Raw genomic sequence first — 72,089 nt, forward strand, 5'->3', positions numbered from 1 at the left:
TGGATCAACTTGTACTGACTTGATTACTGAGTTTGCAGATTTGATGAAATCACAGTTCGAAATGAGCATGGTTGGGGAATTGACTTATTTCCTTGGATTGCAAGTAAAGCAACAACCTGAAGGAATATTCATTTCTCAATCTAAGTATGCCTTGAATCTAATCAAGAGATTTGGATTTGAGAATGGCAAGAATTTCGATACTCCTATGAGTACTACCCTTAAACTATCAAAAGACTCTAATGGTAAAAATGTTGACTCAAAACTTTATCGGAGTATGATTGGTAGTTTGTTATATTTAACTGCTAGTAGACATGATATTTCACTAAGTGTTGGTATTTGCGCAAGATATCAATCTGATCCAAAAGAATCTCACTTGATTGCTGTCAAGCGAATTATTAGATATGCCGCAAGTACTGTAAATCTCGGTCTCTGGTATCCTCATGAAACCAATGTCCAATTAGCTGGGTACTCTGACTGGGGTGGTAATCTAGATGATAGAAAATCAACCGGTGGTGGTTGTTTTTTATTAGAAATTGTCTAGTTTCTGGTTTAGTAAGAAACAAAATTCTATATCACTTTCAACAACTGGTAATGCGCTGGTAATGCGTGTACACGACTTGTTTGGATGCAACGAATGCTAAGTGATTATGGAATTAAACAGGATTCTATGTTATTACATTGTGATAATTCCAGTGCGATAAATATTTCAAAAAATCCTATTCAGCATTCTCGTACTAAGCATATTGACATTAGATTTCATTATATAAGGGAATTAGTAGAAGAAAAAGTTATATCTCTAGAATATATTCCTACTGAAGATCAACGAGCTGATATTTTCACAAAACCTCTCGATAAAAGCAGGTTCAAAAAGATGAAATTTGATCTTGGCATGTGCATTTTAAATTGATAATTTATGCCTTCTTGTATAATATTGTATATATTTGCTAGATTGAATTCCAATTTTTGTTTAAATTGCAAGAAAATTGAATTTTTTGGGGTTTAGTCGACCAGTCGTACTACGACCGGTCGTAGATACCCACGACCAGTCGTGGAACACGGGTTTCACTTCAAATTGGGGATTTTTCACTTTCTTCCTCATTTCTTCTTTCTTCTCCTTGGAGCCGAACTTCGACTCGTCGAACCCATCCTTCAAGTCCTTCAAGGTTAGTGTTCCAAATCCCGTTTTTCTTGCATATTAGTGTCTAGATTACTTCCTTTTCTCTCTTGAAGCTTTCTATTTTGAAAATCATTGAGATTTGGGGTTTGGATTTTGAAAAATCTGTTTTATATAAACCCACTTCTCAATCCTTTGCAACTTCTTTATTCCTTTAAATCTTTGTTTCAAATGGCTTCTAGAGGTAGAAAAACTACTTCACGTGGTCCTTCTTCTTCCTCCAGATCGACCGCTATCTCTAAGCGTCATCTTCTTGTTCCTAATGATGATCCATCATATGTTAGGGACATTAGATCACGTAATGTTATCGTTGAACATCCTGTTGATGTCAATCATATTTCACCTTTTGACATCCTTCCTCTGCTTGAAGCTGTAGGTTGGGTTAACTTATTGCATTGGGGTGGGCCTGCATACCGGTCCATTGCCCAATCCATGTTTACATGTATTAGTGCATTTTCACAGGATAATTTAACTTTCCAAATATCCACTAGAGAAGGGCCTTTTGACGTTGATTGTCATTTAATTTCAGCCCTTATGGAAATTCCTGTGAATGATGAGGGTATTCCTATCCATAATTTAACCGACAAACCCTCAATGGCTGAAAAACGCATGCTCACTAGAGACTTGTGCAATATGGATGTTCAATGGACTCAAAAAGGGAATGCGCTCCCTGCAAGGTATTTGTTACCCAAATACAGAATTCTCCACAGAATCTGTGTCTAATCTGTATCCTCGTTCAGGTAATAAATCTGACTTGACTTCGTCTATGGTTCGTGTTATCCATGCTATCTCAAATGGTACTCAGATTTGTTTGTCATCCTTAATCTGTCATTTCATTATTCAGTTTCGACTCCATCCTGGTCATAGTGACATTCCATTTGCCTATTTTATGACTGTATTGGCTACTCATATGTTAGTCGATATGCCTGTTGATGAAGCACCTATCCATCATCTGATCTTCAACAATACTAATATCAATAAGATGAAGTTGGATCTGCTTCCTGAACAAGGTGGTAGTGGTGGTGGTGGTCCTGAAGAAGCTGGTGTTGACATTAATATGGATGACATTTTTGAGGAACTGGATTCTGACTTAGCAAATGATCCAGATTTTGTACCATTTGATGTTGATGCACGTCTAAGTGCATTAGAGGGTAAAGTTGAGGATATTAATGTAAAGTTGGAAAACATATCTGTTGCTCATGATTTACAATTCAAGTACATGCGCAAATATCTTAGGCGCTTGAACAAAGGCATGCACCAACTTGATCCCTCTATTCCTGGTTTTTATGAGACTTCTGGTCTGTAATAACTTTATTACTTAGCACTTGTTTGCTTGAGTTTGAGTTGGATTTTATGCTGGATATTTGTTCTTGATGTAATATTTATGCTGGATATATGTGATGCTATCTTGAGTATCTCTATGACTCTTTTGCTATACTCTCTTTTCCTCTCATGACTTCCTTTATTTAGTTCTCCTTTGTCATATTGTGACACAAAGGGGGAGAATGGTTTGTTCTTAATGTGATTATGTGAGGAGTAGCATTGGTTATGTTACTCAGGAGGAGTGGGGAGTGAAGGGGAATATATGTTTGATCTTGTTGAATGAAACTGGTTGAAACTGGTTGAATGTTGAATATTGAATATTGATTTGCAGGTATTAACCAGTTGTTTTACTCTTGTTTATCTTGATTATGTGTTTTGTCACTAATTTGACAAAGGGGGAGATTGTAAGTGCTATAGTTTATATCCCTGTCTGTTGTCAAATTTGTGATGACAAAATCACTGTTATGTTATATATAACTTGCTTAAGTGAAGCTCTTTCAAGGATCAACATTCATGAACAAGCTAAGCTCATAACAAGCAAAGCTCACAAGTACAAGGATCAATCTTGAATGAAAGAACTGCTCACAAGACAAGACTCAAGATCATTCATAAACAAGCAAAGCTCACAAGACAAGACTCAAGCTGCAAGACTTCAAGAAGAGTTTAAGGCAGTTTGTCCACTTTCAAGATTGAGCTACATCAAGGTTTGATCTACATCAAGACTTCAACGCTCATACTTCAAGGTCTTAAGTTCCGAATGTTTCAATGTCCATACTTCATGGTTGAGGTTTGATTGACCATAGGTTGACCTTAGAAGTAGGTCATTTCGGATACATAAACCGAATGTTTATTTTACATGTGATTGGTCTGTTCTTCGACTAGTCCTAGGCCTTCTTCGACTAGTCCTAGACTTGCTTCGACCAGTCTAAGAAATTCCTCGACTCGTGAGTTTGTTACAAATTCGGATAAAATCATTAGCCTTCGACTAGTCCAGAATGCTTCGACCATCGTAGAGCATGTGTCGATCGCTCTTGACCGATCGTACAATCTTGACTCGAAGTCGGCGAAGATTTTCAGGACCTACGACCGATCGAAGGAAACCTACGACCAATCGTAGGAGACCTTCGACCAGTCGTACAAAGTATATCCCGCCGATTTTTCAAATATCTGTTGTTGCTTCGACTAGTCGAAGAGCACTCTAGACGATCGAAGACCCGATCTTCTCACTTATAAATAGTGCACGAATCTCGGAAGAAATCATCGAATTAATTAAAGTATTCAAGCCAATCTTCGTCGAACTTCGAGAGATAATTCGTGCTCCATCTAAGCTAAGTGTGCTTATTTAATATTCTCTTTCCTTAGCTTTATTTAATTGATTTTGTTTCTATTCCAATCGATTTGATAAGAGGAATTATTATTCCCTTTCTTTGGAATCAAAATCAATTAAGGCAAGCCCTATTTGGTTTAATTTAAAATCTATTAGAATTAGAACCATTGTAATCAAGTACTGGACATTGAACTTGGACATTCTACTTTGATTTGGTTCTACCGAGCTGCTACAACGAAGGAGATATTCAGGTATTTTACATATTGTAAATTCCTTTCTATTATTTTGGTTTCTTTCAAGATTTGCCAGAAAAATCTTGTTATATAATTTATATAAGGAAAGCCAGGAAAACTCGAAGTGGGGTTTTTAATTGTGTAAGCCCACGACAAAGACACAATTGTAAGGGTTTTGGGTGAACTGGGAAAACCTATTTTTAGTGAACGCTAATATCCCTTGTGAGGATATTAGGAGTGGAGTAGCTTTTTGTGTGGCTGTTGTTTAACAGTTGGTGAACACACAGGCGAACCACTATAAACCCTTGTGTTTGATTGATTTATTCTTCTAATTTTTAATTATTCTTTTGTGGGATGTATGTATGGTGGTGAATGTTGTAATTATTTAATTCAAGCTTTGTGAGAATGTTGTAATAGCTTAGAATTTATTTTCTGCTATTTCTTTATCGCTTGATTTTCCATTTCATTTGAAAGTTGTTCCAGCAAGGTTGCCCTGCCATTTTTATGGTGTATGGCTGTCCCTAGAACAATACATTTTTAATTACAAGTTATTTCAATTCAGTTTATATTTATTATTGTATTCCTCTTCGATTTGAGACTTGATACAAAGACCTTTCTAGAAATAAGGTTGTCCTACCATAAACTCTGTTTTTGGTGTAAGGTTGTCCTTAGAACAACGTTTGTATCAACCTCTCAAGATCTGAATTTTGAGGTTATTTTAATTTACTGCATTGTGATTTACTTTGGCTATCATATTTATTTTAATTCCGCTGTTATAAGTTTTAATTTGGCACTGTCCTATTCACCCCCCCTCTAGGACATATAGCTTGGCCTTTTCAAATCTAGCATCTTCAATGGCATCAAATACCTGTTCGACGAGATGAAGTTAGCAATTTTTCAAGTTTTTGGTATCCTTGGGTATACTTCCAAGTATCCTTTAAACTCTATAGTAAAGAAACTTTAATTTTCAATTTCTCATTCTCAGATTTAAGATTTTACAGTTTTATATTTTTCAAACTTAAATCTAGTTTTGAAATTTCAAAATAATGAGAAAAATGAGATTTTTCCAAGACAACCTTTTTAAGTTCTAATTGTAATTTCTTACATTTTTTCTTTTGAGTTTTTGACTTTATCACAATCTTGCAAGTCTTTCTGTAAAGAGCATTATGAGCTTCTTGAAGATCTTCTTCATTTTCAGAGTCACTTTTGGGAGTTTCATATTCAGATGTTTTACTATCTTCTAAAGTAGTGACTCTTGTTATCATCATAAAAGCATTATGTTCTTTTATATTTTCTTGGTTTGATTCATCAATTTCTGAAATAGTTTTAGATTCTGTTGATTCATCCCAAGTAGCAATCATGCCCACTCTTCTTGATTTATATTTTTTAGGACATTTTGAAGCAAGATGTCCAAAATTCAGAACAGTTGCAACATTGGGTGTCTTTAGATTTTGATTTCCAATAACTTGAAATTCCTTTTCTTTTATCAAAAGGTTTTTGAAAATCATTTTTCTTCTTATTTTTGAAATTTTTATAAAATTTCTTTGCCAATAATGCTATATCATCCTCATTTTCCTCATTATCTGAATTTTCATTCAAAACCTTTAATTTGGACTTAGAAAATTTGAGGGCGATGGACTTATTCTTTAGAGCTTTGAAATTCAATTCATAAGTTTGAAGAGATCCAACTAACTCCTCGACCTTTATTTTGTCGATATCCTTCAACTCTTGTATAGTAGTAACCTTGGAATTAAACCTTTCAGGAAGTGATCGTACGATTTTTGCACAAATCTTGCTTTCATAGATACTTTCACCAAGACCTCACATACAGTTAACTATGTCATTTAATTTTGTATAGAAGTCCATAAATGTCTCATTTTCTTCCATACGAATTTTCTCAAATTTAGTTGTGAGGATTTGAATTTTAAACCTTTTCATAATATTTGTACCTTCATGTGTCATTTCAAGTATATCCCAAACTTGTTTTGCCGTATCGCACAAAATGATTCTTTTGAACTCATCTGGTGATAAGGCACAAGTTATAGTATTCAAGGCTTTTGCATTAACATTACTTTCACTTTTTTAATAGTTGTCCATAGACTCTAAGATATCTCTTTCATGGACGCGGTTCTATTATCTGTTATTACTTCCATAGTAGGAGGGGACTATTGAGTCACAGTGGCTTGCCACACACATTCATCAATGGATTTGAGGAAGATCCTCATCCGGGCTTTCCAATAAGAATAGTTTGAGCCATTAAAGGGAGGTGGATTAGATATGGATAGACTTTTGAAATTTGATATCTTATAGCTTTGGATCTGGTAAATCCCAATAAGAGCAACCTCGCTCTGATTCTACTTGTAAGCTGAGCTACAGATGTCCTAAAGAGGGGGGGGGGGGGCGGGAGGGAGGATATGACTAAACCAATTTATGACAATCAATAGCATAAAATAGATTCTCAATAGAAATAGATATTGAAATCTTGATTTCAATTGAGTCGTAGGACAACCTTCACCTAAAATCTTTAGGCAGGACAACCTTATGTTACGATGTCCTTGAATTCAATATTTCAAAATAATAAAAGCAGAGAATAAGATAATCAATCACCACAATAGACAAAGAATTATAGTGGTTTGATGTTTAACACATACTTACTCCACTCCCAAAATTACTACTCCATGTAATTTTGGTTTTCCACTATTTTCAAGGTTTTCACAAGATCACCTCAACAACCTCTTATAATTCTTGTGATTTTCACAGGCTTACCACAATAAAACCTCAAGTAATTTTCACGGGCTAACTACACAACCCGATGAAATTTCCGGGCAATCTTAACAAACCCAAAATGAAAGTAATATTCTGAAAACAAATACTTATCTTCTTGAAGACAAAATGTCTATGCAAATATACTGATGAAGTCTTATAGAAGTAGATGCTTCAATTAATGTAGTGATACTCTTTCTTGAATGATGATGAATCAATATATGCTCAACCAAAAAGGATATAGGGATATATAATTTCTCAAGGAATAAAACCATAAAAGCCGCAGATTCAATTCTCTAATCTTAAGTTGAGTATAGCTTACTCTATAATTGAATTTAAATCTACTTGACAAGAGAATTGAATAAGCTATAAACAAAATAAAAATTACTACACAAATAGCTTAGAAAGGACTACAGTTTCTCTCTTTGTTTGAGGAAGAATTATTCAGTTTTTCATGTTTAAAACAATGAGAAAATGTCTCTATTTATAGCCAAAGGATTTGGATATTCAATCAGTCTAAGAATTGCTTTGGCAGGTGTTCATAACCCTAAGTATAGGGTCGCGATGTAGTAATAATAATCTCGGTGAGACCGAGGTCAAATCCACAGTGACTAAACTTGTGTGTCTTTTGAATTTAACTAGAACTAGAGCAAGATGAAGAACTAAAGCAGAAATCTGAATTTAAATGAATAATTTTGAGTAATGAGTAAAGTATCAATTAAAAGTGGGAACTCAGGTGCCAAGGATTCACTTGTAGCAATTGAGATGCTACCTTGCTTAATTCAAGAGATCCAACTAGAATCAGATTCATATCCTATCTAGTTGGAAGAAGAGATAGTCAAATCTCTGAACCTCTCATTGATCTAGCCTCAATGAAGGAGAATTGATTATCAACCATAACTTCAGTTAACTCTGAGGATATCTGGTGGTGTCTAATCCTATGATGGATAGATAACCCCCCAGCCAATCCTCCTTCACTCAAGAGACATCGAGTGTTATTACGGACCCACTAGGGCATGAAACACCCTCAACCCTCAAATTTAGAATCTAACATAAACCTTAAACAGAAGGAACCTAAAGCAATAAGAAATCTAGAAATAGAAAGAGAGAGAATCAGAAAGAAGTTACCAAATTAGAAGTTTCTATATTAAGATCCCGCAAAACAGAAAAGCAAGTTAGTTTATAAAAACAAATTGGGAAAGTTCCTAACCTAGAATTAGAAAGATAAGTTAGTTTCTTAAAATAATTAAGAAAAACCCTAACCTAAAAATAGAAAGTAAATAATCCCTAATCTTAACTTAATTCAAAAACTAGTTAATCTCAAAAAAATGCAACCGTTAGTCTCCGACAGCAGCGCCAAAAACTTGTTCACAACTCTAAGTATAGGGTTGCAATGTAGTAATAAATCTCGATGAGACCGAGGTCGAATCCATAGGGACTAAACTTGTGTGTCTTCTGCATTTAACTAGAATTAGAGCTAGATTAAAGAAGAAATCTGAATTTAAATGAGTAATTTTAAGTAATGAGGAAAGTATTAATTAAAGGTGGTAACTAGGGTGCCAAAGATCCACTTGTAGAAATTGAGATGCTACCTTGCTTAATTCAAGAGATCTAACTAGAATCAGAGTCCTATCCTATCTAGTTGGAAGAAGAGATAGTCAAATCTTTGAACCTCTCATATCTAGCCTCAATGAAGGAGAATTGTGGTGAATTGGAAGGGATTACATCACCTAACCATGCCCATGGGACGATGGCAAACAACAGGATTTACCAAATCCACAATCTCAAATAAAACAGAAGATATTTAAAGCTATTGCAGATTTATTGTAATTTGAGTCACAATAAACCATTAAAAATAGAAAATATTCCTTAGAATCGACTAGAATTTAATGAAGTTCGAACATAAACATGAATCAAGGCAAAGTAAACATCCCAATCATGCTACAAGCTTCACCTCTTCGCCCTAACTAAGAGGTTTAGCCAACCATAGACATGATTGAACTAAAGTCTCTCAAACAAAGCATAAAACAAACTAAAGAATGAAGAAGAAAGCTCTTGGATGGCGGCTCCACCCTTTTGCTCTACTCCTTGAGCCTTAGAAGATGCCTAAGAACGTCCCATGGACTCTTATTTATAGTTGTGAATCCCCCTCTTATGTACCAACTTGAAATTTCCACAAACTGCCTCAAGTTACGCAATCCGCGTCGATAATTATGCATGATTTCGATGACAACGAAGTTGGTTCGGTGGCACCGAAATCGTATCTAAAATTTATCGCATCTGAAATTGTATTGTGAAGAGTACTTAGGTGGCACCGAAATTGACTTAGGTGGCATCGAATTAAGTTGTTTTCTTACTAAACTGTTTTGTGCACTTTCGATGGCATCGAAGTTGGCTTAGGTAGCACCGAAATGTCCTGTTTTTCTACTGTTTGACTTGTGCCTTTGTCAATCTTTTTTTCATCCTGTGTACTTGGTTTCCTTAGATCTTAAGCATGAGAATTCTCTGTTCTTGGCCTCCTAAGATCCCTCCTTTGCCTTGGTAATTCTTGAGTACTAAATCCATGCTTTTATCATTCTTTTCAATCCAAGCTCTTAAATTCACCTTGCAATACAAACATGCATAAAATATAACATTAGGCAGTATCATGTTCATAAACCTAAGATATAAATGGGGGATAATATGCAATATTTGACCCTCAACAGCTAGCTGGATTTCCACAACACTATTCAAACAGCTATTAGATTTTACGGGATTTAATTTGATAAAAAAATTAGGCTGGCTCAAGCAAAAATTTAGTTGGATGAATACAGGGTCCGGCTGGTCAGAGTTCCTAAAAATCTGAAAAAATGCATTGCTGTAAACTTGACTCGAGTCACCCTAGGGTTGACCCGAGTTACGTTCAGGTGACCAAACCCAGGGTTGGGTTAGCCGAACTTCTAACTGATTTTACAATTAAAGTTGCAGGAAACTTGACTTAGGCTGATCTCGAGCTGACCCAAGCTAAGTTAGGCTAGCTAAACATCCTCAAATTTTTCATAAAAAATTTCCACAAATTAAAGTTTGAAAATCCATGATCAAGCACCATATCCTAATGTCTTTTCTAAGGTCATTTTTACCTATAGGTGGCATACACTTGATCTTTCACTAGAAATCATTTCGAACCTTTTATTCTTGAGATGTTGAATTGCGCTCTTGAAGTGTCATAGATAACTGAAAGTGTGCTAAAGATATATACTGTATTTTATCTATGAAATTTGATAACTACATGTGCTTAGAATATTAGCACTTACACCCTTTATCCCGGCCCTCCTACGCAAACTGACCAAGACCTCCCCGTGGGCTACCTCGTATCTCATAGGTCCCATAGTGGACCTCACCTTGTGGCCATTTTGCATCTCATAGACCCCACCTTATAGGCCACCCCACCCTAGTATGGAGATGCACCAGCATCATCCACCCGTACTGGTAAGGAGACTCGAATACTAGTCTCCTACTTTGATACCACTTTATACAGGGAGTACCAGTCAATGCACTAAAAGCTTTAAAATTGTTAGGGAAGCACCGAAATATCCCTTTATCCAGGCCATCCTAGGCAAATCGACCAAGACCTCCCTATTGGTTATCTCGCGTCTCACAGGTCTCATAGTGGGCCCCACCCTATAGCCATTTTGCATCTCATAGACCCCACCTTTTGGGCCACCCCACCCTAGTGTGGAAATGCATTTGCATCATCCACCCTCACTAGTAAGGAGACTCGAACAATGGTCTCTCGCTTTGATACCACTTGATGCAGGGAGTATCGGCCAACGCACCAAAAGCTCTAAAGCTATTGGGAAAGCACTGAAATATCCCTTTATGTAACCGACCGGGACCTCCTCGTGGGCTACCGCGCATCTCATAGGTCCGCGATGGGCCCCACTCCATGGTTATTCTGTATCTCACAGGCCCCACCTCATGGGCCACCTCACCCTAATGTAGAGATGCACCTACATCAGGTTACCCCCTTGAGTGGCTTGGCCCTTTAATAGTTGTTATAATAGGGGTGTGCCATCGAAGGTTGCCCCTCGGGTGCATCCACCCTTTGATATGAAGTTGATGCCATATGTGGTTGCCCCCTCTAGTAATTGACTGTTTGGGTTACATAATAACTGGCCAGACCACTTTGGGGTTAGACCCCAAATGGCTCGGCCACATTACCATATGATGATGACTGGGTAGTCGGTTGACCGTAGAGTTACTTGGACCACTCGAGTATTGACTCCTGAAAGGATATAACTCTACCGATCGGGGTAATATGACTGAATATATAATCGACCTTCCCAGTCATTCCTAATTGCCATGGGAGGTGATAAAGGACAACCTTATGGTTCGATCTGATTGGCTTTGATTAGGAGCTTAATACCTTTTTCCCCCTCGTGCCTAATGGGATGGAGTAGAGGAGAACATTTATCCATGGCTTCGAGCCTCGCAATGAGACTCTGGCCCGATTTCTTGCTTATCTCAAGCTGTGATCTACACATATTGGTAACATATTGCATACATCCTATGAATTGCTTGAAGAATGTAGCAAAGTCACTAGAGACCTACTGGGAAGATGACCCTGCTTCAACTTCGATTATGGGCTCTTGTGGCTCCACATCGAGTGTTCTTCCACAACATTGACCACAAAGATAGCATTTTTTTGATTTGGGAGGCATCTTATTCCATTAAAAGATGTAATGAACTTTGTCAGGTCTCACCGAGCGTGCTAGAAATAGTGGTGCACTCCAATTTGAAATTACGGTAATGACCACTTAAGTTGAAGTGGGAATATGCCAATATGTCCTAGAGGGGGGTGAATAAGACTTTTTAATATTTTCTGATAATTTAAAACCAATCAACCCTATCCTGAATAGATATGTAAGTATCAGGATTTCTTCAAAATAACTCTAATGGCTTCCAAACCAAATAGAGGATCCAATCACAAAACTATTCAAAGGATAAATAAGATGTATAACATAGTTCATGATTGATGTGACTGTGTGTGAGGTGTGATTCTACTTAGTTCCAGATAATCATGTGTTCATGCAATATGAGAACATTCAGAGAAATCACTTAAGCAGAAGAAGTAAATGATAATCTCAAACACAGTCGTTTTTATAGTGGTTCGACTACGTGTCTACTCCACTTCCGGCGGACGCACTCAACCCTTGAGTATACCGGATCTCACTAACGGAGGTTTCAAATCAGGTTCATCTCAAACCAGTACAACCTACTCTAGGTTGACTCTAACATGTCTGCACGACACAAGTTATGCCCCACACAGGAGCAAAGGTCAACACACAACACCCAACTTTTAGGCCACACAGGCCAAGGATCTACACAAGGAACCTACCATCTTATGCTCCCATGAGCAAGGGTTAACACATAGCACCCAAGTTTTAGACCACATAGGTCAAGGACCTATATACGGACCTAAGTTTATGCTCTCTACAGAGCAAGGGTCAACACAAAGCACCCACCACGTACACTCCCATCGGAGGCCTCCTACGAGGACTTCATAAGGGTGAGATGCACCTTTGACCCAATCCTACAAAAGGAATGATCACAAGGGTTCTCTGGACTCTAATGACTTACAAATAAGTAGATGTGCCCTATTAAGCATGTTGATGAAGATCTCCTCCTTTGATGATGAAGAATCTTCAACTTCCGTGGACTGCAACTTAGATGATGTACCAATGTAAGGCAATAGGTTAGGTCAAGGTTATGATAGAATCCTACTCTATTAAATGTTTTCCTATAAAGGAGACAGAGTGATTCCAATCATTTATGCATTCAAGGTATCCCAGCTTGATGATTTACCATTAAGATGGTAGCTGCAGGATCCTTGAATGCGGAAGTTCATTCCCCAATCTACTCTATTGAATATCAATGATGAGGGTGGATTAGAGGATGAACTTCCATGAGAGAAAAGGCTTAGGGTATATGATCTGGGTTTAGACACTCAAAAGAACTCTTTATTTTCTCTACCAACAACTAAGGGCAATCTCTTATTAAATAGGCAAAAGGTTCCAACGGATATAAAATGGTCATATTTTTGACAGAGTTCGATATCATCGAGCTGGTTCGATATCATTGAGCGTATACTCTCAATAGCATTGACTGACCGATCGATGATATGAACTCAAACTATCAAACGCTTTTGAAACTTTTTACCAACTGGTTGAGAAAATCGAACACTCATCGATGTCATCGGATTTCGAACTCCGATTTCATTGACATAGGGTTCGATTCCTCGACATTTGAAAATATGAGAGCACTTGCCTTTGAGACTTAACAGGTATAAGATATGATCGGACATCACTCGATATCATAAGAATTTGAATATCGATGATATCGATGACGGTGTCGATTCATCGATAATTCTAAGGAATTTTCCTATGAGCTTGCTGGACAGTTTATGTCCTATTTCGATGACATCGACCATGCCTCGATATGATTGATATTTGAATATCGATTTTATTGAGTGATCCCCGATACATGAAAGCTTTAACCTGAAAACTTGTTGGATAGATTTGTGTCCCAATCCGATACATCAAAGGTCTACCGATATTATCGAGATTTGAATTTCGAGGATATCGAGGATTCCTTCGATATATCGAGAATCACATGTTTTGCTTTAACAGTATATCGGACACAACTGACTAGATGTCGATTTTATCGAGTCAACTCGATGGACTTGAGATTCAAAATTCGATAATATCAAACAACTCATCGATTCATCGATAATTCAGTCTAGAGTTCTTTGTGGTTGCTGGACATCTGTAGTCCTCAATTTGATAATATCGAGTGAGTTTCGAGGACATCGATAATAGGGTTCGATTCCATCGAACCACTTGTCGATAAATCGATAAAGGCAAAAAACTTAAGGATTTTTCTAATTTTGCAAATTAGTTTTCTTACCAAAAACCCTAAGATGTTCTATTTATTTTAAGGGTTTTATATACTTGGTGTTTTGGGACATGGGATGTGAGGCTAAGGTTTACCTGTGGTGAATTTTAGATCACATTCTGTTGAGGCAGACGCTTGAACAATCTTCCTATGGGGCTCCTTTGTCTTGCCGACTCAACGCTCACGCTAATTGACAAATCAGGGTACTTTCACAATTCAATCAAACAGGACCACTTGTGTAACTGAGGGTCTAAATTAGATACACATGTATGTGAGTATGATGCATGGGTGTGCCATATTCTCCATGACTCAAGAGTTGATTGAATTGTTGGTGTCCACTTTAATAAGATGGACATATTAGAATTTATGATTGAAGATTTAAAATCCTCTTGGCCACCAACATTATGCTTGGTTTAGGCGACTAATAAAAGGAAAATAGGCTAATCCTTCCAAATGAATTCTTTTTGCCTTGTGACAATAGACATGAGTCTACTGCTTTAAGGATTTGATCTTTCACCAACGCTTTAAGTTCAAAACACTTCTCAAATGAATGAAGATGCACATTCAAATAAAATAAGGAGAAATATTGCTAATTTCATTAAGTATTATAATTTGTGTTTGTTACAACAGACAACTTATGAGACAACCAAATGAATAAATAAAAATGAAAATGGGTAAATACCTGATATGCCTATTAGAGCAGATGAATTGAGATCACTCAATTCCTAACTAGAGGAGTGAGATTTGACACATACTGAGGGTCTATTGCAGGTGATGGGCTAGATCCGTCTGATATAATCTGTTATCAAGCAAATCATATCCTTCTTCGAGCCTGTTACACATTCTTTTTGTTCAAATTAGGGTATGACTGCGGACCCAACTGGGATGATGTGTCCACATCTCTCGATCCAGGTTCGAGCCATAACTGGGTTTGGTTGAACACTGATATGATCTATGGGTTTTTGGGATCTTCTTGAACATTACAGTCTTTCCAAACGTCTATAGGAAGATCTCCCATTTTAAAAGGATTATGAGAAATGACCTTGCCAAGAAGATCATAGCTGGATTCATGATAAGATATGTTCTATTGGTGGGTCTTTCATAGACGTGGTAGGCACGTTGCCTCATTCTAGGCACGATAATCATGACTGCGTGGTGTGTGATGATTTGCCTTTATAAAATGCAAGCATAAGGACTTGTACCTTCACATTTATCACAAAATGCATATCGCCGAAGAAAATGCCATTGATGATACTCTCGAATGAGAGTATGTTTTGCGCTAGTTGTGGTTTTGTGGTGTTGACAGGCAGTGGCATTTGATTGGCCCACGTTAGGGCACCAAAAGTAGGTGTAAATAGTTGCTATGAAAAATTTAAAGATAAAAAATATTAAAATAATATTTTATATCATATTCTTGCATATATTTGTTTTTTCAATTAAAATCCATTTATGTATTGACAAATGACATTGGTATTTTGTTCAAGGATTAAATTAATTACAAAATATGTATTAAAAAATTTTTTGGCCTGATTTTTGTTTCATATACCGTGGGCATTAGTTTATCGTAGCGGTCACGACCGTACACGATACGTCTTGGCGATATTTAAAAGCCGAGTATGCTATAAAATCTACATGAAGATTATCCCTTTTGGATTGTCCGCCCTCTTCCTCACCTTATAACTCTCCTTTAAACGTCTGCCATTCTCCTTTCCTTATCCTCTCTCTCTCTCTCTCTCTCTCTCTCTCTCAGTTGCAATAGCATCAGTCTTCAAGTCCTTGTCTATGGCGAGCTGCTGTCTAACCTCTCTCTCTGCAATCCTCAAACCCAAATCCCCTTCCTGCCCTTTTCTATCCATTCCTTCAAAGCAAAAACTCCTCCCTTTCTCTTCTTCTTCTTTTCCTTCAAACAAGCTTCCTGTACAGAGGCGGACCTTAACCGCTCTCGTGGCGCAGACCTCCGACTGGGCCCCACGCCAAGACGAAGAGCCCGGTTTGGATTTGGAGCAGCAGCAGCAGGGCGAGGAGGGCCCAGAAGCCCTCGTCTCTGATTGGGAAGGAGAGGGAGAGGAGCAGACAGAGAGCGGTGAGGAAGGAGGAGACGGGTATGCAGAGGAGGAGGGTGAAGAAGAGCCGTATCTTCCGCCACCTGAAGAGGCAAAGCTTTTTGTCGGGAACCTTCCTTACGATGTTGAAAGTGCAGACTTGGCCGAGCTTTTCGAGAAGGCGGGGATTGTTGAGTCTGCTGAGGTAAATATCTGCTCTTGTGTTTTTGCCTCACTTGGTCTTCTTTCTGATTCTTACAGTTGATGAGTCTTTTGTTTTGGGAAGAACAAAATGGTCGGTGGATTCAATTGTCAGTGATATCTCGGTTTGTGAGAGCAGCTGTTCAAGTCTTACTCTCGTGTTTGTGACAGTTCCGGGCCGTTCATCAGGTGGGCCAAGATGTCTTTGTCAATGATGGATGGTTATAAAGAAAATGACCACACATGGTCTACCTACCTATTCTCAGTCAGGTGCATGTTGACAGTTAGCCTTTCTGAATGAATTGCCAAGATCTTGGTGTGCCGCTTTGGCATGTGTGTTAAGGAGGAAACCCTGGATCTAAAACAAGATGGTAGCACTTCATATCTTAGTGGTTTTGGTGCAGAAGGAAACCATAATGGTGGGACCACATGTTCGCAGTCGGCCCCACTGAATGAATTGCATGGATCTTGCACAGTCCTGCCACATTTGCACATGATGAAGGAAACCCTCCATCTAATGCAAGATAACAACATTTCACTTATGAGTGTTTTTCATAGAGTAAGAAACTGTTTAGTTGGACCACCTGTTCACTGTTAGACCCTTAAAATGAATTGCCTGGTCGTGCACAGTTGTGTAACATTGGCACATGTGTAATGAAGGAAACCATTGATCTAATAACAGAGATTAGCATCTCACTTCTCAGTGTTTTCTGTGCAATAAGAAATCATACTAGTGGGACCCATGTCCACGGTCAGCCCCATTGAATTAATTGCCTTGATCTTGTACAAGTGTTCCACATTGACATGTGTCATGAAGGAAACTCTTGATCTAACACAAGCATCACGTCATTTTTCAGTGTTTTTTTGTACAGCAAGAAACAGTACTGGTGGGACCACTTGTTCACAGTCAGCCCCACCAAGAATTGCCCTAATCTTGCAGAGGTCTGCGTCATTGTTATGTGTCTCATTAATACAATGCTTGATCTAACACAATAGGGTAGCGTTTCATTTATCAGTTGTTTTTATAGAGCAAAAACTGTACTAATGGGACCACATGTTGACAGCTGGCCCACCAAATGAATTTCCATGTTCTTGCACCGGTGTGCATTGACGCTTTTTTCATGATGAAAACCCTCGATCAAACACATTATGAGAGTAGCATTTCATTTGTCAGTGTATTTTTAGAGCCAGACATTATATTGGTGAGACCATTTCTTCATGAACTATCCATTTCCAGTCTACCAATTGGACAATTGAGATTGTCCAATGAAGGTGATTTATGGGGGGCACAGCCTTTGGACTGTGGGGCATCTAAATGAACAGCCTGGATCACCAAAATGCAGTTCCACCTTTATAGTTGCTGGGTTTAGTGAAAAAAAGAACACCCCTTTTAGTTTTTCTGAGTATCCTACATTGCCTCTTTCCAGAGGTGGGATTTGTGTTGGGGCTGAATTATACAGTGTCTTCATTCATCGCCTTTCAAAAAAAAAAAAGTGTTTATTAGTGTTACATTGAAGTAGGACCCACCTTTCAGCAATCAGAACTCTTAGCTTGGTGGGTCCGTAACTCCACATAGACGAGTGATTCTGCCAATGGATGGTTAAGAATAAAATATTGCTGATGGTTTGTATGCAATGGGAGGAATGTCCACTTATTGGATGGTGTGGTTGTTCAATTGAAGATATTTTCATCCATCATCCATCTTTGGTGAGGCATGCCAGATGGACAATCTGGTTCGCTTATAGATGGGCCTACCTTGTACTGAATACTGGCCCAAATGGAAGTTCTGGTGATTCAGTTTAGTTGATATTACTATTCTTTTCTATTTGGAAGAAGTAAACATTTGGAGTCCTTTTTTTCTCTAGGTTATTTACAATCGCGAAACAGATCAAAGCCGTGGGTTTGGGTTTGTGGTTATGAGTACCATTGAAGAAGCTGAGAAAGCTGTGGAGATGTTCAACCGTTACGTAAGTTTGTTTCACTTTTATTTGTTTGGAAAGGTTTCTTTTCAGTGATTTTGAAGCAGATTCATGAAAACACAGTGAGGAGAACACTTCTAAGGCCAAGATGCTGTGACCTTACAAGAATTCACCTCCTCTTTATCTGTAAATGAATGTTTTTTTTTTTTAAAAAAAAATAAAAAATAAAATCTGATTATGACAATTGATGATGACACTTATTTATTGAGAAGAGAATTCTTGATTAAGAGCTGGTAGTTCATTTCATACAATTTTCATTTCCTGCTTTTGTGACACTGGATAGCCATAGTTAGCATTGGGAATTTGAGTTTTTGGTTCTTGTTTACCGCATTTTGTGTCCCAATCTATATAGTTTACTCTCTCTCTCTCTCTCTCTCTCTCTATACCTATTCATTTTCCACTATTTGGTTCTAAACTGTAGCGTTGAGACTTCGATCTTTATTTTGTTTGATCCATTGTTTTAAATAGCGGTTTTGCAATGCAACTCGCCCGGAGACCAAAAGCAGTACAATTCGCCCTGATTTGTTCCATTTTGACTTGTTTTGGTTTGTTAACTTGTTTTGTTGCTCACAGAAACCCAGATGACTTGGCTGCTTCATCTTGGTTCCGGATGATGTTTATAGCCATGATTGAAGCTTCTTTCTACTGTTGATTTCTCTCATGTTCCTACTGCTTAGGCTTCCTTGTTTTTGATCGGCCTGTTTTGTAAATTCAATTCCTTTTCAACAATCTTTCTTGGTTGTAATTTTCACTTTACTGTTAAACTCTTCTGGCTTAGACTCTTTGAAGCATGAACTTGATTTTGGAGGAGCCAAAATGGTGGTTAATGCAGGGGTATTTTCACACCGGGCTCGAGTGGGGTCACCTGCGGGATGCAGGGGCACACTCGGGGTGTGCGGGGCCCACGGGGGAGGTTTCATGTTCGAGACTCCTCACCGGGGGTGATTAATGCGCATTTCACATCGGGCTCGAGTGGGGTAGCCTGTGGGATGCGGGGACATGCTCGGGATGGGCGGCCCGTGTGAGGCGGTACCCATGTGATTTGGGGCCCACGAGGGGGGTTTGGCTGAGGTCTTAACCCATGAGATGTGGGGCCTGGGCTATGAGATAAATGGATTAATTAGCCATGCTCTAACAGTTCGAGCTTTTAGAGCAAGTGGTTAATTGTCCTGCATCAAATTGGTATCAGAGAGGGAGGTCTCGTGTTCGAGACTCCTCACCAGGGGTGATTAATTCAGAGACATTTTCACACCGGGCTCGAGTGGGGTCGCCTGTGGGATGCAGGAGCACACTCGGGATGGGCGAGGTCCACGGGGTAGGTCTCGTGCTCGAGACTCCTCACTAAGGGTGATTAATGTGCATTTCACACTTGGCTCGCGTGGGGTAGCTTGTGGGATGTAGGGACACACTCGGGGTGGGCGGCCCGTGTGAGGCGGTACCCATGTGATTTGGGGCCCACGAGGGGGGTTCGGCCGAGGTTCTAACCCATGAGATGTGGGGCTTGAGCTATGAGATAAAAGGATTAATTCGCCATGCTCTAACAGTTCGAGCTTTTAGAGCAAGTGGTTAATTGTCTTGCATCAAATTGGTATCAGAGAGGGAGTTCTTGTGTTCGAGACTTCTCACCGGGGGTGATTAATGTAATGACATTTTCACACCGGGCTTGAGTGGGGTCGCCTGTGGGATGCAGGGGCACACTCGGGGTGGGCAGGGCTCACAGGGGAGGTCTCGTGTTCAAGACTCATCACCGAGGGTGATTAATGCGCATTTCACACCGGGCTCGAGTGAGGTAGCCTGTGGGATGCGGGGACACACTCGGGGTGGGTGGCCCGTTTGAGGCGATACCCATGTGATTTGGGGCCCACGAGGGAGGTTCGGCCGAGGTCCTAACCCATGAGATGTGGGGCCTGGGCTATGAGATAAAGGGATTAATTCACTATGCTCTAACAGTTAGAGCTTTTAGAGCAAGTGGTTAATTGTCCTGCATCAGTGGTGGTTTTGTGAATATCATCGTACAACTATATTGATGTGTTGAGCTGGGAAAAGGCTATGACGATGATGACGATGGACTTATACACATGATGTGTCAGGCTTATCCGGGTTGCTTGTGTCTGGCTCCTCCTGTTTGTGTTAGATACAAATACTTGTGTTGATGTAATGCAGGGGCATTTTTACACCGAGCTCAAGTGGGGTGGCTTATGGGATGCAAGGGCACACTCGGGGTGGGCGGCCCGTGTTAAGTGGGTGGCTCATGTGAGGTGGGCCCCACACGTGTGAGGCAGGTGGCTCGTGTGAAGCAGAACCCATGTGAAGTGGGGCCCACGAGGGGGGTTTGGACGAGGTCCTAACCCATGGGATGTGGGGCCTGGGCTATGAGATAAATGGATTAATTCGCCATACTCTATAAGTCTGAACTTTTAGAGCAAGTGGTTAGTTGTCCTGCATCATGATGTCTAAGTTATAGAGGGCCCAATAAATCATCATGGTATCCTTTGCAAGGTTCCATGTGTCAAGATAATCAATCACATATGTGAAAATGACTGAAATGCATCACAGGGGTGGAGGGGAATGCTCTTGTACCAAGTCTTTGTTATCTTATGTACGAAATTTGCTCAGGTGTAAGAAAATATGACCTAAATAGGCTATAAGTCTATGATGGGATTCTAACGTCATATTCTAGTTTGGTTAGTGCGTCATTTTGATATTATGGTTTAGGATCATAGCCTTTGTAGTGGCTACACGTCACCCATTATTTGATTACTCGGAATTTTGTATTGGGTGATTTAGTTCTTTCCATTTTTATTTATTGTCCACCTATTAGTTGCTTATTGTTTTTTCCTCTTTGCTCCCATAATTCATCAATGTGTGCAGACCTACAATGATACGTTCCTTTCTTGAATAGATTATCGGATTAGGTGGCTTATAGTTATGTTTCATAGACATGGACATGAGTGTTATAATTTGATACTGCTACTGAGTGTTGGACGTGCCTTACCTTGGAAACAGGATTCGTGGTCCCCAATATATTTTACTTTATCTAAAAAACAACTTACTAAAAAATAAATATCTTAAAAAATAAATCAATAAAGGAAGAGTTAAAAGTGAGATAGAAAGAGAAGCCAAAATAAACCTGATACTTTTATATTTTGAACGGTAAGGCGTTTATTTATTTATTTTTTATTTTCATATTTACATTTTAAATACTTAGCTAAAGGTGTTTGAGGCACTTGAGGTTCAAGGGCCCACATTGCCTTTAACTGCACTAGTGGTTTTACTAATTGTTTTTTTGAGTTTTACATCAAGTGATGTCATCGATGGATAGAAGTTCGAGGGGGAGATTGGAGAACGGGAGAGAGATAAGTCAAATCAGAAGGTTGAGGGGGAGATTAGAGAGTCGAGTGAGAGGAAGGTTAGTGCGGAGAAGATCAGAGGTGTGTGAGAAGATTTTTATCGACTCTACAAGGCCGAAGAAGAGAGGAAGAAGCTCTAACGGATCTCGTGGAGAGAAGAGATCTTACTTGGGGAATGAGCGAAGGCATGGAGAAGCATGGTATGAGTCGCGCAGGGGGTGTTGGGTGGGATGGGGGTGTTTACTAGCCACCGAGAAAAGGGAAGGGGAAGATATGGGGGCACTAGGGGTCCGAGAATAGGGGATCGTAGAGGAGGGGGAGGAGATTGAGGAGGCAGAAGTTGGAGATTGGGTTCGGGTGAAGAAGAAAATGGAATCTACTCATGGTATGAGTCAGGTGAAGAAGAAAATGGAATCTACTCACAGTGAGATTAGAAATAAAGGTTCTCAGATGCACTCGGAGTACCCAACATTGTTTGTCGGAAGGTTCTTGGAGGGGTGGGTGGAGATGCAATTCGCCGAGGTTTTTAGAGTAGTAAGTTCAAGGAGGTCATCCCTAAGAAGAGAGGTTTGTATGCTGTAAGGGGCGTTGTGTTCATCAAAATGGAATGTGAAGAAGAGATGTATCAGGCGATACCGGTTTGAATGGGAGGAAATTTGGGGACAAGAAGATCTTTGTTAAAATGGGAAGGTATCAACCCGATATCATAAACGGGCTGCCAACAAAGAAGGAAGCGGCAAGATCCTCGAAGGGTGATTCTCAAGGCAAGAATGATGAAGGGTCACAGGCCAGTGGAGGAAGTGAGGAAAGCTAAAGGAGGCAATTGCAGATCATACCAATAGGTGGCGGCGTCTAAGTTTAAAGGAGAAGAGACATAAGAGAAGATCTATTTAGAAGAGGAAGAAAATGTAGGACAAGAGGGGAAATGGGTTTGAAGAGAGAACTGTTTGAAGGTCCAGTGGTGTATGTTCATTCGTTGGTGATCGAAAACTTATGGAGAACTTTCCAGTGGAGCTAGGTGGCAAAAGTGAGACGTGAGACTTCTTTGGAGGATGTGGGTAGTTAGCTTCACCAATACTGTGGATTGGAGGGAGATTGATTGGGTGTTGAAATCACTCAAGATGACAGAGGTGTGGGTTTTGTAGGGGAAGATATGAACAAGAGGGAGTGAGGAAAGCTAATGGAGGCAATTGCGGATCATACCAATAGGTGGCAGGGTCAAAGTTTAAAGGAGAAGAGACATAAGAGAAGATCTATTTAGAAGAGGAAGAAAATGTAGGATGAGGGGAAATGGGTTTGAAGAGGAGAATCGTCTGAAGGCCCAGTGGTGTATGTTCATTTGTTGGTGATCGAAAACTTATGGCAAACTTTCCAGTGGAGCTAGGTGGCAAAAGTGAGACGTGAGACTTCTTTGGAGGATGTGGGTAGTTAGCTTCACTAATACTGTGGATTGGAGGGAGATTGATCGGGTGTTGAAATCACTCAAGATGACGGAGGTGTGGGTTTTGTTACGGCTGGAAATTAATGTCAATCTTGCTAATTCTTGGCGGGATTTTTTTTAAAGGACAACTCGCTTTCTTGATTCGACGTGGGAGTGGTTAATTCTGCGAAGAAAGGAAGCTTGAGTCCAATTGTGGCCTTTCGGGACCTTCCTCGAGAGCTATGATTTCAAGAATTTTTGGTGGAAGTGGGCCCATTCTTGGGGAGGTTACTAGCATTGATCCTGTGACTGATAAATTTGTCAATTTGTACGTGGCAAGAATGTGTTTATAGGGGGAAGTTATCACAATTGTCGAAAAATGTGGTCATCAATGTTGGAAAAGGGAGGATTTCGGTGCAGGTGATGTAAGAAAAGAGAAGGCTAGAAGGTTCTGGTGGGGTTGTTGTAGTGACATTAGCAGAGGGAACAGGGTTTGCCGTAGGAGCGGAGAGCAAAGGTGTTTTCCCTTGGTGGGCAGGAGGAACACAAAAACAGGATGTTGACTTGTGTGAGGTGGTTTGTGTGACAGAGAAAGTTGGGAAAATAAATAATGAGAGTAGATGCGTGGTCTAGTATTTAATGGAGAACTAATGTGGGGTGACAGTCTGGGCTCGAGAGAAGACGTCGAGGCATTAACAGGGGGCACGCGGCCTCTAGTACCATCTCTTGGAAGGAGCATTAATGTCTAAGTGATTAGTGGCTTTGCAGGTGGCGTGAATAGAGAGAGAGGGAGAGGAGAGGCTTGACATGTGTAGTGTATGGATGGGAGGTGTCAAAGAGGTAATTCTTGCAATGAAGTGTGGCATGGTTGATGTTGATGGGGTTGCATGCCTCTCACACGGGTGGGAAGGAGCATGTGCGAAGTCGCTTGAGGGTGATTTGCATGTATGGTAAGCTCATTTTCCCACATTTGCAACATCCTTTTTCATTTTCCAAAGGGATTTTGATCCCGTCGAACCCTTTGTTTCTCTCCTACTCGGCTCTCAATGAAAAAGAGAGCTTTCCGAATCCTAGCGAGAAGACCGTTTTTGTTTTCTTGACTTCTTCGTTTGATGGGATATCGGATGCTCACATTGTGGTTCTCGTGCCGGCATAAGCCGATTGGTGTGAGGTTGGATGGTCTCAGCCAATCACAACAGAGGTAAGCATGAAGGAGTTGTCTAGGTGCTTGTTCGACCCCTAGGATGGACAAAACGAAAGGTTATAGGATGGTAGTAGCTTTTGACGATCAGGAGGAGCAATGGAAGGCACTGTTGTTGTTAGAAGACATGAATATTCAACCTTTTAAGGTCGTTGATGCAGGTAACAAAAAGGCAGTTAAATGCAGTGTTGTCATGTGCGATTGCATATGCATATGCGCATATTTTTGGGGAGATCGCATATGCGGCAGTGGCATATGCGGCAGTGGCATATGCGATCCCTGCACATATGTGATCGCATATGCCACATGTGCCAGCATATGCGATCGCATAATGGCCAACGGTCATATTTTTGAACGTTTTTTGACCTTTTTTTTTTTAAAATCCTGATTTTTTCTCTATAAATATGTATTCTAAGCATTCCTACATGTAAAAAAAGCTCAAACTCTCTCTCTATTCTCTATTTCTCTTACTACATCCTCTCTTACATATTTCTAATTCACTTCTAAGCACTCTACAATCTACATCCACTCCTCTCCATCCATATTCCATTTCCATATTTCTTTTCTTTTCTTTTAACTTTCAAGAATCAAGAATCAAGGAAGGGTACAAGAATTAAGAATCAAGAATCCAAGATACATGATACATCCATATTCAAGAATCAAGAAGATTCAAGAGTCAAGACTCCTCTCCAATCTCCATCCACTGAATTGATTGAACTCTCTTTCTAGTTTCTACTTTCTAGTTCAATCAAGGGAACATACATAACATCACTCTCTCTTTCTCTCTCTCTCTCTATCTCATTTTCATTTAGAGTTTTATATTTCATAATATCCAAGATCTAAGTTTCTAATTCTAACAATTTCGATCATTTTTTTTTTAGTTAGTTTGTTAATTGATTTGTTACTTTATTAGTTGTTACAACTTACAACTTACAAGTTTGAAGTTACAAGTTACAACTTACAAGTACAAGTTACAAACTTACAACAAGAATTCAAGATCAATACTCAAGTCAAGGGGTAAAGGTGAAGAGAAGATAACTTAGACAAGAATTTGGAAGTTGGAACCTCTTTTAGATTTGTAATTTTAATTTTGTTTGTGTGTAAATCTCTCTCTCTCTCTCTCTCCTTCTCTTTCTACAAGTGTAACTCAACTCTCTCTCTTTTTCTCATTTTCTTTTCTCTTCTTTTCCCTTTTTACAAGTGTGTGTAACTCAACTCTCTCTCTCCCTTTACTAGACTACTACTACTACTAGTGTAAAGTGTGTAAGTGTGTGTGTAAGTGTAACACTCTCACTCTCTCTCTCTCTCTCTCTCTCTCTCTCTCCCCCCAAGTCCCATCTCTTTAGGCTCTTTACTCTTACTTACTCTCTTACTTCTTAGTTCTTAGTCTCTTACTTTACTTTAGTTTTCTTTTTATTTGTCGTTTACTTTCTAGTTTCTAGTTAGTAGCTAGTTACTTTTTAGTACTAGGATACTAGCAAGTGGCAATCAATAATACACACACCACCATCCACTATCATAATGTCTTCTTCCCAATCTTCCTCTTTGAAGCCTAAGTCGAATGACCCGGGTTGGAAGTATGGGCACTACCGTAGTGCTACCAAAAAGACTCACATAGTATGTGAGTTCCGGTGGCATTGTAAAGCACAAGCAACACCTTGCACATTTACCGGGGTCAAATACAAAAACATGCGACAAAATTGCTCCAGAAATCCGAAGGGAGATCGTGGAGTATACGAAAAAACAATCAAGAAAGAAATGCGATAGTGCCCTACGTCAGGAGGAATATCTGGAACAAGATGCATATGAAGATATAAATGTAGTTAATGTAGATGAAGCTAGTCCTACTCCCCCTACTTCGACAGGCCGGTCTAAACCACAAGTACAACCATCGAAAAAAGCCTGAGGGCATGGGCCCATGGATAGATGGTGTAGACCACACCCCGAGGATGTGATCGACCAAAGGGGTTAGAGGGAAAGGGCCGGCTTAAACAACTTTAGAGAATCGGTATAAACAAAAAGATAGGAAAACCACAATTCAATATATTGTTAAGTGGTTTTACCAAACCGGCGTTGCTTTCAACGTCGTTAAATCGAAAAGCTTCAAAGTAATGGTTGAGGCTATAGGTCAATTTGGACCTGGGCTTAAACCTTCTTCGTATCATGAAATGAGGGAGACATGCCTAAAAACTGAAGTTGAATATACACAATTCTTCATAGCTAAATATAGGAAATCATGGAACATGTATGGTTGTTCACTAATGGCCGATGGATGGACCGATAAATTCGGTCAATCTCTCATTAACTTTTTGGTAAATTGTCCAACTAGGACAATGTTCTTAAAGTCGGTGGATGTGTCGGGCCATTCACACATAGGAGAATATTTGTTTAACTTACTAGATAGTGTAGTTGAAGAAATAGGTGGGGACTACGTTGTACAAGTAATTACAGATAATGCAACCTCGTATGTAATAGCCGGTCGTCTTCTTATAGAGAAGAGGTGACGTTTATTTTGGACCCCCTGTGCGGCCCATTGTATTGATCTTATGTTAGAAGATATAGGTAGATTATTTATAAATGTGATTGCAAGGGCTAGAAGAATCACGGTCTTTATGTACAAACATGCCCTTCTTTTCAGTCGAATGAGAAAACACATTGGGGGTAACTTGCTACGTCCAGCAGTCACCCGTTTCGCTATAGCCTTTTTAACACTATAAAGGCTACATGCAAAGAAATCAGAATTTAGAAGCTTTGTGGGTCGGCCGATTTTACCAGTGGGCCTTGGTCAAAGAAGGCTGAAGGGAAACAGGTTTAACAAACAATTCTTTCTCAAAGTTTTTGGACTCAAGTAGTAAAGGCGCTAAAATCATCCGAGCCCTTAGTCACTGTGTTGTGATTGGTGGATGGGGATGAGAAGCCCGCAATGGGCTATATATATGATGCGATGGAGAGGGTGAAAAATAAGATCATGGACCATTTTCACTATAGAGACCGTGATTACAAGCCAATTTTAGATATAGATAGAAGATGGGGCAGCCAAATGTCATCCCCATTGTATTCGGCTGCTTACATCCTTAACCCAGTCTGTTTATTCGCTTCTGCTGATCCAGCAGAAGCACTAACTATGTATATGGTTGGATTTATTGATGTCTTGGAAAGAATGATTCCAGATAGAGGAGAATAGGCCAAGATCTCAACTTTGCTGGACTTTTACACAAAAAGTGAAGGGATATTCTCAAGGGATATCGTAATAAGACATCGGACAATGAAATTACCCAGTAAGTACTTCCATAAATGAATGTTAGTGTACTGTCAACTGTGTACTGAACTCTTACAAAAAGTTTTTCTACAAAGTGTCTCTAAGAGACTAAGACTCTAACCTATACTTAAACTGTTTTTCTCAGCTGACTGGTGGGCTGCCTATGGAGTGGACCGGAACAGGAGGGATCCAGGTCTAAAGAAGCTGGTAGTTATGAAGATTCTTGGACTTACATGTTCTTCCAGTGGTTGCGAATGCAATTGGAGGACGTTCGAGGCGGTAAGTTTAGACTGTTTAGTAATTGTTTTTTTGTAAACTTTAATTTTTTAGTGGCCTAAGCTAAATTAATTACCTAAATAGCTAATGCCCAATGCGCTTTCTTTCTTGTAGATTCATACCAAGAAAAGGAATCGCCTTGAGCAAAAAAAGCTCAACGACTTGGTTTTCGTTCAATACAATCAAAAATTGCGAGAACGATTTCAAAGTAGGAAAGAAATGCCCGGTTTCTTTGACCCTATCTGCTTAGATGAGTTGGATGCAGATAACGAGTGACTCGTAGAGACGGAGGACCCGGTATTTGCTGGAGAGGAGCTGACATGGGCACAAGTTGAAGATGCCGCATATGGATCGACACCTGGTGAAGGTAGTACCACTCGAAGGCGCAGGACGGGGGGGAGCCGGGGGGTGAGTAGTAGCCGTCAACCCGTTGATGAGATTGAGGAGATTGAAGAAGGAGAAGGTGATAATGATGATCAAGCTGAAGATCATCCACCATTGGATGCTGATGAAGTATTAGTACGTACAGATGATGAAGAAACGAAAGAAGAAGTGTATGTAGAATAAGGAGATGACTCAAATAATGATGATGATGGTGGTGGTGGTGGACCTGGTAGTGATATGCCACAATGGCTACTAGATCAATGTATATGATTAATGATTATTGATTAGATAAATAATAAATACATAACTTCTTAATTTTGTTTAATATTTACTAAGTCTAAGTGTGTTGATGTTGATGTTGTTGATTGTTGATAACTTGATATATTATATATCATGTAGTGTTGAATGTTGAATATGGATATTTCATATTTCATATTTGTTAAATGTAAAATGTTAATTGTTAAGAAGTTAACTATATTGTAATTTGTAAATGTATCATTATCATATGTATGTAATTGGTTTTATTTTATTTTTACTTAAATTAAATATATTTCATGTCCCAATGACATGATAATTTATTTTGATTTTTCTGATTTAAAAATTTTTTTTTTTTGAAAAAATGCGAAAAAATAAATAAATATGCGACCGCATATGCGATTGTGCGATCGCATATGCGCACATGCATATGCAATCGCACACGATCGCATATGTTATTTGATAACATTGATTAGTACGTACAGATGATGAAGAAACGGAAGAAGTGTATGTGGAAGAAGGAGATGACTCGAATGATGACAATGATGATGGTGGTGGTGGTGGACCTGGTTGTGATATGCCACAATGGCTACTGGATCAATGTATATGATTAATGATTATTGATTAGATAAATAATAAATACATAACTTCTTAATTTTGTTTAATATTTACTAAGTCTAAGTGTGTTGATGTTGATGTTGTTGTTTGTTGATAACTTGATATATTATATATCATGTAGTGTTGAATGTTGAATATGGATATTGCATATTTCATATTTGTTAAATGTTAATTGTTAAGAAGTTAACTATATTGTAATTTGCAAATGTATCATATGTATGTAATTGGTTTTATTTTATTTTTACATATAATAATTTATTTTGATTTTTCTGATTTTTTTTTCTGATTTTTTTGATTTTTTTTTTAAAATTTTTGAAAAAATGCGAAAAAAATAAAAAATATGCGACCGCATATGCGATTGTGCGATCGCATATGATCGCATATGCGCACACGCATATGCAATCGCACATGATCGCATATGCTATTTGACAACATTGGTTAAATGTAAGAGGGAAAAAACTCGTGATTGTTCCTTTCACGATTTGGGAGAGAGCAATTTAGTTTCGATGGCAAGGGGGATGGGATGGTTGAGGGAGGATTTGGGGCATGTTGGAAGACTTTTGGGGGTGGCTTTCAGAGATAGCAAGGTTGATTACATAACTCTATTCCGAGTTGTGGAGGAAAAGGGGAATTTGAAACTTTAGGCAATGAATCAAGGGTAAGGGAGCAGACTCTCAAAGGGCAACTGAGAATTGAAAGGCTTAGTTTCAAGAGTCAGTGATGAGGGAGGAGATTTAGCCAAGGGAGGAGCAAGGGCGAGAACAACGGGGAGAAGTGCCTAATGAAGATATTAATTTGGAATTTTAAGGGTTTGGGATGCCCTAAAAAATGACTCCAGATAAGGGATGTTTGCAAGAAATTCAAAGCTCAAATAATCACTATCTGGGAAACCAAGATGTAGTCCATGAATCAGGCGGTGGTGGATGCAGTTTCAAATGGGAAGTCTGAAATTGCGGTAGGACTGCTATTATAGAAGTATGGATATATGTCCAAGTGTCCTAGAGGGGGGTGAATAGGACTTTTCAAAAATATTTACTTATAATAACATACAATGCCTAACTTTAACCAAGATAAGTAAGGCAAAATAACTCTATGGCTTCCAAGCCAATAGAGGGTCCAAAATACATAGGCTACACAAGATTTATATATAAAACGACTAGCCTATGAAGATAGTGAATGTGAGAGTGTGTGGAATGTGATTCCTATCAATGCTTAGACATTCGTTTAATCATGCATCATAAATAAACATTCAAGGAACATAAGCATAATTAGATTAATGCACAAATAGCCATTCCAAACACAATTATATATAGTGGTTCGGCCACTTGCTTGCTCCACTCCCGGCTAACGCACTCTCTCCTATAGTGTACCGGATTTCACTATCCAATGGTTTTAAATCAAGTTAACCATGAACCTTAACAAGTTACACAAGGTTAACTGAAGAGCCTATACAAGGCAACCTTAGATGCCTACACAAGGCGACAAGTCCTACACAAGGACACAACTTAGGAGCCTATATAAGGCAAACTATGCCTACACAAGGCAACACGTTCTACACAAGGACAACGTATTCTCCTGTCGGAGGTGTACAAAAGGTCTTGGCGAGTTTGTCACCCAAACTTTGAATCCCAATCCTACACATGAAAAGGGCTTCAGACTCAACGGACTCGGTATACTTACAAATAAGTGAGTGAGCCCCTTTCTTGCACAATCTAAAGATGATCTTCTTTGTTGATGAAGAGTCTTTAGCTCCCTTGAACCGCAACCGCTTATGATGCTCCAAGCAATGCTCCGAGGTTGTGAGGTTTAAGGTTTGATCCTATCTTCTATATTAAATGATATGAATTAAATACCTAGAGAAGATTCCCATGAGTTAAGCATTCAAGAGTTCCAGCACAATGATTTACCTTTAAAAAGTGCTACTGGAAACTCAATGAATGCCAGAGTTCATAATTCAATCCAAGTCAAGAAGATGACAATAAATGCCCGTGCTATGGATTGAATGATGAACTCTTATGGGAAAGAAGGCTTGAGGATGAGGGTATAATCAATTACAATAAGTCTCTCAAGATTCCTTCAATTCTTACTCATTTTGCTAAGAAGAAACCCACAGGTATATATAAAGAAGAATCCCAATGGTAAAAAAAAAAGGACAGAAATCTGACATTGTTGATGCTACTGTATAGTCTTCGATTCCATTGAAATTTGAACTTCAATGTTATCAAGCCTTATTCGATTGTATCGACTACCTACACTAAGATATTCATTTATGTGTAAAATAGATTCTGATCGATCTTATCGAGCATCCTTCGATTCCAATGATGTGCACTTCGATGTTATCGAAAGGAGGTTCGATTCCATCGAATTTTCTTTAGAAAAATTACCTTTGGTTGCTGGAAGATTTTGTCCCAATTTTCGATACAATCGATCATACTTTGATGCTATCGAATTTTGAAATTCGATGACATCAAAGGGTCTTCGCTGTAATCGAAAATGATGGATATTCCTTGACAGCTTGTTGGACAAACTGGTCCTGAATTTCGATGTAATCGAATAGTCTTCAATGCCATCGATAACTTACTCTCGATGTGATCGAAGATGATTTGATTCCACCGAGGAACACTTAGAGAGAATTTTCTTTGAAGAGGGAGTACCCTAAGTCGATTCAATCAAGTGGGTTTGATGCTATCGAAATTTGAATTTCGATGTCATCGAACTCTATTCGATATAATCGACAATACCCAGCAGATGATCATTTTGTTGCTGGACAGTATGGGCCTATTTTTCGATGCAATTGAACCATGTTTGATAGCATCGAAAATGTCCTCGATTGCATATCGATGCAATCGTGATTTTTCCTGTTTAGTCCATGATTTTCCCCCTAGTATTCTAAGTGATTAAAACTAAGCTTACCAAGGAGGATTTAAGAATTGTTGTGGGTAAGACTAAGTTAAATGGGGTCATATAGCTCAAGGGTTTGGTTAGGGAAGTGAGGCTTTGTTTACGTCTGTGGAGCGCTCAAACTTCTTCTTGGTTGAGATATTGATCTTGTGAACTTTTAGCTTGGGGCTTACTTATAAGACTGACTCAACACTCACATAATTTGACAAACTGGCACTTTTAAAGTCTAATGAGAGTGTTGCTCTGGATGCAGTTAGGACAGCAGATGGTGTTATAGTAATTTGGGGTTCTAGTTTGAGGGGTTGTGAGGACCGTTGGCTTGGACCTTACTCAGTTTCAGTTTTGCTGAAGGAAAAGGCAGGGGTTGTAATTGGGTAGTCTCAGTGATTTACAGCCCAAACATTCCAGGACAGTGGGCTCACGTTTGGGTGGAGTTGGATTTCATTCACAAAAGGTGGAAGGAATGTTGGTGCTTGGGCGGGGATTTCAATATAACTAGATTGTCCTTCGAGAAGTTGGGGGAATGATGCCAAATTAATAGAAGTACAAGGGTTTTTTCCGACTAGATGCATAGGAATGAGCTTGATGATCTTTCCAATGGGGAATGTTAAATTTACATGATCAAGTGGTCAAGATAGGGTGGTAAACTCCAAGTTGGATAGATTTCTAATGTCATTGGAGTGTGTTGATAAGCTTCCTCGTCTCTTAAAGAGGTATCTCTAAGCCTACTTTAGACCACTGCCCCATAATGCTTGAAGTTGAGGAAGATTGGGGTCCACCCCTTTCAGATCGAGCTTTCATGGCATGAGGTGGAAGGATTCAATGATATCGTGAAGGAATGGCGGTCGTCTTTTAAGGTGAAGGGTCATGCGGGTTTTTCATTGTTTCAAAAACTCAAGATGAAAAGGAAAAATCATCAATTGGAAAAGGGAGGTATTTGGCAACTGGGAGGCGGAGATGCAAAAAATCCATGCAAGAGTTGGATATCAAAGAAGAAGCTATGGAGCTTTACGGAAGAGGAAAAATCAGTAAGGCATAATTTGGTGCAGGATTATAAAAAGAGGCTTAAAGAAGAAATTAGTTGGATGCAAAGGTCGAGGGTAACATGGCTTAAAGGAGGGTGATAAGAATACTAAGTTCTTTCACGCTCTGGCAAGTGCAAGGGCAAGAAAAAAATAGAATCCATAGTGTGGTGGTAGATGGGAAAGAATAGAGGAAAAGACCCTGGTGTGTGACGTAATTGTATCTTTTTATGAGCAATTACTATCCAAGGAGGACTGGAAGTGGCTGAAGCTTGACGGTTTTCTCCCTTTAATATATTGAGGGGAGAGGTGACAACTGGTTTGGAAATTCCGGCCTCTGAAGAAGAGGTTAAAAGTGGCAATTGATGACTTGGAAAGAGAAGGCTCTGTGGCCGGATGGTGTCTTGATGACATTTTTCCAGGTGTTTTGGGCAACATTAAAAGAAGACGTGATGGCCTCCATAATGGAATTTTTGCAGAGCGGTTACTTAGGGGCAGAGATGCGGGCTTTGTTTTTGCTCTTATTTCCAAAAGAGGAGCATAAAACTTGTTAGAATTCTAGCTAATTAGCTTGGTGGGAGTTCTCTACAAGATCCTTGCTAAGATGTTGTCCACAAGGTTCCAATTGGTGCTTTCCCATATTATTTCGAGTGCTCAAAGTGTGTTTGTTGCTGGTAGGAAGTTATTGGATAGCGCATTGATTGCTCATGAGCGTTTAGATGCTTGCCATAGGAAGGACAAGAAAGGCTTCATTTGCAAGTTCGATATTGAAAAAGCTTATGGTCATGTGCATAGGTACTTTTTGGATTACGCAAGTTGGGATGTGGAGAGCATTGGAGAGGTTGGGTCCAAGCTTGCCTACAATTGGCTAAATTGTTGGTGCTAGTGAATGGATTGCCGAAAGTTTTTTTTTTTCTCCCAAGTCTCAAGAGGATGAAGATAGAGATCCGCTATCTTGGTTACTATTTGTTGTGATGATAGAGGCTTTAAGCAAAAAGTTGGGTACGACATAGCAGTGGGTCTCATAGATGGCTTCTCCGTGGATAACGGGGGTCTCCAAATCTCCCATTTGCAATTCTTTTTTGCATTGTGGTTGAAGCAAAAGTTGAGAATTTAAGGAAAGTTATCTAATGTTTTGAGGTAGTTTTTGGGCTGAAAGTAAATATCATTAAAAAGGTGTTGGTGCTTCGAAGTAGGAGGTTGGGAAGTTGCAGAAGTGAAGTCTTCAATTGGAAGGCTGAAGCTTTCCATTGACCTATTTGGGACTACCGTTATGTGTGGGAATTCCAACAATGCACTTTTGGGATAAGGTGATAGAGAGAGTCGAAGGGAAGTTATCTCGATGGAAAAGCTGACACCTTTCGTTTGGGGGTGGATCGATGCTCATCCAAGCAGCCTAGATGTGTTCAGAAGGGCCAAATGTGATGTAATTGAGTGGGCTGCAAATGTAAAAGGTTTTAAAGATTGCGATTTGTTGTTCTCCTCTTGGGCGATGTTGTAAATAGTGAGGCTTTTGTCTCTGTTGAATAAATTATCATTACCGCTAACAAAAAGAAAGGAAAAAAAGAATCCAGTTAAGAGGTATATGGTGGGACGATTCTGTGTGTCGAGGTGTCTAAATGGTTGGATTCAACATGCTATGACTGGGAGAAGAATCTTGGGTCGTAAGATGAGACTTTATACGCGTCTCCTTGGTGTTGGATGCTTTTGAGATAAATATGCTTCTTAAGTAGATGAATCTGTGTAACATAGGTTTACATGAACCATGTAAGTTGCTAATGGTGTTCTCTTGTTATCGTTGGATACAAGGATAAAAAGAAAGAAGAAAAAATGAATATATATATATATATATATATATTTGGGCCCATTTACGCAATTCTACAATCATGCTACGATTATTTAAGATTTGCAATTTGGGTGTACGATTTGAATTGTTCGCCCATACAGTACGGTATTTAGATGTCGTGAATCGTACGATTTGGACAACAATGGCTGAGCGGATAATTTAAACTTAGCCAATCTTTTATGAAGACCAACTTTAGATTCAATAATTGTTGTCTGCATCGTGAGTGTGTGGGGTGTGTGTGTAAAAAAAAAAAAAAGGTAATTGTTATCTGCTTAGGCTCTAGAATGAGTTGACTTAGGGCTGGTTTGAGAGCTTGTATTTGGAATGCATTAGCTTCCAAATCACAAACCAAGGTTATTCCAAATCCTCAATTGTGTTTAGTAGCTTGTAATTAGAATGCACCGGAATCCAAAAATAGGAATTCATTGAAATGCTTTAGTATATTTATAGGATTTGAATTTGATTACTAAATCAACTTTATTATCACATATGTAATATCCCAGATTAGTCTACATCTGTGATATTTGACAGAATCATGGTAATAAGCCCATTGAAATATATACTTTGGCCAAAAATGACGAAATTTCAAGCCTCGGGTGGGCCATAAGCATAAGATCACAAATGAACAACTCACGAATTAGTGATCGACTCACCAACATTTTCTAATTATTGATTTACATGGCCAATGTTTGGATTGTTTAGATCATTCTATTGATGTAATTTTAGTGATGCATTTGATAATTTGATTGTTTTTGGGTATCATCAACTTTCCACGTATACAATGAATTAGTAGCCTAGTGACACCTTTGGTACACATATGACTCTCCTTCCTTTGAGCAAAAAAAGGCATTTCACTCTGAATCACATCAACAAGGTGAGATTTCAGTGGTTAAATTTTTCTATAACATGGAAAAAGATGCTAATTGAACTTTCCGGCATCTAGTTCTGGTATCTTCTCCGGCACCTACGCCCACGTGTTCTGATGTCGGTAGAGGCGCCAAAGATTTCCGAGCCTCGACCCTCTGAAGAATCTGAGCCTGACACTTGTAGGGGGAGTGGCCAATCTTGGCAAACAGTTCATAGAAGAAAAAGGATAACAAAGCATGAGGATGGAAGAGGAAGAGATACATCAAGCTACCCAACCCTATATGTTAAGGGGTTTCCAGAAGGATGGGCACTTGTAAACTTCGCTAGAGTTTTTGGACGTGCTGGTGCTGTGATGGATGTAGTTAGACCAAGGGATAGGAGGGATGGCTCATTTAGGGACAGTTCGAATGAGTTCAGAAGAAGAGCTGACTAGGGTAGTTTGGATGCTCCATCGCGAGAGCTTCGTTGGCTTAAAGCTACTGGTCCAGAGAGCGAAGTTCGGTCCAGAACTCAATGCCAAGAAAGGGATTGACACCTCTAAATCAAAAACGGACAAGGAGGCATCATCCCGTCGTATACAACAGAAGCATCCTGCATCTTTCAAAGACGCACTACTTTGTCCTAACGATAAGGGCTCTGGAACACAATAGCTCCAACAACAACAACGTTACTCTAGAGAAGAGACAACAAAAGGAGACGGAGAAGGAAGCTTCAGGTCCAGATATGGTGGTGTGCATCAACCAAACTCGTCTGGATCGTTCAAGAAGAGACCCGCAAAACTCAGTGGTCGCGATAACCAGAGAAGATGCTTCGATCTCCCAAGTTAGAAATTGGATAGAAGAATGTTGCAGGAACCAGCCAGAACTATACACATCCATCTGATGGGCTACAACGAACTATGGTTGAACCTGAGCCCGGGAGTTAACCCGGACATTCTTATCTGCATAGGAGCTTTGCATAAAGATGACCCGATTCTGAAGATTCAGTCCTAGGATGAATTCTCCCTTTTCCGCATGGAAGATGTATGGATCCTCATTTGGTCAGTCCCTTTGGAGCTATGGTATGAAGAATTTTTTATCCATGCTTCAGCCGTCCTAGGGAAATTCATTAAACTTGACCCCTAAAACGAAGTTAGGAGAGGAGATGGGTGTGATCAGAGTCAGGGTGAGGTGGAAGAAAGGTGAGCCGCTACCATCTCACATCCAGGTGGGAGTCGACGATAGATTCATATCATTGCCGGTGCAGAAGAAGAACGACCTAATCCCTCGTTGGGGAGACCTCTGGAGGACCAAGGAATCATCTACAACACCGACCGTGATGCCAGGGTCCATGGATATTGATGAAGGAGCACAATTTCCATGCATCATAGGAGCATCGAATCATTCCCCCTCAGATACAGTTGGTCACAATTCTCGAGCGGTCAGAGTAGCTTCGGAGTGTGTGACACGTGGTATCGGGATTCTTAAGGACTCCTCGCGTCTTCCATCTTCCAATGCCTTAATCGCCACGCGGAGGGACGAGATCCAACCACGTCATCTATTCGAGGCGGGTCCATCGAGGGACCTGAACTGCTAGACTTGTTTTGATATAAGTGGGACGCATGGCTGGCTTGGCGCACGTGCCGGTGGTTCGGGCCGCTGCAGGTGGGTCGGGGGTCCTTTCCAAGTTGGGAATCCCAACTCCCGTCCATCCGAACCCAAACTCGTTCGACCTCAACCAATCCCTTCCCTCCTATCCTCCCCTCGATCCTGCCCTCCCGCCTCTTCAAGTAGTCTCAGAGCTTATCACGAAGGACTCTTTTCACGCCTCCCCTCAAGCAACCTGGAAGATCACCCCGCAGCTGTGTGTATCGGGCCTGAGCGATCCTCTGGCCCCTGATCCTCTCTGGTGGGCTAACCACTCCCCTCTCCCTATAGGTTCGATGCCTCTCACGTGGGACGTCAAATATTTCCCCGATCTTCATTCTCGGTCGTCGAACTTAGATTATCAGGAGTCTTTATCCGGTCTGATGTCCGCATCCATATCCCCCAGAAGCGGCTTGTCTCAACTAGCTTTGTCCACTATTTCGAGAGGACATCACCGTAGGTTTTATCGAAGTAAAGCCTTTGCAGATTCGGTCGGAAGGAGCTTCAGTAGAGATGCAGAACATACGATTGTTAAAGGTGGATGCAGAAGTTTAGAGGGCCAGGTTGATTGGTGTCATCGAAAGGAAAAAATGGATCAGAGATGCCATCGGTCACGTGGGAAGATCCTTAGGGTTATCTTTCGGGGACTGCCCAGAAGACTATCGCCCTGTTCCATTGTGTTGAGACTCGAGGCCGACTGCTCTTAGGAACAAGATCTCCCAGACAATGCCCCTCGAGATTGTGCAGCAACAGGGAACTCCACAGTCTCACGTCCACTCTTTCCTCATCCATTGGTCTCATATCGGAAACCGGGAAGGCAGGCAAAAGGGGCAGTTCGGTTTCACTATGAAGATCCTCTCGTGGAATGTCAGAGGAGTTGGATCGAAGTAGAAAAGAAGACTGCTCAAAGACACTTGCGGGAGAAATAATCCAGATGTGATATGTTTCCAGGAGACAAAGGTTCAAAACTTCTCAGATTAGATTATGGGTTCCCTTTGGAAGGCTCAAGATGCTAAATGGGCCGTGTTAAATGCTACAAGCTGTGTTGGAGGAATTCTAGTGGCGTGGAAATCATCTATTTGGTCCCTTCAGAATAGTTGGAATGGAGAGTTCTCTCTTTTGATCATCCTGAAAAACATATCCTCCGATTTTTGCTGTCTCATCACCTCAGTCTACGGTCCTAACTCGGAAGACAATAGAAACGATTTTTGGGCGGAACTAAGTGCAACCAGGTGCAGATTAAACGGCCCATGGTGCTTATGCGGTGATTTCAATGTTATAAGATATGCTGAAGACAAGTCCCATGACAGCAAGGCCTCTCTTGCGATGCGGAAGTTTTCCTCATGGATCACTGAACAAGAGCTGGTGGATCTCCCCCTTTCCGGCTCTAGATTCACCTGGACAAATGGGAGGGTGAAGCCAACCTTATCCAGATTGGACAGATTCTTGGTTTCCTCCGATTGGACTGGAGACATTCCCTTGTGTATCCCAGTCGGCCCTTCCGAGAACCACATTAGACCATTGCCCGGTGATTCTCACAACAGAAGATCAGAGCTGGGGGCCGAAACCCTTCAGATTTGAAATCTCTTGGCTGAAGATACCAGGTTTCTCGTAGCTTATAAAAGATTGGTGGGCTTCTTTTGTAGTGGAAGGTTATGCAGGGTTCAGGTTGAGCTTCAAACTGAAGCTTCTGAAGGATAAGATCAAACAATGGAGAGCAAAGGAATTGGATAAAAGGGCGAAGGAAATGGAAGTACTGTTATCTAACCTGCAAAACATCGATCGGAGAGCGGGAGAAGGATCGATGTCTTCAGATCAATTGTCAAATAGAATCCAGATTATTCAAAACATTTCAGCTAGAGTATTAGAAGACGAAATAGCTTGGAGACAACATTCACGGTCAAAATGGATCAGAGAAGGGGATAAAAACACAAAGTACTTTCACAGCATTGCCAACGCACGTCACAGATACAACAGGAACAGTAGTATAGAGGTGAATGGTACTTGGATTGAAGATAAAGATCAAATTGAGGCAGAGGCAATCAGTTTTTTCAGCAAATTACTCATGGGAGAGGATTGGAACAGACCTCGTTTGGACCTATTGCAGTTAGATAGGCTGCCGGAAGTCGATGCTAAAGATTTAGAGTCCCCCTTTTCCTCGGATGAAGTTGAGGCAGCGGTGGACGCGTTGGGAGGAGATAAGGCGCCAGGGCCTGGCGGTTTTCCAATCTTATTTTTCTAGATTTTCCGGGAAGATCTACAACGTGATATTTTGGAGTTTTTCAGTGAATTCTACGATAGAGGGCGTCTTTCTAAAGGGCTTGGGGCATCTTTCATTGCATTAATCCCAAAATTTTCGGGTGCATCTTCTTTCAAAGAAGACCGATAAGCCTAATTGGGGGGCCGTATAAGATCTTGGCTAAAGTCTTGGCATCTCGGTGTCTCGGCTGAAGATGGTGATAGGGTCTGTTATTTCTGGTAATCAGAGTGCTTTCATTCCAAGTAGACAAATCATAGATAGTGCCTTAATTGCTTTCGAATGCCTAGACTCCAGCCACAGATCCAAATTGAAGGGAATCCTGTGCAAGCTTGATCTTGAGAAGGCATAGGACCATGTGGACTGGACCTTCCTCCAGTATATGTTCTCTCGAATGGGCTTCGGTGAGAAATGGAAATGGTGGATAGGGGAGTGCGTTGGGTCCGCCCATTTCTCTGTGCTTTTAAACGATTCCCCAAAAGGCTTCTTCAAAAGCTCGAGGGGCCTCTGTCAAGGGGATCCACTATCGCCTTTTCTCTTCCTTATAGTTGGGGAGGCCCTATCCAGAATGCTTAGTAAAGGCTAAGAAGAAGACATTCTTAACGGTATCAGAGTAAAGGGCATGGACACTCCGATATCTCATGTTTGGTTCGCGGATGATACGCTGATTTTTAGCGAAGCAGACAAGGAAAAGGTGAGCAATCTGCGCACGATGATCCGATGTTTTGAGGCAGCTTCCGGTTTGAGGGTTAATATGGCTAAAACCAAGATGTATGGGGTGAACATGGATCAGGAAGACACCAGGCTATATGCTGATTTCTTTAATTGTTCCGTTGGCAGCTTTTCGACCTCTTTCGTTGGTCTCCTGCTGTGTATTGGTAAGCCCCCAAAATCTATGTGGGACAAGGTCATTGACAAATTTGAGAAATACCTCGCTAGATGGAAATGCAGATACTTATCTTTTGGGGGGCGCATCATCCTTATTAAGTGGGTGTTATCAAATCTTCTGTTATACTTTATGTCCCTATTCAGATGCCCTCCTTCGGTTCTGGCGATTCTTGAGAAACTGAGATGCGATTTTCTTTGGCATGGGAAAGAGGAGAAAAATAAATTCCACGTGGTAGAATGGAAGGAGGCGTGTAAGCACATTCAAGAAGGAGGTGCTGGGATTAAAGCACTCAAGACAATGAATTGGGCCCTTTTAGGAAAGTGGATGTGGAGATTAAGGAGGGAAAGTGGGAGTCTCTGGAACAAACTAGTCAAAAGCAAGTATGGTTGTTCTAAGGGAGGATGGTGGACAAAAGATTCCTCTTTCTATAGGGCCTTGGCTCTTTGGAGGGGTGTCTTATCAATGAAAAAGGAGGTCCTCAAAGGTATCGGTTTCGCTATCAGTAATGGAGAAAACATCCTATTCTGGGAAGATACATGGTTGGGAGATGCTCCTCTGAGATGCGACTTTCCGAACATTTACCGTATTGTTCCAAACCAAGATATTTCCGTAGCCAAGTGTCTCTTTTTCATTGGTGGGAGTTTGGTTTGGAACCTGGAATGCAAAAGGAATTTACAAGATTGGGAGATTGCAGAGTATGTGGCCCTCCTAGATCGAATCTCCAAAAGCAAGCCGGATCAATTGGGTGAAGACAGGCTAGTTTGGAGGGTTGATAAATTAGGGGAATTCTCGATAAAATCATTTTTCAAATGTCTGGACAGCAACCCCCTCACTCAAGAAGAAATTATGACAAATTAGATTTGGAGCTACAACATCCCTCCTAAGATAGTGTTTTTTGGGTGGCTGGTGGGAAAGAAAAAGGTCCTTACGATAGATAACTTGAGGAAAAGGGGGATGATTCTCCCAAACGTATGTCTTTGTTGCATGGCGGATGAAGAGACGGTCGATCACTTGTTTATTCATTGCACCTACATAAACCAAATCTGGCCTCTAATCTTCAGTCCATTTGGCCTCAAATGGTCGTTTCCGAACTCAACAGGTCATTTGTTAAAGGCGTGACATGGGGTTAGCCTAGGCAAGCGAAAAACCCCAATCTAGAGAATAGCCCTCTTGGTTGTTTGGTGGGCAGTTTGGGAAGAAAGAAATAGAAGATCCTTCAGAAACGACTCCAAACTGGTGGAGTCCTTGGTTCGGAGAGTTAAACAGTTTATCATAGAATGGTCCACGAATGTAGATCATCTCAAGGGTTGTAATCTTCTCTTCTTAGGAGTTTAGGTGGCTCGCCTTCTCAGCGGCCCCGCCCCTCCTGTATTCCTTTTTCTCTTTTATATAAAATTTGGCGATCCTTCAAAAAACAAAAAAAAAAAAAAAACAAAACTGTATATTTCAAATACTTCCGATTATAAATACCTCCGAATCCGCACTGCCAAATGACTTTTAGATTTTGAATCCACTACACTCAAGTCCATGCTGCCAAACGACCCCTTGGGTGATTCCAAGTTGGCCACCAAGTTGATGGCATGCTTTTGAAAAATCAGTTACGATATATGGCTGTGTTGGCCTGATCGGCCATTCCCGTTATGAGATATGGGGGCGAACTTGTCTGTTTTAAAGAAAATAAAAAAGGCCGTATTGGCACCGATATGGGGGCCAATGTGACCATTAAGGACCCATTTAAAAATTTTCCTACTCTCAATTTTTGTTTTTAGTTGTTTCTTCATTTTAGCCATGGAAGAAGCTTTAAAACTCATTTTATAGTAGCTTTATGCTTATTTTGGGGGTTCAAAACACATGATATTGAGTGGTTCGATGAATTGAAGAGGAATGAACCATTTTGAGAAAAAAATTGAAAAGGGAAATTATATTTATTTATTAAATTTTTTTCTTCATTTTTTTTTTTTAAATTTTTTATTTTTTTATTTTTTTTTATTTTTTTGTATTTAACAGAATGGGGCATAATCCATCAAAGCACGCTTGACATGTGTTTGGTTAGGGTCTATTTGGTTAACTTCAGCAGGTCCAACTGCCAGAAAACATTCTTATCAAGAAAGGTCTGATACACCATTGCATACATGTTAAAAATGTAAAAAAATGTTTGGTTTCAGTATTTTACATATTGTTCCTATTTTTTCTGATAGTTTTTCAATTTTTTTTTTGGGCATATAAAACTCTTGACCGATACAAGTCTTATACACGCTGTATCATTTCTTTTTTGGGCCTAGCTGATGCGATGAAAGATACTGTTATTCAAAACATTGGTTGATAGTGGTCAATGCTGTTAATTTCCTTTTCTATTCAGTTAAAAAGTAGTTCCTTGTCATACCTTTCGAAAAAAAGAGGTTCCTTGTCATTTCAACTTTAAAATTTTAGATTGATATATTATTGATGGTGTCCATGGAGGTCATCTACTTGGTTTTATCTAGGTTTGGAACTTTTAGGTTTCCCAATTGTTGGTGCGGAAAGAGCACAAAAATGGAGGCGTGGTTGATATGGTTTCCTTTTCCATGCTGTCTGAGACACAAATGTATCTTGTTGGCTTGCAGCCATGCCAACTGCTATATGACATTGCATCAACACAACACCCATTGTGGATCAAGCTGTTTCAAGCTCCTTCTTTGTTTGCCTAGGTGGATTCTTTTGTCATCCTGTCTTCCCAAATCATTAAATGCTCATTGTCGTCGTCGTCATCATCATCATCATTAGCATTATAGCCTTCTTCCAACTCTTTGGGGTTGGGTTTAAGAGTCCTGCTTCGGCAAAGAAGATTTTGAACAGGACTTTTCAAGATTCTCGGCAAAATTTCAGCAAGTGGTTGCCTGCTTGATGCTGATCCTTCTTACATTGTTGGGCCTGAGACAGGTGGCAAATCCTACCTGTTCTTCAAACATCATCTCATTCGATGGATAAGAAAAAAAGGATCTCAAAATTTCTTTTTTAGTTATATTTTGAAATTGGGGTTGTATGACGTCCTTAATTTTCATTGATCAGAATTCCATTAACTAGCAGTTGAACATTTACAAATGGTTGTATTTATGAAATCTAAGTGAAGCCTTTTATGTTAAGCCAACCTACTTTACTATTCCCAGTGATTGAGCGTTAACAATAGTTTCAGCCTTGTCTGAATATAAAAAAGAAAAGAAGAAAAAAAAAAAGAAAAAAAAACCTACTCTACTATTCGTATAAAACACCACGCTGAAGTTGAAAGGTATTTTAGAAGAAAATGAATTTCACAACACAAGGCTGACTTACATTCTGAAGAAATCTGTGTATTATTCATCTTCTTTGAAAAAAATTATCATGGTCTCATGTTTTTTGTTTAATTTTTTTCTTAGAGGAAATTGTATGTTAACTCAATGTTGTATTGTATAATTGCCTTGGCGAATGTGGGACCATTAATTCTCTGTCCTTTAAATTTCTTCTGAAGGTCAGAAGCATGATAATGGTTATGTTACCAAGTATTGTTTTTTTATTTGAAGGATGTACCAAGTATGTTACCGCGTATTGTTGTTATGGTGACTTATGGCCATTGTTTCTGTTGTTGTGGTATTCTAGTTTCCCTCTTCAGTGAACAGTGTTTCAATCATTTCGTCTGAGTTTATGGAATATTGGTCATACAACTATTACTATTTTCCTTTCTTTCCATTAGTCAAACAGAATTTTCATAAAAAATTCATAGAGGGGAAGAATTCTCAATCCAAAAGATTACGTTCTTTTGCTAAACCATTGTCCATTTACCGCTCTACCAATATGGTAAAATGATGTAGGCTCACCATGTGTCTACTTTGTCTCAAAAGTGATTTATTTCCCTCTGTGCATCTAAACAGGATGTTAATGGTAGGCTTTTAACTGTAAACAAGGCAGCTCCAAAAGGTTCCCGTGTGGAACGATCACCTCGAGTATTCGAGCCCACTTTCAGGATCTATGTTGGAAATCTTCCATGGCAAGTGGATGATGCTCGCTTAGAACAGGTTTTCAGTGAACATGGTAAGGTGGTGGAAGCGAGAGTTGTCTATGACAGGGAGACGGGACGCTCACGTGGGTTTGGCTTCGTAACAATGTCCTCACAGACTGAGTTGGACGATGCGATTGCAGCACTTGATGGACAGGTGCCACCCTCACCACCCTCAGAATACAAGTTTTCTTCAGTTTATTTTTAGGAATTATAGGGTCCTGAGCTGTCAGCATATGTTAGTGCTGCCCAGGATTCCATGTGAATGCTTTAGTGCTCCAGGCTGTTGCTTTGATTGGTGCCAGTCCAGGGGGGGATGCCCCAAAAATCTCCCATATTGGATGACCCTAGATGTTTGATCAGTGGTAGATAAACATGTGGCAGAAATTAAAATAATGAAATGGGCCACTTTCAATGTAAAAATTTCTGCGGGTCAAAGTGCTGGTATTTTCTAATCTGGGAAACTTTTGGGGCATGTCCCATCTATGGTGGGCGATTGGACTGATGGCCCAGAGTACCAAAACATGGGAACAGCATGTACCAAATCCTGGGCGGCAGTCAACTTCACATTAGCTGTAGTACGGGACGGTATAATTAGTCTGTTGGTAGTAGGTAAGCTGTTGGATCAGAAAAATAAAACCTCAACCACCTGTTGGGTTGAAAAGGCTAGTTATTGATTAATCAACCACTACAACAACCACTACAGCAGCCCTGTGATACAGTAAAAACACCTGTTCGTTTTCCTGAACACTTGCACTGTATTTTTTTGGTGCAGAATTTGGATGGAAGGGCAATTAGAGTGAATGTGGCCGAGGACAGACCCAGGCGTGGTGCCTTCTGATCTCGAGAACCTCCGAGCCATTTGGGAAACTTGTTGTAAGCTTTACTTTTCTTTAGAGGGAAATGCTATGATTATTTTGATTTTGTAGCATACAGTAGTTTTTTTTTTTTTTAATTTTTTTTTTTGTAGTTAGGTATTGAGAAGCTTCTCAATAAATTGGGTCTTCATCCAATGCCTTTATTTGTTATTTTTTAATGTTACATGTTATTAGTCACTCGTATCCATCCTAGACTTTTGTTCTCATGAGATATTGGGAAGCTCCTTGGTAACTGTTGAAACCATTTGCTCCTTTTTTTGGTTTTTCGTGGAAGCACATCATATGGGTTGTATTCTAGTCAATGGCATCTCAGGTTTGTGCTTGTTGAATTTCTCCTTGAATTTTGTGCTGCTGGTCACTAAAACTGAATTATGGCCATGGCAATTACCTATTTGATTCTAGATTATGAAATATCCATTAGAGTTGCAGTGTACAAGGTCAATTCGGTTTTAAGTTACAGCTGAGGTAAAGTGAGAGCAATGATTGTAGTTGATATATCTGAAAACTAGCTTTGAATGTTTTATCTTGTCATGTTTCTTCAGAATCTTCGAATTTGCCAAGTTTCAGTGGACTCAGTTCGTTGCTAGTGCTATAGATTTATCTTAGGACCAAGGAAAATTTTACGTTCTTGAAGAAATTTGTGAAATTTTCAGATGCAGTGCTCAATTTCTCATGGTGGATTGATTTCTCTTTCAAAGTGTTAGCATTTCAACATTATTAGAGAGTTTTTATTTTAATTCCTGGGTTGTACATGTGCCAAGGCATATCAAAATGTGCAATGTTCCACATTCACAGGTAGCAGTCACTAGGTTGAGCATGATTAAGATCATTGAATTGTTGGAATTGTTGTGTCGTGGCCCATTGATGCAACCAGATGGTTACATATGCTGTTAGATCAAAGCTCGGCTACTTGATCAGATATCAGGTGCAAATTAGGATAATCCAACTGTCCTGATCAAATTCACCTGTCTAAATCATGTCTGGATTCCTGCTTTCTATACTGTAGATCTGGATCTCATCGAACGGTCCCAGTTGTCTTAGTTGGTGATTTGGACCAGATTAAGGGATAGATTAAATATACATATCAAAGGATTCATTTGGATTTTGTGGTGCACCCACCATGCAATTGGATGCTCGTAATTGAACAAGCTTGTGAAGGGACTAGTGTTTAGCCAATTGGTTATTAAATTAATTTCTAGTGGCTTTTAATAAGGGAATTGACCAAATACAGCTTCATCAGTGCATTTTGGGTGTTATACCTTAGATTAGGGGCTGACCCCAATTAGTTGGGATAAGGCTTAGATGATGATGATTGTTTAGATCAGGGCTTGTTTCACAGTGGCTAAAAAGACTTGTTAGGCATGTAGCCTCTCTTCCTTATGGTATGTTGAAGCAAAAATTCAAATTCAAAGTTCTTTCCTCTTCTTTGGTAGAAGAGGGAGGTGATATTGATCAGTAGTTTCAACTTGTGCCTTCTCAGAGTCATTCCTGCTGTCCTGGTTTCTTCACTGGTGATTATTTTATGGCATTTGCAGCTCTAGATTGTAGGAGATTGCAACTCTGATCAGCTCGTCGAATAGAATAAGTCTTTAGTCAGTTAATTATTGAATAAATGCTCTTTTTTTTTTTCTCCTTTCAATCGGAGAAAACACCTTCTCATAGTTAAGGGAATTTTGGGTATTTTCCCTCCAATTAGGGCTTCCCATGATGTAGAAACTGTAACGAGATGCGGGGTATGTAGACTCTTATGCTACATTGAGAAAAATTTCAGATTTTAGAGTTGTCTTATTTCTTAGGTAGAAGGGAAGGAGGTGTAATTACTCTTATGCTACATTGAGAAAAATTTCAGATTTTAGAGTTGTCTTATTTCTTAGGTAGAAGGGAAGGAGGTGTAATTGATTGCTAGTCTCGACTAGTTGGCTGTTGGGAATCTTTCCCCCAGTCTTGGATTCTTCACTGTTAAATAATTCTACAGCATCTGTAGGTTCCAATTTTCGAGAAATCGTCACTCAGATTGGATGCCCATCGTTTTCTGGTTATGTCAGAATTTGTATCAGAGGAAGTTGTTCTCCTTGGAACAGAACTCTTCTTTATTCCATCTTCTCAAAATTTTAGCAAAATCCTAACTGTAGCCGCCCCCCTCTACTCCGACTGAACCCTGTATCTCATTTGTTCGTACATTCTCATATCTGAACTGTTGAGCGTACAATACGAAAAATCCTAATCCATGCCCTTATTCAACAACAAATCCTCATCGTACACCCTTACAAACCTAGATGCATGTTTAACCCCACATCAGTCCTCATATCTTTTGCCATGCCAACTCAAAATTTCTAGATCTACTTGCCATAGTCCCAATCACATCCGTTGCCTACATCCAACCCTAGATACTGCAACCCAGCCTATATCTAGCATGTATGCAACCCCTGCTTCACTCGAAAACCAATCCACGACCCAATCCTTTAAGCTGTCCCCCAAACACAGCCTCAAATCTATTCCCATTGTTGCTTCCAAATTTTCCATGGCTTGCCTATAAAATCCAGCCCTTGAACCAGCCCCTTTGGCCCTTCTTTATTTTTAATTTAAAATTTTAACATGTTTCACCTTGGAGATGTCATCAAGAAGTAGATATTCAAACTTTTCGTATGATTATCCCTATCCAATTCCCTAGCCCTTTACATTCCAAACCCAATCTGACAACTTATGAGTGCCATGGGAACCACTTATTCAGAAGTGACACCTTGTACCAAGGAGCCAAGTGAGGAGTTAAAAAAGCTTGATCGTCCTGATAAAAAATCCGTCAGATCCACCCATTCGGAATAACCAATCTGGACCATTTTCCTTCCTGACTGTACAGTTGGACCTTGACAACGGGTCCTGGTCGTCATTGATGGTGATCTGGACGAGAAAAAAAGAAGAAGACAAATGAGATGCATGGACCCGATTATAAGTTTTGGTTTTTGTAGTTCCATGTTCTGATTGATCAGGCATGTGAGGTAGCGCTATCAACGGGTTGGGTTCAGGTCGTCCTAGAGTAGGGCTGGGCTGTCAACAGGTTGGGATTGGGTCCTTCAGGTTGGGACCTGGGCCCGATCAGGTTTGGATACCTATTGGGTCCTTGGACCTATTTCACGTTGGGTTTGGGTTAAGCTTGGGTCAAATGAGAGCATTTACATGGTTGGGCTCCACTGATGGATTAATTAGATTGGGTCTTCCCACCCAAGTTTCAATTTGGGTTTGGGTTAGGCTTGGGTCAATGAGAGCATCTACATGGTTGGGCTCCCCAGTTGGGTGAATTGGATTGCACACACGTGCCACTTTGACACATGCATTATGTGTAAAGGGGTTCTCTTAAATGGTTGTGGCTTAATTAACCTTGTTCCATTGCTAGAATACTATTAAAACTAATTGGAACTACTTGATTCTAATCGGCTCCAAGTTGGAAAAGCCGGCCCAATTTCTCAAGGGTCAAAGAAAAGAAGAAGACCCTAACCCATTAAAATCGAGTCAGGTCCATTGACCATCGGGTTGCTGTTGACAGTCAGAATGTGAGGGAACAAGTGTTTAATCAGTTGGGTAGGAAAGAAATGGTGTTTATTGTTTGTAAGTAAGTGAAATAATCAAAACAGCATAATGGGCTGATTTTCCCTTGGGGGTTGTTTGGATGCCTATGGAGTTTTAAGTTGTAAAAACTTTACACTTGAAACTCTTTTTAGGTATGATATCTTTACAACTTGTGTTGTTTCGCTTTAAGCTGTATCTGTTTACAGGTAACAACCAGTAAAGTGTTTATTCCAGATTCTGTAGGACATTAATTGTGAAATGGTATTCAAGGAACATTATCTTCTACGAATCCATGGTATCTTTGAACCATAGAAGTTAATCTTTTTCTTTTCTTTTTTTCTTTTTCTTTTTCTTTTTCTTCAATCAAATCCATTACATAGCCTTTAGGTTAAACATTTCATTTACCAATGAACAAGGTTTAGAGAGTTCCATAAATAATTGGATGAGCAAGTGAAGGCAACTTCGTATGAAGAAAAGAGGAAGGGTGAGTTTGGTTCCACCAAACATCATGAATACGATTCTTGAATTAAATGTAGGAGAGTTTGTTTGCACCAAATATCATGAAATTTCATGATTGCTCATTCTAATGGCTGCAAAATTTCATCATATTTCATGGTATTTAGGGCAACCAAACTCACCTAAATCCATGAAAGGAAATAATCTAAATTTAAGATCAGCCCTCAAGACTCAAAAGCTTAATTTGTTCAAATCCGACCCTAATGACAGCCCCCAAACCATTCCATAATCTCAATCCCGATTAGATGCCGGTTTCTTTGTGCAAACTGACTCTAAATAGTAATCTGAACTGTCCATTCATGCTATGACGGTCACGTTCATTATAGCAAGACCATATGGATAATTGACCTGATTGTGTACAGGGTAGCACACTGAGCAGATGATTGTCGCCATTAGATTGAATTTGGACCATTCACTATTTTCTTTTTAACCATCCGATGACAGTCACCGAATGGATGGTTAGGATCAAATGGCTGGTCCAATTTTCAAACTATGCTAATAAATTAAATGATTTTAGGGAATGATTATGATAACCCGTTTTGTAGGACAATGATCAAAATGATAAGCTCATCTAATTGATTGATGAGAAATTTCTATTAAGTTCATCCATTTTGTGGGACCGCCCATTTTCAGATTGATTATTGGCATGATTTTGCACTATGGCCCATGAATAGTAGTTGACTTCTAACTCAATCCAAACCATCCAAATAACCAGCTCATTTGACATGGTGAACTTAGGATAGAAGAAAATAACTAACAAACAGTTAAAATAGACAATATCAGTGGCCAACATTCAAGGCATCCATTGATTAGATGATTCAATCAAATCTAATATCACACTCATAAAACAATGGCCCCCTGCCCCATAGAGCTCAGTTGTTATTACATGCATAAAACAATTGGTCGACATCTCATTCCCACTATTCCATGTAGTGTCCCATCTGATTTATGGATCTAACTTTGACCTAAGGACTTAACACACAGGATAGAACCTCATGAATAAAGTGGATTTTACATTTACAATATAGTGGCCGTGACAACCTATGGTTGGCATCCCATTCCCACTCTTTCATGTAGTGTGGCCCATCTCATGGTGTGCTGTAACGATGGCCGTTACATGAAGATAACAATAGCAATTGTTACACATTGCGGGGTCATAAAGGCCGTAAATGCTATTACAGAGAAACTGAACCGTAATGGCCATTACAACCCAGCCTGTTATGCCTCTGATAAAGAACATAACGCCCGTGACAGTCCATTATGGGGCTGGTACAGGTTTTTAAAGTTTTGTTCTATTTTGTTTTTTTTTTTTTTTTTTTCTAATAAAAAAGACCGGAACAGCAGTTATAAGGCCCATAATAACTGTTATAGCGCATATTGTAAAGGTAATGGTGGTGGCCATTATGGTGACTGTTACCATTACGGAATGCCCATCTGATATGCAGATCCAACTAAATTTTGGGCCTAACACAGGATAGAATTCGATGAATGGAGATGGGCCCCACACACATTCCTATGGCCGACATCCCATTCCCACTGTTCATCATGCCCCCAGGCCCTTTGGACCCATCATGTTTGTGAAATCCTCTTTTATAACCCCTGTGCAAATGACAGGGGAAATAATAAATTTTAAAAAAATTGTAATGGTCACATGTCTCTAGAGGTAGGGAAGAAGAGAGGGAAAGCCGGGAGGGGTTGCTGATCTCCGGTAGAGGATGAAGGGGTTGCTGCTCGCTGATGAAGCCTAAAGGATCGCTGGTACGAAGTAGGGAAGAAGGGAGTCATTTGATGTTGGAGGTAGGGAAGGAGAGACAGGTCGGAAATTGTTGGCCGGAGACAAGGAGAGAGAGAGAGAGAGAGAGAGAGAGAGAGAGAGAGAGAGAGAGAGAGAGCCCTCGGGGTAAGGGGGGTGGTGGAGAAGGGAGCCTCCACTGCTCCATTTAAAGAGAATTTTGAAAAATCTAGCTGTTGCCTAAAATCAGATTACTTACAATTTGAAACATGGAAGCTGAAAGCTATAGTGGCTTTACAACCTGTAAAGCCTTTACAGGCAATTGCAAGCATCCAAACAGCCCCTGCAGCTTGATTACTTGTGAACCCTTTACAACTTGAGGATTTTATGGGCATCCAAACGACCCTTTCTTATAGATTATGGCTTCCTTGGATGTAGAGACTATAAAAAGACATGTTGGGCATGTATCCTCTCTTCCTAATGCTATGCTGAAATAAAAATCCAGAATTGAGTGTTTCTTCCTATTTTCTTTGGTAGAGGGATTTGATTGATCAGCCGTTTCAAATACACTCTACTGTTGGGAATCATCCCTAGTCTTGGTTTCTTCATTGGTGATTATTCTACAGAATTTGCAGTTACAGATTTGTGGGAAATGCAACTTAGCCAGTTACCGTTCCATGGACAATCTATGGTGGTGTCCACTTCGTTGTATGATCTAGGTCTAGCACACAATGTGACAAATATTGCTGAGATTTAAAAAATCTTTCGATTCTCTCACTGAAAATTCATAAAACCATATTATTGGGAGAATATAGTGATACTTTCAAAATCTCAGCAGTTTTTAATTTTTTGTGATTTTCACATATAAATATTAAAATTTAAACTAATCATTGTCTACCAATATTTAAAAAAATTTAAATTACTAATTAATTTATATAAATTTTCGATTTTTAAATATCTTATTTTTGGCAAGATTTTCATGTTAATATGGTGAAGAAAACATAAAAATATGAAAATCTCCTAAGAAAAATCTGTATTGAGAAATTGCTGAGAAAGAGATTTGTCACTACCTGTTTACATGGGCTCATGTGTGGAAATTCTGAAATGGACCTTTACCCTGGGCATATTGATAAATGATTCAGAATATTCTAAATAGAAGGTGTTGGAGCAGGTGAACTTAGTTACTCAGGGGTTCAGGATTTAGTTTTAGAGGACCGTCGAGATTTGAGTCTTGAGATTGAATTTTCTCACTAAGTGAAATTTCCATTTATTGATTCCCGTGTTTCTGCAGTTGAGAGTTGAGTTTTGAGGTTGAATTTTCTGACTTAAGTGAAGTCTCCATTTCTCTGTTCCCAGATTTCCACAGTGATGCAAATAGGAAGAGCAGAAGTGCACAAATATCGAATTTTGCCATATTCTAGTTTTTTTTAATTAATTAATTATTTATTTATTTTTATATTTTCTAGCAAAATGAAGTGGAAATAAGAATTCTTAAATTTCTCAAGTTCTTATAGCATGAGGATTATGACAGATGCTAATGCTTTGGATGAGGTATATTTGCATGTTTCTGCTCCAAAACTGCAGTTGAGATAAGAATAGGTAGTGGATGTGGGAAATGGTGAACTTGACGTGGTTTCTATTTTATGTTATGTTCCAAATGCATATCTACTGATGAGCTTGTTTTTCTTTCTAAATTGGTGATGTAGAGACATGCGATAACTTAACCCTAGATGCATGTATAATCAGGTTAAAGAATTTTTAAGTAAATACACGAATCAACTAACCGTTTCCAATTAAAGGGATTAAGTAAATTTCAACATAAATATGAGGTCATTTCGTCAGGATTATGCCCCTTAGTATAAAATCGCATAAACAATAAAACTAGAGGACCTAGGGATATGATGATATCCCAGATTTAGCATAAGTCAGTCCGCGGTTAAGTTTGAATATGATTCTACTGACTAATCATCTCTCTTTTTTGTTCAAACTAGAAAGATGGTATTCAGAGAGGAATGAAATGGGTGAAGAATGAATGGTTCGAGATGAAGAAAGTACGGGTCTTTTTGTCGTCAAAAGAAAAGAATGAGGATAATTCTTATATTTTCATATACCTTAAAGATATAGAAAGAAGGAAAGCTGAAATCGGGATGGAATCCTTAACATCTAAGGGCCAATTCTAAAACGCAAATCTCTTGAACAAAGAGGAAGAAAAATACAAATTTCTATTCTTTTAATAATAAAGAAAATAGGGTTTCTTACAACGTATATATAAGCTATGTAAAAAGTAAAAGCGCACTAAAGCCCCTCAAAACATGAAAACTTAAAAAAAATAAAAAAAAAGGACGAAAAGTAAAGAAAGTGTAATAAAGTCTCTGAAATAAGGAAAATAACAAAAACATCTAAAACTAAAACACCCGTATGGTAGTGTGTAAAATCTGACCCATGGATCTATGGTTAGGGTGCGGTCATACCGCTCCTGCACTCGTAACACGTCAAAAAATGGGTCCGATGGACCCAATGTCCATTCACATTAACTCCTTTGCTCTGGTACTCTGTCAGTGACGCCTCCTCCTCTAGTACACTCTAAAGGGTGCACCACTGATGTCCACATCAATTAGGTTATCGACAGAAATTATAAATGTATTTCACGATTTCACAAGGTATCCCATGCTCCACATGTTTTTTTCATACCCTAGGATGGGTGCAGGACGACCACCACTCAAGTAGCCCAGCTGGTGGATTCACCCCTTTGAAAGAGGGAGATAAGTGCCAAGTCTCAGTTTGCCTGAACCTCCTCTTAGAAGTGGGTTTCCTAAGATCTTAGTCCCACTGATAATAGCGTTTTTAGTCTGCTCCAAACCACTCGATGTACTTTTCAGCACTCGTGCATCCAATGTAGTTCCTCCAGCCATTTGTAGGATACCCCCATCTCGTTGGAGCTTCCATTTACACCTCTGCTATTTATGAAGCTAGTGTTTTGCTATTCTTACCCCTACAATTAGTCACAGGGAGGGGTATAAACTCTTGATTTTAAAAGGAAAATAGATTTTGGCCATTCAACCTACGGTACTTCTGTTATTTTAATTCTTTTATTTGAATAGCCCACTCTGAAATCTCCCCTTTGTACAATGTAGGATTTGGGAGCCCGTGTAAAAGGTTCTGCATGGCACACTATAATAACTGTCTATATCTACTTTGTACATCTATTGAAATAACTTGTGTCACACCCTCAAGTGGTGGATTGAGTGAAAGATACCTCGTTTCAAAACTGAGGTCTTGGTATCTATTCCCTAGTGGGGGTGGCTAATAGTGAAGTGTGAACTGACAGTAAGTGTACTAACAAGCTAACAGAAAAAAGAATAAAAATAAATAAAAAATACTTATGTCAGGACATCAGCTCAAAAATGAGGTAGATATTGAATTTGAGTGGGCCATGGTATTCGAAAAAGTGGATAGCATGCACCTGTGTAGCTGCACCATTTACCTCCCCATCTTTGCCCTCTTCTCCCTGAACGTGCATCGCATTACCTCACCACTGAAAAAGAAAAAAAAATGGTTTGACTAAAACCTCTCTGAAGCCACTATGATGTGTGCAAAATCCCTCATCAGTTTCTGTAAGTCATATAAGACACGAGACCAAAACCAGTGATACAAAAGGTCAAGAGGGCCACGCAGGGTAGTGGATTAGGTGCATGGGACAGCCTCACCCAAGAGGGTGCCGTATGGGCCTACCTTGATGTATGTATTCTATATCAACACTGTCCAACTGTTTTTCGAGAACATTTTAGGGCACAAGCCCAAAAATAAAGGTGATCCAAATATCAGGGGGACCATACTACAGGAAACAGTAGTGATTGAACGCCTACCATTAAAAACTTCCTAAGGCCCACCATAATGTTTCTGTAATGTTTATTTGCCATCTACCTTGTTTATAAGGTCATGTAAACCTGGATGAAGGATAAAATAAATATCAGCTTGATCCAAAACTTATGTGGCTCATTTATGGTCAATCACCACTGTTTCCAATGGTATGGTCAACCTGAGACTTGGATCTGCTTCATTTTCGGGCTAATGCCCTAAAATGATCTAGAAAAAGGGATAGACGGCATGGATATAGAACACATACATGAAGGTGCCCGTAGTAAGTGCTGCACCATCTTGTGTGAGGCCAGGGGCGCACCTAATCGGCCCCTGGAATAGAAACCCACCGTTGAAAGCTGTCTAGGTCGACAATGATGTTTATGTCACATCCAGGGTGAAGGATCCAAAACTTGTGTTTTACATTCTCATTGTTCCCTTCGTGGATCAGCCTGAATTTTTTGGATTCACACACTACCATGTGGTGGCGCAAGGATGGACAAAGTAGATGCTGTGGACATGAAGATTTTTGTTGCACGCACTGCCTACACCAAATTAAAGGGAAGAGGGGGCCAGGCTGTCTAGGAATGGAGATCATGGATGTCCTCTATGGGCGTGTTGATCTGGGTATGGGGGATTTAGTTGCGGTTCCTTGCCCTTGACTGTGGTTACCCAGTTGAAAAGAACTCTTCAAGATTTTTGATTTTCAAGAATTTGGACATTACAAATTTTCAAGATTTCTGGATCTTACATAAAAGAAATGTTAGCTTCAGGGATGAAATGACGAAAATGCCAACATTTATTTATTTATTTAAGTGAAGTGGAACATTATAAGTAGAAATGGTGCCTGTATGAGAACAACCCGTCCGAATGATCTAGCCATTAGGTGGGCTTCACCGACAAAGTGTAAACCACCAAAAGACCTCCAAATTCGTGTATGCCCACCTGATCAGAATAGTTTCTTATTTCATCTGCTTATCATCGTGGGTTGTACCTATTAGAGGCGTTGGATGTTTAACACAAATGATGGAGGCATCAAGATGCTCCACTATACCACTTTTTATGAAAAAATAGGCAAGCATTTTGGTCATTTCATCCTGAATAGCACCTCCACAATCTTGCAGTAAAACCACTTCATTTCTCATATCCTTTGTATTTATTAACTTGTTCTGGTAGTTATTTCTATTAATTGTTTTTGTGTCATCGTATGTGGGTGTGTTTGATAACAAATTCAAGTGAGCAAACATTTTGTACATAATTGCTCATAATTATGTTTTGGAAAGATTGGCTGGGAAAAGATCCTGTTGATGTAAATACTCTAAAAGAACCTATTCAAGGCATGCCTATGAAAAGGTCCAAATACAAATTTGGATCATGCATTCACAGGATATTTCATCTGTTGCTTATTCCCCCCCCCCCCCCTGCGTACTTTTTTTTATTATTTAAATCAAATAGACCTATGTCAATGGCCAACACACTATGCCAAAACAGCGAAAAAAGGACGGTCCAAAACCGGCTTAAATGACCAAAAAGGACGGTCATGGACCGTCGCATGGGCCGTCATATTTTGACGTGTCGTATTACAAGGACGATTGAAAGCCCTCATTCTTATTGACAAAAAAAGAAAGGCCATGGACCATCCTTTAAAAAGATAGTCACGAACCGTCCCTAAGAAGGACTGCCATAGACTCTCTTATGAGCTGTCAAAGGACGGCCATGGACCGTCCTTATAAAGGATGGTCATGGACCATCTTTAAAAAGAACTGCCATGGATCGTTTCTCATGAGCCTTCAAAGGACGACCATGGACCGTCCTTTAAAAGGACGGTCATGGACCGTCCTTAAAAAGGACTGCCATGGATTGTCGCTTCTGAGCCTTCAAAGGATGGCCATGGACCGTCCTTAAAAAGGACTGCCATGGACCGTTTCTTATGAGCCTTCAAAGGACAGCCATGGACCGTCCTTTAAAAGGACGGTCATAGACCGCCCTTAAAAAGGACTGCTATGGATCGTCTCTTATGAGCCTTCAAAGGACATTTTCAAATTTAAGACGGTCAATATACACCTGTTATAACATATTTCATTACGCCTATTATATAATATATTCATGATATTCACATTCACATCCATCTAAACCCAAACTGCGCAAATCCATCCAAACATAAACTACATTCATCCAAACATAAACTACATTCATCCAAACACAAACAATCTTATATCCACATTACATTCATCCATGTATAAAATACATGTAAGTTTAACATCATAAATAAAAAAAAGAAAAAAAAATAGCAACAATTTTCTTTTTGTGTCTTTCATCTAATAAAAAAATATTCAACCAACAAAACATTATAATTTAGAATCATGAAGAATTGCAGAAACTTCTTCCAAAAAAGTGGGCACTTTTTTAAAATAAAACTAATCATTCAAATAAAACTAATGCAAGCAAATAATGCAAAAAAGTGTTTCAATTCAAGTTAATATAAACAACAACAAAAATTAAAGCTTTGTAAAAAGGGGCATGTGTTAAAAGGGATACATTCTTATTTGTTGCCATGTGATTGGGCCACATTATTACAGCAATCGGGTTCGGGTTCGAGATCGGGTTTAGGTTTGGGTTTTCAAGTTTAGGTTTAGGTTTAGGTTAGGGAGTTGAGATTAGGATTAGGTCTAGGTCTAGGTTTAGGGATTCGAGAAGACATTTAGGTTTTAGGTTAAGGTTTAGGTTTAGGTTTTAAGTTTAGGTTAAGGTTAGGTTATAGGTTATAAGTTTAGGTTATAGGTTATAGGTTAAGGTTTAGGTTATAGGTTTTGGTTTACGTTTAGGTTAAGGTTTAGGTTTAGGTTATAGGTTTAAGTTAAGGTTTAGGTTAAGGTTTAGGTTTAGGTTATAGGTTATAGGTTATAGTATATAGGCTATGGCTTTAGGGAATTAAGTATAGGTTAAGGTTAAGGTTTAGGTTTAGGAAATCAGGTTCGGGTTCGGGATCAGGTTTAAGTTTAGGTTTTCAAGTTTAGGTTTAAGTTTAGGTTAGGGAGTTGAGATTAAGATTATGTATAAGTTTAGGTTTAAGGATTTGAGAATACATTTCGGTTTTAGGTTTAGGTTTAGGTTTTAGGCTTAGGTTTAGGTTATAGGTTTAGGTTATAAGTGCAGGTTATAGGTTTGGGTTTATGTTAGGTTATAGGTTAAGGTTTAGGGAATTCAGAATAGGTTAAGGTGTTTAGGAAATCGGGTTCGGGTTCGGGATTGGGTTTAGGTTTGGGTTTTCAAGTTTGGGTTTAGGTTTAGGTTATGGAGTTGAGATTAGGATTAGGTGTAGGTTTAGGTTTAGGGATTTGAGATACATTTAGGTTTTAGGTTTAGGTTTAGGTTATAGGTTATAGGTTTAGGTTTAGGTTATAAGCTATAGGTTTAGGAAATTGGGTTCGGGTTCGGGATCGGGTTTAGGTTTGGGTTTTCAAGTTTAGGTTTAGGTTTAGGTTAGGGAGTTGAGATTAGGATTAGGTGTAGGTTTAGGTTTAAGGATTTGAGAATACATTTAGGTTTTAGGTTTAGGTTTAGGTTAAGGTTTAGGTTAAGGTTACAAGCTATAGGTTTAGGAAATTGAGAATAGGTTAAGGTTTAGGTTTAGGAAATCGGGTTCGGGTTCGGGATCGGGTTTAGGTTTGGGTTTTCAAGTATGGGTTTAGGTTTAAGTTAGGGAGTTGAGATTATGATTAAGTGTAGGTTTAAGTTTAAGGATTTGAGAATACATTTAGGTTTTAGGATTAGGTTTAGGTTGTAGGTTATAAGTTTAGGTTTAGGTTTAGGTTTAGGTTATAAGCTATAGGTATAGGGAATTGAGAATAGGTTAAGGATTAGGTGTAGGTTTAGGAAATCGGGTTCGGGTTCGGGATCGGGTTTAGGTTTGAGTTTTCAAGTTTAGGTTTAGGTTTAGGTTAGGGAGTTGAGATTAGGATTAGGTGTAGGTTTAGGTTTAGGGATTTGACAATAGATTTAGGTTTTAGGTTTAGGTTTAGGTTATAGGTTATAGGTTTAGGTTTAGGTTGAGGTTAAGGTTTAGGTTTAGGGATTTGACAATAGATTTAGGTTTTAGGTTTAGGTTTAGGTTATAGGTTATAGGTTTAGGTTTAGGTTGAGGTTAAGGTTTAGGTTTAGGTTTAGGTTTAGGTTATAAGCTATAGGTTTAGGGAATTGAGAATAGGTTAATGTTTAGGTTTAGGAAATCGGGTTCGGGTTCGAGATCGGGTTTAGGTTTGGGTTTTCAAGTTTAGGTTTAGGTTTAGGTTAGGGAGTTGAGAATAGGATTAGGTGTAGGTTTAGGTTTAGGGATTTGAGAATATATTTAGGTTTTAGGTTTAGGTTTAGGTTATAGGTTATAGGTTTAGGTTTAGGTTTAGGTTGAGGAAATCGGGTTCGGGTTCGGGATCGGGTTTAGGTTTGGGTTTTCAAGTTTAGGTTTAGGTTTAGGTTAGGGAGTTGAGATTAGGATTAGGTGTAGGTTTAGGTTTAAGGATTTGAGAATACATTTAGGTTTAGGTTATAGGTTATAGGTTATAGGTTTAGGTTTAGGTTTAGGTTATAAGCTATAGGTTTAGGGAATTGAGAATAGGTTAAGGTTTAGGTTTAGGAAATCGGGTTCGGGTTTAGGTTTAGGTTTTCAAGTTTAGGTTTAGGTTTGGGTTAGGGAGTTGAGATTAGGATTAGGTGTAGGTTTAGGTTTAGGGATTTGAGAATACATTTAGATTTTAGGTTTAGGTTTATGTTATAGGTTATAGGTTTAGGTTTAGGTTTATGTTTAGGTTATAAGCTATAGGTTTAGGGAATTAAGAATAGGTTAATGTTTAGGTTTAGGAAGTCGGGTTCGGGTTTAGGTTTGGGTTTTCAAGGTTAGGTTTAGGTTTAGGTTAGGGAGTTGAGATTAGGATTACGCGTTAGTTTAGGTTTAGGGATTTGATAATAGATTTAGGTTTTAGATTTAGATTTAGGTTATAGGTTGTAGGTTTAGGTTATAAGATATAAGTTTAGGGAATTGAGAGTAGGTTAAGGTTTAGGTTTAGGAAATCGGGTTCAGGTTCGTGTTCGGGATCGGGTTTAGGTTTAGGTTTTCAAATTTAGGTTTAGGTTTAGGTTAGGGAGTTGAGATTAAGATTAGGTGTAGGTTTAGGTTTAGGGATTTGAGAATACATTTAGGTTATAGGTTATGGGTTATAGGTTATAGGTTTAAGTTTACGATTAAGTTATAAGCTATAGGTTTAGGGAATTGAGAATAGGTTAAGGTTTAGGTTTAGGTTATAGGTTTAGGTTAAGGTTTAGGTTTTGGTTATAGTATATAGGTTATAGCTTTAGGGAATTGAGAATAGGTTAAGGTTAAGGTGTAGGTTTAGGAAATCGGGTTCAGGTTCGAGATCGGGTTTAGGTTTGTGTTTAGGTTAGGGAGTTGAGATTAGGATTAGGTGTAGGTTTAGGTTTAAGGATTTGAGAATACATTTCGGTTTTAGGTTTAGGTTTAGGTTTTGGGCTTAGGTTTAAGTTATAGGTTTAGGTTATAAGTGCAGGTTATAGGTTTAGGTTTAAGTTAGGTTATAAGTTAAGGTTTAGGGAATTCAGAATAGGTTAAGGTGTTTAGGAAATCGGGTTCGGGTTCGGGATCGGGTTTAGGTTTCGGTTTTCATGTTTGGGTTTAGGTTTAAGTTAGGGAGTTGAGATAAAGATTAGGTGTAGGTTTAGGTTTAGGGATTTGAGAACATTTAGGTTTTAGGTTTAGGTTTAGGTTTTAGGTTATAGGTTTAGGTTAAGGTTTAGATTTAGCTTAAGGTTTAGGTTTAGGTTTAGGTTTAAGTTTTAAGCTATAGGTTTAGGGAATTGAGAATAGTTATGATTAGGTTTAGGAAATCGGGTTTGGGTTCGGGATCGGGTTTAGGTTGGGTTTTCAAGTTTAGGTTTAGGTTTAGATTAGGGAGTTGAAATTAGGATTAGGTTTAGGTTTTGGTTTAGGGATTTGAGAATACATTTAGGTTATAGGTTTAGGTTTAGGTTATAGGTTTAGGTTTAGTTTAAGGTTATAAGCTATAGGTTTAAGGAATTGAGAACAGGTTAAGGTTTAGGCTTAGGAAATGAGGTTCGGGTTCGGGATCGGGTTTAGGTTTGGGTTTTCAAGTTTAGGTTTAGGTTTAAGTTAGGGAGTTGAGATTATGATTAAGTGTAGGTTTAGGTTTAGGGATTTGAGAATACATTTAGGTTTTTGGTTTAGGTTTAGGTTATAGGTTTAGGTTTTGGTTATAGGCTATATGTTTAGGGAATTGAGAATAGGTTAAGGTTTATGTTTAGGAAATCGGGTTCGGGTTCGGGATCGGGTTTAGGTTTGGGTTTTCATGTTTAGGTTTAGGTTTAAGTTAGGGAGTTGAGATTAGGATTAGGTGTTGGTTGAGGTTTAGGGATTTGGGAATACATTTAGGTTTTAGGTTTAGGTTTAGGTTATAGGTTATTGGTTTAGGTTTAGGTTTAGGTTTAAGTTATAAGCTATAGGTTTAGGGAATTGAGAATAGGTTAATGTTTAGGTTTAGAAAATCAAGTTTGGGGGTTCCAGGTTTAGGTTTGGGTTTTCAAGTTCAGGTTTAGGTTTAGGTTAGGGAGTTGAGATTAGGATTAGGTGTAGGTTTATGTTTAGGGATTTGAGAATACATTTAGGTTTTAGGTTTAGGTTTAAGTTATAGGTTATAGGTTTAGGTTTAGTTTATAAGCTATAGGTTTAGGGAATTGAGAATAGGTTAAGGTTTAGGTTTAGGAAATCGGGTTCGGGTTCGGGATCGGGTTTAGATTTGGGTTTTCAAGTTTAGGTTGAGGTTTAGGTTAGGGAGTTAAGATTAGGATTAGGTGTAGGTTTAGGTTTAAGGATTTGAGAATACATTTAGGTTTTAGGTTTAGGTTTAGGTTGTAGGTTTAGGTTTAGGTTAAGGTTTAGGTTTAGGAAATCGGGTTCGGGTTCGGGATCAGGTTTAGGTTTGAGTTTTCAAGTATGGGTTTAGGTTTAAGTTAGGGGGTTGAGATTATGATTAGGTATAGGTTTAGGTTTAAGGATTTGAGAATACACTTAGGTTTTAGGATTAGGTTTAGGTTATAGGTTATAGGTTTAGGTTTTAGTTTAGGTTTAGGTTTAGGTTATAAGCTCTAGGTTTAGGGAATTGAGAATAGGTTAAGGATTAGGTGTAGGTTTAGGAAATCGGGTTCGGGTTTAGGTTTGGGTTTTCAAGTTTAGGTTTAGGTTTAAGTTAGGGAGTTGAGATTAGGATTAGGTGTAGGTTTAGGTTTAGGGATTTGTCAATAGATTTAAGTTTTAGGTTTAGGTTTAGGTTATAGGTTATAGGTTTAGATTTAGGTTTAGGTTAAAGTTTAGGTTTAGGTTAAGGTTTAGGTTATAAGCTATAGGTTTAGGGAATTGAGAATAGGTTAATGTCTAGGTTTAGAAAATCGGGTTCGGGTTCGAGATCGGGTTTAGGTTTGGGTTTTCAATTTAGGTTTAGGTTAGGGAGTTAAGATTAGGATTAGGTGTAGGTTTAGGTTTAGGGATTTGAGAATACATTTATGTTTTAGGTTTATGTTTAGGTTATAGGTTATAGGTTTAGGTTTAGGTTTAGGTTGAGAAAATCGGGTTTGGGTTCGGGATCGGGTTTAGATTTGGGTTTTCAAGTTTAGGTTTAGGTTTAGGTTAGGGAGTTGAGATTATGATTAGGTGTAGGTTTAGGTTTGAGGATTTGAGAATACATTTAGGTTTAGGTTATAGGCTATAGGTTATAGGTTTAGATTTAGGTTTAGGTTATAAGCTATAGGTTTAGGGAATTGAGAATAGGTTAATGTTTAGGTTTAGGAAATCGGGTTCGGGTTTAGGTTTGGGTTTTCAAGTTTAGGTTTAGGTTTAGGTTAGGGAGTTGAGATTAGGAGAAGGTGTTGGTTTAGGTTTAGGGTTTTGAGAATACATTTAGATTTTAGGAATAGGTTTAGATTATAGGTTATAGGTTTAGGTTTAGGTTTAGGTTTAGGTTTAGGTTATAAGTTATAGGTTTAGGGAATAGAGAATAGGTTAATGTTTAGGTTTAGGAAATCGGGTTCGGGTTCAGGATCGGGTTTAGGTTTGGGTTTTCAAGTTTAGGTTTAGGTTTAGGTTAGGGAGTTGAGATTATGATTAGGTGTAGGTTTAGGTTTAGGGATTTGAGAATACATTTAGGTTTTAGGTTTAGATTTAGGTTATAGCTTATAGGTTTAGGTTAAGGTTTAGGTTTAGGTTATAAGCTATAGGTTTAGGGAATTGAGAGTAGGTTAAGGTTTAGGTTTAGGAAATCGGGTTCGGGTTCGGGTTCAGGATCGGGTTTAGGTTTGGGTTTTCACGTTTAGGTTTAGGTTTAGGTTAGGGAGTTGAGATTAGGATTAGGTGTAGGTTTAGGTTTAGGGTTTTGAGAATACATTTAGGTTATAGGTTATAGGTTATAGGTTATGGGTTTAGGTTTAGGTTTAGGTTATAAGCTATAGGTTTAGGGAATTGAGAATAGGTTAAGGTTTAGGTTTAGGTTATAGGTTTAGGTTAAGGTTTAGGTTTTGGTTCTAGTATATAGGTTATAGCTTTAGGGAATTGAGAATAGGTTAAGGTTAAGGTGTAGGTTTAGTAAATCGGGTTTATGTTCGAGATCTGGTTTAGGTTTGTATTTTCAAGTTTAGGTTTAAGTTTAGGTTAGGGAGTTGAGATTAGGATTAGGTGTAGGTTTAGGTTTAAGGATTTGAGAATATATTTCGGTTTTAGGTTTAGGTTTAGGTTTTGGGCTTAGGTTTAAGTTATAGGTTTAGGTTATAAGTGCAGGTTATAGGTTTAGGTTTAGATTAGGTTATAGGTTAAGGTTTAGGGAATTCAGAATAGTTTAAGGTGTTTAGGAAATCGGGTTCGGGTTCGGGATCGGGTTTAGGTTTCGGTTTTCATGTTTGGGTTTAGGTTTATGTTAGGGAGTTGAGATAAGGATTAGGTGTAGGTTTAGGTTTAGGGTTTTGAGAATAAATTTAGGTTTTAGGTTTAGGTTTAGGTTATAGGTTATAGGTTTAGGTTTAGGTTTAGGTTAAGGTTTAGGTTTAGCTTAAGGTTTAAGTTATAAGCTATAGGTTTAGGGAATTGAGAATAGGTATGATTAGGTTTAGGGAATCGGGTTTGGGTTCGGGATCAGGATCGGGTTTAGGTTGAGTTTTCAAGTTTAGGTTTAGGTTTAGGTTAGGGAGTTGAGATTAGGATTAGGTGTAGGTTTAGGTTTAGGGATTTGAGAATACATTTAGGCTATAGGTTTAGGTTTAGGTTATAGGTTTAGGTTTAGGTTAAGGTTATAAGCTATAGGTTTAGGGAATTGAGAATAGGTTAAGGTTTAGGTTTAGGAAATCAGGTTCGGGTACGGGATCGCGTTTAGGTTTGGGTTTTCAAGTTTAGGTTTAGGTTTAAGTTAGGGAGTTGAGATTATAATTAAATGTAGGTTTAGGTTTAGGGATTTCAGAATACATTTAGGTTTTTGGTTTAGGTTTAGGTTATAGGTTATAGGTTTAGGTTTAGGTTATAAGCTATAGGTTTAGGGAATTGAGAATAGGTTAAGGTTTAGGTTTAGGAAATTGGGTTCGGGTTCGGGATCGGGTTTAGGTTTGGGTTTTCAAGTTTAGGTTTAGGTTTAAGTTAGGGAGTTGAGATTAGGATTAGGTGTAGGTTTAGGTTTAGGGATTTGTGAATATATTTAGGTTATAGGTTATAGGTTATAGGTTATAGGTTTAGATTTAGGTTTAGGTTATAAGCTATAGGTTTAGGGAATTGAGAATAGGTTAAGGTTTAGGTTTAGGTTATAGGTTTAGGTTAAGGTTTAGGTTTTGGTCATGGTATATAGGTTATAGCTTTAGGGAATTGAGAATAGGTTAAGGTTAAGGTGTAGGTTTAGGAAATCGGGTTCAGGTTCGAGATCGGGTTTAGGTTTGTGTTTTCAAGTTTAGGTTAGGGGTTGAGATTATGATTAGGTGTAGGTTTAGGTTTAAGGATTTGAGAATATATTTCGGTTTTAGGTTTAGGTTTTGGTTTTGGGCTTAGGTTTAAGTTATAGGTTTAGGTTATAAGTGCAGGTTATAGGTTTAGGTTTAGGTTAGGTTATAGGTTAAGGTTTAGGGAATTCAAAATAGGTTAAGGTGTTTAGGAAATCGGGTTCGGGTTCGGGATCGGGTTTAGGTTTCGGTTTTCATGTTTGAGTTTAAGTTTAGGTTAGGGAGTTGAGATAAGGATTAGGTGTAGGTTTAGGTTTAGGGTTTTGAGAATAAATTTAGGTTTTAAGTTTAGGTTTAGGTTATAGGTTATAGGTTTAGGTTTAGGTTTAGGTTAAAGTTTAGGTTTAGCTTAAGGTTTCGGTTTAGGTTTAGGTTTAAGTTATAAGCTATATGTTTAGGGAATTGAGAATAGGTATGATTAGGTTAAGGAAATCGGATTTGGGTTCGGGATCGGGTTTAGGTTGGGTTTTCAAGTTTAGGTTTAGGTTTAGGTTAGGGAGTTAAGATTAAGATTAGGTGTAGGTTTAGGTTTAGGGATTTGAGAATACATTTAGGTTATAGGTTTGGGTTTAGGTTATAGGTTTAGGTTTAGGTTAAGGTTATAAGCTATAGGTTTAGGGAATTGAGAATAGGTTAAGGTTTAGGTTTAGGAAATCAAGTTCGGGTTCGGGATCGGGTTTAGGTTTGGGTTTTCAAGTTTAGGTTTAGGTTTAAGTTAGGGAGTTGAGATTATGATTAAGTGTAGGTTTAGGTTTAGGAATTTGAGAATACATTTAGGTTTTTGGTTTAGGTTTAGGTTATAAGTTATAGGTTTAGGTTTAGGTTATAAGCTATAGGTTTAGGGAATTGAGAACAGATTAAGGTTTAGGTTTAGGAAATTGGGTTCGGGTTTGGGATCGGGTTTAGGTTTGGGTTTTCAAGTTTGGGTTTAGGTTTAAGTTAGGGAGTTGAGATTAGGATTATGTGTTGATTTAGGTTTAGGGATTTGAGAATACATTTAGGTTTTAGGTTTAGGTTTAGGTTTATGAAATCAGGTTCGGGTTCAGGACCGGGTTTAGGTTTGGGTTTTCAAGTTTAGGTTTAGGTTTAGGTTAAGGAGTTGAGATTAGGATTAGGTGTAGGTTTAGGTTTAGGGATTTGAGAATACATTTAGGTTTTACGTTTAGGTTTAGGTTTAGGTTATAGGTTTAGGTTTAGGTTTAGGTTTAGGTTATAAGCTATAGGTTTAGGGAATTGAGAATAGGTTAAGGTTTAGGTTTAGAAAATCGGGGTTAAGTTTAGTTTTTCAAGTTTAGGTTTAGGTTTAGGTTAGGGTATTGAGATTAGGATTTGGTGTAGGTTTAGGTTTTGGGATTTGAGAATACATTTAGGTTTTAGGTTTAGGTTTAGGTTATAGGTTATAGGTTTAGGTTTAGGTTTAGGTTTAGGTTTAGGTTTAGGTTTAAGTTATAAGCTATAGGTTTAGGGAATTGAGAATAGGTATGTTTAGGTTTAGGAAATCGAGTTTGGGTTCGGGATCGGGTTTAGGTTGGGTTTTCAAGTTTAGGTTTAGGTTTAGGTTAGGGAGTTGAGATTAGGATTAGGTGTAGGTTTAGGTTTAGGGATTTGAGAATACATTTAGGTCTTAGGTTTAAGTTTATGTTATAGGTTTAGGTTTAGGTTTAGGTTTAGGTTAAGGTGATAAGCTATAGGTTTAGGGAATTGAGAATAGGTTAAGGTTTAGGTTTAGGAAATCTGGTTCGGGTTTGGGATTGTGTTTAGGTTTGGGTTTTCAAGTTTAGGTTTAGGTTTAAGTTAGGGAGTTGAGATTATGATTAGATGTAGGTTTAGGTTTAGGGATTTGAGAATACATTGAGGTTTTTAGTTTAGGTTTAGGTTATAGGTTATAGGTTTAGGTTTAGGTTATAAGCTATAGGTTTAGGGAATTGAGAATAGGTTAGGTTTTAGGTTTAGGAAATCGGGTTTGGGTTCGGGATCGGATTTAGGTTTGGGTGTTCAAGTTTAGGTTTAGGTTTAAGTTAGGGAGTTGAGATTAGGATTAGGTGTAGGTTTAGGTTTAGGGATTTGAGAATACATTTTGGTTTTGGGTTTAGGTTTAAGTTATAGGTTTAGGTTTAGGTTTCGGTTTAAGTTATAAGCTATAGGTTTAGGGAATTGAGAATACGTTAAGGTTTAGGTTTAGGAAATCGAGTTCAGGTTCGGGATTGGGTTTAGGTTTGGGTTTTCAAGTTTAGGTTTAGGTTTTGGTTAGGGAGTTGAGATTAGGATTAGGTGTAGGTTTATGTTTTGGGATTTGAGAATGCATTTAGGTTTTAGGTTTAGGTTTAGGTTATAGGTTTAGGTTTAGGTTTAGGTTTAGGTTATAACCTATAGGTTTAGGGAATTGAGAATAGGTTAAGGTTTAGGTTTGGGAAATCGGGTTCGGGTTCGGGATCGGGTTTAGGTTTGGGTTTTCAAGTTTAGGTTTAGGTTTAGGTTAGGGAGTTGAGATTAGGATTAGGTATAGGTTTAGGTTTTGGGATTTGAGAATACATTTAGGTTCTGGGCTTATGTTTAGGTTATAGGTTTAGGTATAGGTTTTAAGTGTAGGTTATAGGTTTAGGTTTATGTTAGGTTATAGGTTAAGGTTTTGGGAATTGAGAATAGGTTAAGGTTTAGGTTTAGGAAATCGGGTTCGAGTTCAGGATCGGGTTTAGGTTTGGATTTTCAAGTTTTGGTTTAGGTTTAGGTTAGGGAGTTGAGATTAGAATTAGGTGTAGGTTTTAGGTTTAGGGATTTGAGAATACATTTAAGTTTTAGGTTTAGGTTTAGGTTTAGGTTTATGGTTATAGGTTAAGGTTTAGGTTTTAGGGTTAGGTTAAGGTTAGGTTATAGGTTATAAGTTTAGGTTGTAGGTTATTGGTTATGTTTTAGGTCTTAGGTTTTGGTTTAGGTTAAGGTTATAGGTTTAGGTTTAGGTTTAGGTTAAGGTTTAGGTTATGGTTATAAGCTATAGGTTTAGAGAATTGAGAATAGGTTAAGGTTTAGGTTTAGGAAATCGGGTTCGCATTTAGTTTTAGGTTTTCAAGTTTAGGTTTAGGTTTAGGTTAGGGTGTTAAGATTAGGATTAGGTGTAGGTTTAGGTTATAGGTTTAGGTTTTGGTTAAGGTTGATGTTTAGGTTATAGGTTTTGGGATTTGAGAATAGGTTTAGGTTATAAGAATAGGTTTAGGTTATAAGTATAGGTTTAGGTTTAGGTTTTATGTTTAGGTTAAGGTTATAGGTTTAGGTTTAGGTTTAGGTTAAGGTTTAGGGAATTGAGTTTAGGTTATAGGTTATAGGTTAAGGTTTAGGTTTAGGTTTAGGGATTTGAGAATAGGTTTAGGTTATAGGTTTAGGTTTAGGTTAAGGTTATAGGTTAAGGTTAAGGTTATAGGTTTAGGTTTAGGTTAGGTTATAGGTTTTTGGTTAAGGTTTAGGTTATAGTTATAGGTTTTGGGATTTGAGAATAGGTTTAGGTTATAAGTATAGGTTTAGGTTAGGTTATAGGTTAAGGTTTTGGGAATTGAGTTTAGGTTATAGGTTCAGGTTATAGGTTATAGGTTATAGGTTTAGGTTAAGGTTTAAGTTATAGGTTTTGGGATTTGAGAATAGGTTTAGGTTATAAGTATAGGTTTAGGTTAGGTTGTAGGTTAAAGTTTAGGGAATTGAGTTTAGGTTATAGGTTATAGGTTATAGGCTTAGGTTAAGGTTTAAGTTGTAGTTATAGGTTTTGGGATTTGAGACTAGGTTTAGGTTATAGGTTAAGGGTGTGGTCCCTGCAAATACAGATATAAACACGGCTTGCTCCAATTGGCTAGGCCCTTCCAATGCTGTTTATAGGAAATGAACAGCTTCATCATGGTCATAACAGTGGTTCCCACCTTCCAGGGACCCCCGCTTAACATCCGGATAGCTCCGATGCACATCCGGGTCTGCTTCATTAATTTCGAGCAAATACATAAACTGCCACTATGCGGGAACCCCCCAAATCTAGGAAAATCTAATGACTTGCAGTCAACTATTGCACAATATATGAAATGGGAAGCAAATAATGAACTAAAATGTCCATGCTTATGCAGTAAACTAGAAAGATAAATTGAAAACTTTCCAATAGTGTGCATTTTACCTGAGGAAGGCCTCCCATATTTGTATTATTGGTTACTCATCCTTTTATCTACAAGCCATAATCGACCAACAATTTCTATAGCTACCTGTACTCTGAAACCAACATAAATATAACTGGGAAACAATATAAGGAAAAAGAAAAAATGAATTTACCTGTACACATGATTAAATGTTTCCTTATAAGGAGGTGATATTATATCTTTAATAGCCACAACCTGTATGACAGAAAACCCGGCGAAAGCAGCCCTAATGATAAAGAACATTTCTTTCCATGAATTCAAAAACCTATGACATGGCCAGAGGAAGAGAATGATGAATTATCTTTCTTTACTTTATCAACATCTGCGGGATTAAGAAGCAAAGAATGAAGAAATTCGACATGTAACTACATACAAGAAAGATAAAGGATATGCATACCTGGAGTTCTGATTTATAAAAAAAATGTAAAATTTTAAGCATGGTCAAATTACCCAAAGCAGGAGGAATTGGACCAGTCAGAGAGAAGTTGAAGATCCTTTTCTTTCTCAAGTAGTGAAGCAACAAGGGAGCTTAATGCCTACAAAATATATGCATTTTCTTCAATACCTCTGCCACAAGAATATATGCATTTTCTGACAAACTGCAAAAAAGAAACCATTTGAGGTTATTCGTGAAGTAAAAACTGATATAAGATGGACGAATGACAAATGACAAGTGAGAGTAAGACCCAAAACACTGCTTCATAAGGTCTTTTTTTTTGTAATAAGCATCCAAAAAAATCCATTAAATAAAATACCCTATAGTTCCTCAGTCTAATTTGCAAGTGGGACCCATGTCTTGAAAAAATTACTGTTAAATCTGACAGGAACGAACATAGATGTTTTCCTTCTCGATTAAAATTTAACTAATGAAACGGAGGAAATGGTGAAGTATCCGATCTTCAATCAATTTATTACTTATTGCAAAATAGAAAAGAAAAAATTTCAAGAAAGAAAAGGAAAAAAAGGAAAATTTCAAGAGTAAATACAGTAGGATTGCAGCTGCATCATTTGTAATGAAAGTGGAACTCAGAAATGACAAAAGTACAATTTAGAAGGTTGCTTGCATAAAGAGTGAAATCAAAGAAGTATACCAAAAATACCCAGAACTTAATATGGATAAGTAAACAATGACAACCTCTTGGAAAAAATCAACCACCATAGTTATCAAACCAACCTATTTCCATGGCAGTAAATGACACATGGTAGGGGAATGCTTTCCGGGAAAGTTGACGGAACATAATGGTTGCACTTCAAAGTATGGCCTCTTCAATTTTGAAGCTGTTAAATTCAATGAGGCATCATAGCAGCTTTAACAAACATGACATGTAGCAGTGCAGTAAATTTTTATGCAATGGCTGCAAAAAGACAAGAAAAACCTTGGGGTTTGTACTTTCTGCCTCCAAGACTGAATTCCCCTTCCCATGAATTCACAGTAAGGCATGAATAACCTTTTATGGATGGAGATTGAAAACTAAGAACTTGATGGATGAAGGAAGAAGAAACACACCTCATGAAGCGTACCATCACTTCCAACTGCTATCACAGCATCAGCTCCCTCCCTTATGGCCTATACAACCCACCAATATACAACCAATTCAAAGCATACTTTCCTACCAAAATTGCCTAAAAGTGACAAAAATGAACTAGGCTCATGTATCATACTTTCAAGGAAAATGTGTACCTCCCTTGTTATGTCAATAGCATGAGAAGGACCTGAAGTCAAGGATTCATGTACATGATCATAGTTCAGAGAAGTCATTAAGAATAGAAACATGACCAAACTCTTTTTAATTATAGTTGTAAGGGTTTTACCAAAAAAATAAATAAAAATTACTCATTGCATTAGTAAAAGCAAAATAGGCCGCCTCCAATGCTTTCACAAGGTGGAAATTTTTTTACATCCTTTTAATTTATTCACTCCATACACATAAAAGGTAAGATTTCAGACATATTAAAAACGTCCCTTATTTAAATGAACATGTGCGCCCACCTTGTGATCTAAATTATTTACAGGGTGGCCCCACCAAGAACAGGAGATACTCCAGTGCCTTACTCCATGTTATCTCATCAGGCGGCTAAGATCATTTCAAGGGCGAGATAATTAAAGTCCGGCCCATCCAATCACAAGACACTCTAAGGTGGGCACCACATGTTAAACTGCTGGATTGCTCTTGATTGAGCACATCTAATCCTTTTTTAAAAAAATGCATCTATGGCTTCTTTCCACTTTACGAAATACAATCATCGAAGTAGAGAAAAAAGGATTGCACCCAAGTGGTTATGTAAAACTGTAAACTATATAGAGAAGTGGTCCTGTTTTGACCCACTATGATGGACCATGACCAACAACTTCATGATTAATCAGTCTAATTTGGTGCAGAATATCATGAAATTCCATGATATTTGGTACAAAAAAGCAGCCTTGTAGATCAATGACAAGGTGATTAGAAATGAAATTAAGAAAGAAGAACTGGATAAGAAGGCATCGGTTACTAGTGGTAAGAAATGAAGTAAAGAAATATAATTGGTTAGGTGGGAAAGTAATAAACTAACCAAGGAAATCAATGTATGGCACGAGATATTACCATCCAGATTAAGAAGTTAAGACATCCAGATTATGGATTTTGAATTCAGAATCCCCAAATCATCAATTAGGGATTTTCGGATTCAAAATCCCCAAATCAGAAATTTGGGATTATTCAAAACCCTAAATCAATCGAGTTAATCAAGGATTTTCGAATCCCTGACTTTAGAAATTAGAAATTAGGGACTTTCAGAATCCAGATCCCCAAATCCACATTAATTGGGGATTTCAGATTCAAAATCCCTAAATCCAGTTAAATTAGGGATTTGGGATTCAAACCCCTAAATGCAAACATTCAATTAGGGATTCCAGATTCCTGATTTCAAAGCCCAGATTTGAAACCGATAATCCCAAATTGGGATTTTATATACCCTTACTTTTGTTATCGATGGAGGTAGCCATGGATGCTCTGTCCAGCATCGGCACTGTGTATAATCTCCGATTCATCCCAATCGGGTTTCTTCTACCTCCACGCATGGCTTTATAAACCTTGTTGTGCTCGTCCTCTTCATCTTCAGCCGTGGCAGCCATTGTCATGGTTGTAGGTGTATGCTTCTTCTCTCAGCCATGAGGAAGAAACCACT

The 72,089-nt window shown here is 38.7% G+C and overlaps 1 protein-coding gene and 3 long non-coding RNA genes across 6 annotated transcripts; 3 read left to right on the forward strand and 1 right to left on the reverse strand.

Annotated features, from left to right (window-relative positions):
- Positions 1–15,398: 15,398 nt before the first annotated feature.
- LOC131239823 (28 kDa ribonucleoprotein, chloroplastic-like) lies at positions 15,399–45,243 on the forward strand. 2 transcript variants are annotated; one of them, XM_058237700.1, is made up of 4 exons: positions 15,402–16,000; positions 17,862–17,963; positions 44,030–44,311; positions 44,930–45,243. In XM_058237700.1, the coding sequence occupies exons 1-4, from the start codon at positions 15,536–15,538 to the stop codon at positions 44,993–44,995; spliced, it is 915 nt and encodes a 304-aa protein (XP_058093683.1). In that variant the 5' UTR covers positions 15,402–15,535; the 3' UTR covers positions 44,996–45,243. The 2 variants fall into 2 exon arrangements, with proteins under 2 accessions (XP_058093684.1, XP_058093683.1); XM_058237701.1 differs by lacking the exon at positions 17,862–17,963 and having other exon boundaries at positions 15,399–16,000.
- LOC131239824 (uncharacterized) lies at positions 21,593–33,731 on the forward strand. Its single transcript, XR_009168416.1, has 3 exons — positions 21,593–21,682; positions 21,722–24,133; positions 29,188–33,731. It is a non-coding gene; the product is annotated as an uncharacterized LOC131239824 (long non-coding RNA).
- Positions 27,414–27,927, forward strand: LOC131239825 (uncharacterized). The gene is made up of 2 exons (XR_009168417.1): positions 27,414–27,484; positions 27,596–27,927. It is a non-coding gene; the product is annotated as an uncharacterized LOC131239825 (long non-coding RNA).
- Positions 45,244–69,128: 23,885 nt separating the features above from the next.
- Positions 69,129–70,411, reverse strand: LOC131241521 (uncharacterized). 2 transcript variants are annotated; one of them, XR_009169089.1, is made up of 4 exons: positions 70,298–70,411; positions 70,096–70,199; positions 69,372–69,520; positions 69,129–69,186 (listed from the first exon to the last, which is right to left on the reverse strand). It is a non-coding gene; the product is annotated as an uncharacterized LOC131241521 (long non-coding RNA). The 2 variants fall into 2 exon arrangements; XR_009169088.1 differs by lacking the exon at positions 69,129–69,186 and having other exon boundaries at positions 69,216–69,520.
- Positions 70,412–72,089: the final 1,678 nt, after the last annotated feature.

This window comes from Magnolia sinica, chromosome 3 (assembly GCF_029962835.1).
Source record: "Magnolia sinica isolate HGM2019 chromosome 3, MsV1, whole genome shotgun sequence".
Classification (NCBI taxonomy): Eukaryota; Viridiplantae; Streptophyta; class Magnoliopsida; order Magnoliales; family Magnoliaceae; genus Magnolia; species Magnolia sinica.

What these genes read in the sequence shown, in the direction of transcription:
- LOC131239823 (XM_058237700.1), top strand. Translation starts at nt 15,536, where the DNA reads ATGGCGAGCTGCTGTCTAACCTCTCTCTCTGCAATCCTCAAACCCAAA. An exon ending in GGATTGTTGAGTCTGCTGAG is followed by an intron (nt 16,001 to 17,861) that starts GTAAATATCTGC and finishes TTTTTTCTCTAG; the next exon opens with GTTATTTACAATCGCGAAAC. An exon ending in TTGCAGCACTTGATGGACAG is followed by an intron (nt 44,312 to 44,929) that starts GTGCCACCCTCA and finishes TTTTTGGTGCAG; the next exon opens with AATTTGGATGGAAGGGCAAT.